Source organism: Eutrema salsugineum, unplaced genomic scaffold, assembly GCF_000478725.1.
Source record: "Eutrema salsugineum unplaced genomic scaffold, Eutsalg1_0 scaffold_9, whole genome shotgun sequence".
Taxonomy (NCBI): Eukaryota; Viridiplantae; Streptophyta; class Magnoliopsida; order Brassicales; family Brassicaceae; genus Eutrema; species Eutrema salsugineum.
This window is the reverse complement of record NW_006256342.1, coordinates 5,314,095-5,375,042: the sequence shown is the minus strand read 5'-3', so window position 1 is coordinate 5,375,042 and position 60,948 is coordinate 5,314,095. Positions and strand designations below refer to the sequence as shown.

General features: G+C 34.1%; 13 protein-coding genes and 1 non-coding gene across 17 annotated transcripts; 7 read left to right on the top strand and 7 right to left on the bottom strand.

Moving 5' to 3' along the window:
- The first annotated feature begins 2,219 nt into the window (after positions 1 to 2,219).
- On the top strand, positions 2,220 to 5,085 carry LOC18007815 (ACT domain-containing protein ACR4). Of its 2 annotated transcripts, XM_006391000.2 has the most exons (9): positions 2,220 to 2,247; positions 2,455 to 2,502; positions 2,940 to 3,012; positions 3,101 to 3,146; positions 3,250 to 3,364; positions 3,454 to 3,521; positions 3,611 to 4,213; positions 4,296 to 4,400; positions 4,489 to 5,085. In XM_006391000.2, exons 2-9 carry the CDS (start codon positions 2,499 to 2,501, stop codon positions 4,840 to 4,842), a joined length of 1,368 nt encoding a protein of 455 aa, XP_006391062.1. In that variant the 5' UTR covers positions 2,220 to 2,247; positions 2,455 to 2,498; the 3' UTR covers positions 4,843 to 5,085. The 2 variants fall into 2 exon arrangements, with proteins under 2 accessions (XP_006391062.1, XP_024011530.1); XM_024155762.1 differs by lacking the exons at positions 2,220 to 2,247; positions 2,455 to 2,502 and adding an exon at positions 2,560 to 2,747.
- A 5,017-nt stretch (positions 5,086 to 10,102) lies between these two features.
- On the top strand, positions 10,103 to 10,753 carry LOC18007828. Its single transcript, XM_006390999.2, has one exon. The coding sequence runs from the start codon at positions 10,361 to 10,363 to the stop codon at positions 10,646 to 10,648; it is 288 nt and encodes a 95-aa protein (XP_006391061.1). The 5' UTR covers positions 10,103 to 10,360; the 3' UTR covers positions 10,649 to 10,753.
- A 2,758-nt stretch (positions 10,754 to 13,511) lies between these two features.
- On the top strand, positions 13,512 to 16,397 carry LOC18007816. The gene is made up of 5 exons (XM_024155294.1): positions 13,512 to 13,634; positions 14,072 to 15,598; positions 15,686 to 15,799; positions 15,885 to 16,034; positions 16,123 to 16,397. The coding sequence occupies exons 2-5, from the start codon at positions 14,171 to 14,173 to the stop codon at positions 16,255 to 16,257; spliced, it is 1,827 nt and encodes a 608-aa protein (XP_024011062.1). The 5' UTR covers positions 13,512 to 13,634; positions 14,072 to 14,170; the 3' UTR covers positions 16,258 to 16,397.
- On the bottom strand, positions 16,312 to 20,587 carry LOC18007831 (nucleolar protein 14). The gene is made up of 13 exons (XM_006390997.2): positions 20,148 to 20,587; positions 19,858 to 20,020; positions 19,628 to 19,680; positions 19,478 to 19,537; positions 19,270 to 19,392; positions 19,018 to 19,146; positions 18,189 to 18,854; positions 17,873 to 18,065; positions 17,583 to 17,776; positions 17,394 to 17,495; positions 17,151 to 17,290; positions 16,787 to 17,065; positions 16,312 to 16,681 (listed from the first exon to the last, which is right to left on the bottom strand). Exons 1-13 carry the CDS (start codon positions 20,508 to 20,510, stop codon positions 16,411 to 16,413), a joined length of 2,736 nt encoding a protein of 911 aa, XP_006391059.1. The 5' UTR covers positions 20,511 to 20,587; the 3' UTR covers positions 16,312 to 16,410.
- A 1,206-nt stretch (positions 20,588 to 21,793) lies between these two features.
- Positions 21,794 to 22,937, bottom strand: LOC18007801. The gene is made up of 3 exons (XM_006390996.2): positions 22,610 to 22,937; positions 22,344 to 22,450; positions 21,794 to 22,210 (listed from the first exon to the last, which is right to left on the bottom strand). Exons 1-3 carry the CDS (start codon positions 22,869 to 22,871, stop codon positions 21,917 to 21,919), a joined length of 663 nt encoding a protein of 220 aa, XP_006391058.1. The 5' UTR covers positions 22,872 to 22,937; the 3' UTR covers positions 21,794 to 21,916.
- A 2,014-nt stretch (positions 22,938 to 24,951) lies between these two features.
- On the top strand, positions 24,952 to 25,598 carry LOC18007838 (RING finger protein 11). Its single transcript, XM_006390995.2, has 4 exons — positions 24,952 to 25,062; positions 25,158 to 25,245; positions 25,335 to 25,444; positions 25,554 to 25,598. The coding sequence occupies exons 1-4, from the start codon at positions 24,952 to 24,954 to the stop codon at positions 25,596 to 25,598; spliced, it is 354 nt and encodes a 117-aa protein (XP_006391057.2).
- A 1,107-nt stretch (positions 25,599 to 26,705) lies between these two features.
- On the bottom strand, positions 26,706 to 30,775 carry LOC18007845 (floral homeotic protein APETALA 1). Its single transcript, XM_006390994.2, has 8 exons — positions 30,452 to 30,775; positions 29,031 to 29,109; positions 28,833 to 28,897; positions 28,601 to 28,700; positions 28,276 to 28,317; positions 28,153 to 28,194; positions 27,376 to 27,536; positions 26,706 to 26,911 (listed from the first exon to the last, which is right to left on the bottom strand). The coding sequence occupies exons 1-8, from the start codon at positions 30,634 to 30,636 to the stop codon at positions 26,809 to 26,811; spliced, it is 777 nt and encodes a 258-aa protein (XP_006391056.1). The 5' UTR covers positions 30,637 to 30,775; the 3' UTR covers positions 26,706 to 26,808.
- A 3,147-nt stretch (positions 30,776 to 33,922) lies between these two features.
- On the top strand, positions 33,923 to 33,996 carry TRNAI-AAU. Its single transcript has one exon. It is a non-coding gene; the product is annotated as a tRNA-Ile (tRNA).
- A 2,633-nt stretch (positions 33,997 to 36,629) lies between these two features.
- LOC112082870 (glutathione S-transferase T3-like) lies at positions 36,630 to 37,463 on the bottom strand. Its single transcript, XM_024150510.1, has one exon. The coding sequence runs from the start codon at positions 37,461 to 37,463 to the stop codon at positions 36,630 to 36,632; it is 834 nt and encodes a 277-aa protein (XP_024006278.1).
- A 5,594-nt stretch (positions 37,464 to 43,057) lies between these two features.
- LOC18008883 (protein BIG GRAIN 1-like E) lies at positions 43,058 to 44,448 on the top strand. Its single transcript, XM_006390993.2, has one exon. It carries the CDS (start codon positions 43,202 to 43,204, stop codon positions 44,165 to 44,167), a length of 966 nt encoding a protein of 321 aa, XP_006391055.1. The 5' UTR covers positions 43,058 to 43,201; the 3' UTR covers positions 44,168 to 44,448.
- Positions 44,449 to 48,065: 3,617 nt separating this feature from the next.
- On the top strand, positions 48,066 to 50,158 carry LOC18008246 (squamosa promoter-binding-like protein 6). 3 transcript variants are annotated; one of them, XM_024151631.1, is made up of 5 exons: positions 48,066 to 48,101; positions 48,219 to 48,276; positions 48,432 to 48,980; positions 49,071 to 49,207; positions 49,319 to 49,881. In XM_024151631.1, the coding sequence occupies exons 3-5, from the start codon at positions 48,448 to 48,450 to the stop codon at positions 49,879 to 49,881; spliced, it is 1,233 nt and encodes a 410-aa protein (XP_024007399.1). In that variant the 5' UTR covers positions 48,066 to 48,101; positions 48,219 to 48,276; positions 48,432 to 48,447. The 3 variants fall into 3 exon arrangements, with proteins under 3 accessions (XP_024007399.1, XP_024007394.1, XP_006391054.1); XM_024151626.1 differs by having other exon boundaries at positions 48,074 to 48,101; positions 48,223 to 48,980; XM_006390992.2 differs by lacking the exons at positions 48,066 to 48,101; positions 48,219 to 48,276 and having other exon boundaries at positions 48,448 to 48,980; positions 49,319 to 50,158.
- A 220-nt stretch (positions 50,159 to 50,378) lies between these two features.
- Positions 50,379 to 52,009, bottom strand: LOC18008251 (protein CRABS CLAW). The gene is made up of 7 exons (XM_024151636.1): positions 51,850 to 52,009; positions 51,563 to 51,682; positions 51,360 to 51,471; positions 51,204 to 51,252; positions 51,004 to 51,079; positions 50,816 to 50,875; positions 50,379 to 50,702 (listed from the first exon to the last, which is right to left on the bottom strand). The coding sequence occupies exons 1-7, from the start codon at positions 51,946 to 51,948 to the stop codon at positions 50,676 to 50,678; spliced, it is 543 nt and encodes a 180-aa protein (XP_024007404.1). The 5' UTR covers positions 51,949 to 52,009; the 3' UTR covers positions 50,379 to 50,675.
- A 4,734-nt stretch (positions 52,010 to 56,743) lies between these two features.
- Positions 56,744 to 57,199, bottom strand: LOC112082867. The gene has a single exon (XM_024150506.1). It carries the CDS (start codon positions 57,197 to 57,199, stop codon positions 56,744 to 56,746), a length of 456 nt encoding a protein of 151 aa, XP_024006274.1.
- A 597-nt stretch (positions 57,200 to 57,796) lies between these two features.
- Positions 57,797 to 58,879, bottom strand: LOC112082866 (glutathione S-transferase T3-like). Its single transcript, XM_024150503.1, has 3 exons — positions 58,604 to 58,879; positions 58,088 to 58,557; positions 57,797 to 57,830 (listed from the first exon to the last, which is right to left on the bottom strand). Exons 1-3 carry the CDS (start codon positions 58,877 to 58,879, stop codon positions 57,797 to 57,799), a joined length of 780 nt encoding a protein of 259 aa, XP_024006271.1.
- Between the last annotated feature and the right edge of the window lie 2,069 nt (positions 58,880 to 60,948).

Genomic DNA, 60,948 nt, shown 5'->3' with positions numbered 1-60,948 from the left:
GCGCCTTGACGATAATTTTAAACACTGAAATCAATAAGGAAATCCTATGTATATTTGAGATAAATGACGATAATTTTAAGTTAGGTTTAAATAATAACTTGGAGATGATCAAGTGGAGAGGTACACAAAACGTGTGATAAATAAGTAAAGACTGTGATTAGAGGAGAGGGAACACGGTAAGAGAAAGGTAGGTGCGGCCATAGCAGATCCCTAAACCCTAGAACAACAAAAACAAAAAAACCGGCTGATGCAGCACGACGCTTGGCCTAACCATGTGACTGCATCTAAACCCAACTCTCCATTTAATTCTGTTGGCCGCTACTTGTTTCCTTTTTGTTTTTTGTTTTTTTTTTTCTTAACCCATTCCTCTGGTCACTTTCTAACCTTGGTTACTTACACTGTCACACACTTGGTTTACGTCCTACTTGTTTTTATAATTTTCAATGTCTCAAATATATATAGGATAACATCACATTTATTTATTTTTCCTTCTTTTAATATGTTTTATTGGTTTGTTCCCTGAATTTTTTCACTCTGTCGGTCATTTTTGTTTTCAAGTTTCGTTAAGAGAAAAAAATGGTTTGAAACTCACGTCCTTTTTTTTCTTTTCATATTGTTGAAAGTAAAGCAAGCTTATAGTTTGTTACTTTGTTATATACATCTTAATTCTTAGCTATATCAGTAATAATGATTTTTCACATGACAGAAAACACCAACTAGTTTTTTTCCATCATGAGAATTTGTCGTGCATCTTATTTTTCCACGTAATCACTGTATACACTACGAAAACACTTTTTTCTACCATTTTTCAAAGAGTAACATGTCCAATATCTATCATTGTTTCCCGAACATAAATCTAATAGTAGTATTTTTTAAAATGGAACTCACTTTCTTACAAAGAAAAATGAAGCATAAATGGTGTGTGTTTAAACTCACACATAATTAAATTTCATAGTTTCGGTTGTTGAAGAACACGGAAAATGCCGTGAAACCTCATGTATTTTATTTTATAATCTGGTATGTATAATACTGTTATAAAATTCTAATATGATAAGAATAATAATATATCTTTTAATGGAATATTGTGAAAAAGAGATATGGAGGTACGGTCAATAGTACGTAAGGAAGAGTACAATTTCCCCTCTGTTAAAGCGTTTTATTTTTACGTTATGAATTATGATATTCTTTTTATTTCACATCCACCTCTCTCCACATTTATGTGTAGCATTGCTTCATTCTTGAATCTTGATTGTAATTTTATTCTGTTACATCTACAGAATCTTTAGAGAAAACTGTTGAGTAACTTGTGTTGATCGTTAGTCGTAACACAGACACTAGTACGTTTTTTTTAATTACTTGGTTTGATTGCATTAATAAATGATCGTCAATGTACGTTTAACACAACACACATGATGTATCTATTATTTCTGCATTTCAGGGTCTCTTTTATCAGTTTTGCAAGTTTTGAGGGCTTTTACTATTGATTTTTTTTCTCGCTCTATATTGTAAGTTATAAATATAAGGAAACAAACGTTAGACAATAATTTGATACGGTACAAGATATTATTCCATATGGTCGCTCTCAAAAAACCCATTTGCAGTCATTTTGTTTTCCTGATTTGAAATGGAAATAACCATATCCTATTTTATTCCTTTTTGGCGCATAAGTTAGGGGAAAAAAAGAAAATATTCTTCATTATGGCACATTCTGTAATCCAATATTCGATAGAATATATAAGGGTTATGAATCTCTTCACGATGGAATATATATATTTTCGTAGAAGATAAAAGATGGAATCATATCATTTCTTTTTCATCAGAATCTTTATTACCCGATCCAATCTTTAGTATCAGAGAATCGGCTAAAAATTCGAAACAGTAACATTTATTTATTTTCACTTCTGCTCCGAGAACTTTGGGTGACCCGATTAGAAGAAGAAGACCATGTCGTTTATTACTAATATCCAGTATTTATTTACCATCACGTGGTCAAAAATATTAAAAATAAACTAATTAAAAAGATATTTAACATGTTACCCTTCCGCGCATATTAGCAAATTCTCACCACATGTCTTGCGAGAAGTCGACGGTCGATGCTAATATGCACCGAAAGTTACAGTTCATCCATCTTTTCTTTCCTTCTTCTTCACCGTATAATAAGAACAATAGCAAATTTTTATTTTTATTTTCCGATGGAAGCCGCGGGAAAGTGAAGTAAAATAAAAGTTATCTAATGAAAAAATTCCTGTGAGTTGCTCGTTTATGGGAGAATCGTGTCAGATTATTTTCCTTTTTTTTTTTATTTTCTTGATTAATTTAAATTGTTTAGAAATATTAAAAAATTAACAGAGTGTGAAAAAATCTTGTGGGTCGCCATTATTTATGCAGGTCTTTCTCCAACCTTTTCCTCTTCGAAACTTACTGAACTGCTTTACTTTTTTTTTTCTTATCAAGTGTCGAGAATCGAAGAGTGGAAAACAAACCCAAAAGGAACAATAATGGGTACGTCTCGTTTTTCTTTCGTCTTGTTCTTCCTCTCATTGTTTGACTCGTTTCAGTTTCTGTTTTTGGGGGAGTTTTTTTTTTTCATACGATTTTGGGCAAGAGGCGTTTGTTGACATGATTATAAAATCAGGGATTTTGTTCTTCTTCTTCTTCTGGGTTTCTCTGTTAGCTTTTAGAAGCTATTTAGGATTTGATGTCGGTGGGATCTCTGTTTTTATGTACATGACCTGTAATTTGCTATGGTAGTTGTGCTTCTTCTCTCTCCTTGTTCACTCTTCCACAAGAAAACAGAGAGAAAAGTTATAATTTTTTTCATGGGTTTTATCAGATAGAAAACTTCTTTGGTCTGCGGTTTAGAAAGTTTTGGATTTTGGATTTTGTTAAAGTTACACACAAGGAATAATCTCTCACAGTTTTTGGGATTTTGGTTACAGATGTTAGCATGAGTTTTTCACAAGATGTGGATGATGAGTACGAGAAACTCATTAGGAGAATGAATCCACCGAGGTAATTTTAACTTGTTCTCCTCCTTTTATTTTGTTATATACCATTTGAAAAATCTGTGATATTCATAACCTCTGTTTTTCATTTTTAGGGTTGTGATTGATAATGACTCTTGCAAGAACGCAACTGTGATAAGGGTACTTTTCTTTTTTGTTCATGTTCAATCTTCTGATTATTACCTAGCCTATTGTTCTTAATTTTGGTTTTCTTACACCTCTTCATCGGTTTGTAATGTTTCAGGTGGATAGTGCAAATGAATATGGGATTCTTCTTGAAGTTGTGCAAATCCTCACTGATCTTAACCTTACTATAACCAAGGCTTACATATCCTCTGATGGTGGTTGGTTCATGGATGGTATGCTCCAATTTACTAATGATCTTTTGAATTCTCATATACTTTTGAACAAGGAATTGATTTACTCTTAATCTCTCTGCACTTGCCAGTATTTAATGTCACTGACCAAGATGGAAACAAAGTCACAGACGAAGTTGTTCTAGACTATATCCAAAAAGTGAGTTTTTAAACAAGATTTTTTTTTCCTCTGGTAGTTATTTATGTGTAAAAATGAGTCTAATGATAATGGTGTGGTTAAATTCTCAGTCTCTTGGGCCTGAAGCTTGTTTCTCCTCTTCCATGAGAACTGTTGGTGTCATACCATCAACAGACAGCACGGTTATCGAGTTAACAGGATGTGACAGACCAGGTTTGCTGTCTGAGCTGACAGCTGTCCTAACCCACCTCAAGTGCAGTGTCCTTAACGCCGAGGTTTGGACACACAACACCAGAGCAGCTGCTGTGATGCAGGTGACAGATGACTCAACCGGGTGTGCCATTTCTGATCCAGAGAGGTTGTCTCGGATCAAAAACCTTCTCCGAAATGTGCTCAAGGGAAGCAACACACCTAGGGAAGCCAAAACCGTTGTGTCTCAAGGAGAGGTTCACACGGATCGGAGGCTTCATCAGATGATGTTTGAAGATAGAGATTATGAACACCGTGTGGTGGACGATGATTCCTCCATACAAGATGAAAGGCAAAGACCAGATGTTTGTGTTGATAATTGGCTCGATAAAGATTACTCCGTGGTCACTGTTAGATGTAAAGACAGACCAAAGCTTCTGTTCGACACAGTCTGCACTTTGACTGATATGCAGTATGTTGTGTTCCACGGAAGCGTTGATACTGATGGAACAGAGGCGTATCAGGTAAAGCCACACAGAGCAGAAAGTTTACACTGAATCTTTTCTTGTGTTACTTTTGCTCACGGGTTTAGCTTTCGCTTTGCAGGAGTATTATGTGAGACATATAGATGGATCTCCTGTAAAATCAGAGGCAGAGAAGCAAAGAGTCATACAATGTCTCGAAGCAGCTATCAAAAGAAGAGTATCTGAGGTAAAGATCCACCATATATAGTTTCTGCTTCATAATATTTTTGTAATTGTACCTGAAGATCATTGTCTTCTCCTCATTGATGTTTCAGGGATTGAAGCTGGAGCTGTGCACAACGGATAGAGTTGGATTGTTATCTAACGTGACTCGCATATTCCGTGAAAACAGCTTAACGGTCACAAGAGCTGAAGTGAAAACCAAAGGAGGCAAAGCTCTGAACACATTCTATGTCAGCGATGCTTCTGGTTACTCAATTGATGCAAAGACCTTAGATTCCATAAGACAAACCATAGGCCAAACTATCCTCAAAGTTAAGAACAACCCTGAAGAACAACAACAAAGACAGAAATCTCCTTCCCAAGAATCACCGACCAGGTTTCTCTTTGGGGGTCTCTTCAAGTCGAAATCTTTCGTCAACTTTGGCCTTGTTAGGTCCTACTCTTGAAGAACATCTTTCACTTAGCTGAGAGCTTCAATCTCCTCTAGGTTTTAACTGCTTTAAACTTGAGAAGAATCTGTAAATTTATCACCAGATATAACCTTAATTCTTGGTCTAGGATCCAACGTTGGGTAGAGTAAAAGACAAAGGGTTTTAGTTGATGTCATGACTAAGTGTTAAGTGTTAACCTTCTTTTCTTGTATATCAAATTCTCATAATTATCCCCATTGAACCATCTTAATATTCAGATGTTGCAGCGTGAAATGTTCATGTCTGTTACAAAAAAAAAAATAGTTCATGTCAAATGAAAGTTTTCATGACCCTAAAAACAATATATGAAAATAATTTAAATAAGACGGATTTGTGGGGGCTGCAAATTTTCATAATTGGATAATTCCAAATGACTTTTGCTATTTTGGAACGAAATACGTATGGCTTTGGGACCAATATCCTCGTTTTTCCCAATTCGCTCCCTAATTTAATAGATGGTTCCAAATAATCCTCGTTGGGCTTAACTGATTTAAATCCAGCGGTAGCGGTTGCGAATGCGAGAGTTTGTAAAAGCTGGACAGTTTTGAGTGTTATTCAGCAGTTTGCACGATTAGTTAAATATTTTAATGCAGATTCGTTTGCGGGACAATTTTAACTGGCAAACCAGCAATTGTTTTAGCGGTTAAACATAAAATTACCAAAATAAATATCATATATAATTATAAAAAACAGAAAAAACTATATTATTGTGATTAATATCAAAATCAATAGTTTAAAATAATTAATAAATTATAAATAAATACTAAATCATTATTTTAAAAATTAAATTTTTTATAATAATATGTTTTATTTCAATTATTCAGAACATCACCCAAAGTTGTATCTAGTAATGTAATAGACTAGAAAAAATTTGCTCAAATACGTGGATCTTCTTGATTTGTCTTATGCATGATGTAAAACTTCTTCAATTGATCTAATCGATTTTTTACACGATCCCAACTCAAATCAACTCCAAATTGCTCATTAGTATTCTTCAAAATACGTTCTTTCTAGAGTGCACTAAAAAATCTAAGATATTTATCTTGACTTTGTTTTTCTACAATGATCCGTTGAAGTAACGCACATGTCATCTCGTTTGATCATGTAACTTTCTGAAGAACAAAAAAAAGAATTATAACAAACTAATTTTGTAATTAATAAGATACATATTTATAATTTCTTACTTTAAATTTAAAAGTGGAAACAGAATAATTAATATAAATAAATTAAACTAAAGTATTATGACACTTATGCTTGTATTTTAATTTTCTTCAACTGATATGGAAAGCCATGATTATAGACTAAAAATTGATAAAAAAGTGAGAGGTTAAGATATATATATTGATACGATCCTCCTAAGGATTTGCACTTGCTAAATCGGTTGAAGTTGATAGGACTCGGCCTGTATCAGTTGCTCGGAGAGATGCTAAGGCGTGAGAGGTTATCTCGAATATTCTTAGGCTCAACTCGCGAAAACGGATTGAGAACGAGACAGTGATTTCACCGAGTTTGAGATCTCGCGGGTATAGGATGAACAGGCGTGAGACAAGTCTCGAAAATCCTGTTGCCCCTAAACTACTCTGAACGAAATCGGAAACAAGATGGAAGATAGAGGCTGCGTCGAATTCTATGGACTGAATCCGATAAACCAAATAAACTTTCAAGGCTAACCACCAAAGAAAGAAAACTCAAGAAGAACAAGAGAAAATCTCAAAAATATTTGATAAAAAGGTGAATGCCAAATACATAAGAGTCTGGTCCTTTATATAGAGGCGAAAGAGAAGTGCAAAAGACATAAGAAATTAAATGAAAACATTAAGGCTAGTTGAATGACCACTCGGCTCCCTTGACTGACTTTTCGGCTCTCTCCGCGAGTGATCTTTCGCCTCCCTTTTCTCGTAACGACTAACTAACAACTACGGACAACGAGTTGGTGTAACCCTTAACCTCGTTACAACCTCACCCGGTAAACCCATTGGGACAAACCCGAGTGTAAGGAAAAAGAGTATTAAGGAGCTACACCGTCCGAATAGGTCAGAAGCGTTACGGCTTGGTCATCTGGTGCAGCGTCCGAGTTCCTGGTCCACTAATCGGAACATAACCTCCAAACGGCCATTAATAGCTTTTTGGCGCGTGACCGTGTCATCGGCCCACTTGAAACGATCAGATCATCTATCGGGTTTTGTCTCATGTCCCGCGTCCCGTCCATGTCCCTCGTCCAGTCCGGCTGCTTGGCCTCAGGGTTGTCACTTGGTTCCATGCTTGTTTCCATGCTCGTATCATATAATATAAGAGAAGATTAGTAGGGTTAGAGTTTTATAATTGTTTTTAACATAATCTTTTTTTTCTAGCGTAAATTTATTTATTTTTATACCTAACCACTATCGCCGGCAACCGCAAACGCTGGCGGAAAGCAGCTTTTGGATTTCAACAGTATAAAATGATACAGAACGGTTTGCAACAATTTCTATAATTGTGATAAAACACCACTAAACGTTATCAACCGCAAACGCTGCATTTGTGGGTGATAGTGGCTGAACCAATCAACAGCTAAATTATAGATGTAATTATTATATTTGTGTGTTTGTGTGAGATAACGATCCGATACTGATTTTTTTATTAACCCTCATATATTAAATGAATTATATATTTACGTCCACTTACATTGTAAATGTGAAAAATACTACTTACACTCTAACCAAAACTACTTACACTAACCATATACTATATGAAAAAATATCTAAGAAACCTTTCAGACTTCTATAAATAACTACATAAGTAATCTGCTTGTTTATTTGTTTTTCTTGTTACATCCAGGCACGGCCTCACTGCCCTCACATATATAGTTTTTATTTTGCAATGGAAGTCTATAAATTTTGAAAAAATATTAGGGATTAACCTGCGCTCTACAGAGCGCGAGAAATTTGTTTGATTTTCAATTAAATAAAATAATTTTATAAAAATAGTTATTTTGTAAAAACAGTTATTATTATAAATTTATGATAATATAATATATATATTTTTGGGTTGAATTTTAAAAAATAAGTTAGTTTATATATAAAATCAGTTTTTATTTTTTAGACTGAAGTATAAAAAATGAATTAACACGTATATAAGATAATTTTTAGCAGAAAGAGGGAGATTATGAAATCACATAAAACATATATGTATTTACTCGTAGATTAAAACTTTTTTTTCATAATGATGATTATATTTTCTCATAGATTTTGTTTTCATATATATTCTTTTATAGATTAGAAATATTGTTTCTAAAATAATTTTGGTCCAGATTATTATTATTTAGGATCTGCAATTTGGGTCCACCAAATTTTTTTATAACCTAGTCAATTAAAATATAAGATTTAGTTATATAATATCTTACAAAAAAGGTTAATTTATGTAAAAGATTATGTAATTTTTACAAATTAAGGTTCATTATAATGAGTATTCAAATAATAATATAGATATATAAAGATTTCAAATGATATATATATATATATATATATATATATATGATACCACAAGATTATAAGAAGCTATATTTAATGAAAGGAACATGTGAGAGTGTGGACTGTGGAGATATTGTCACTGAAAACTTTATAAGGCGTGTTTACTGAAACTATGTCGATGATATGTGTAGAGTATAGATTCTCGAGTCACATGGAGAGACCAACCAAGTGAAACCTCCCCACTACAAAAGCTTAATATTATTCATATTCTTACACCGCCCATTTTTTCACATGCATTGTTAAGTTTACATGTTCTCACAATTACTGAACTTAACATATTAACACGTGACTCGTCTCATCCTTGTTCAATCTCAATACATGGCTTTATTATGTGTGGGTTTGAAGACACCTCATGGCAGAGGAAATCTCTTTAAAGTTTCATGGATTGTCTTTTGATTTATGAATTTGAAGACTAATGTCTTTTTTATTACTAGACTACAAATTTTTTTTTTAAAAAAAGACTACATAATTTAATAACATGCATGGTTTATATGTTGTATCACTCACGAAATTGTGAGTTTGCACCTCTGTTGTTAACAATGTTTTCAGACTCGGACATGACTGGTTAGTTGAACCAAATAATCGACGACCCAATCATTTATCCAATCCGGGTCTCCCTCCAAAATTTGTTTGTTACAAGTCCAAAAACATATGGAATTATCCTAAAAAATTCCGGTGATCCGGTCTCTGAATCGTCCAGTCTTGGAGTTTTATTATTTTATTCATGTTTTTTTAAGAGTTAAAAGAGGTCTGTTCGTATGTGTGAGTGTGACTCGCTCTGCAGTTGGTGGTGATCTTGCTAGATCGTCGAAAGTAGAAAAAAAAATCTAAAAATTAAAAAGATGAAGAAGACGAGTTTATGACTTACGTTAACACCTGAATCAGGGTGGTTTTGAAAATTAAAAAGATGAAACATAGATTGTTAATCACTTTTGCTATATTATATTAGATGTATTAAAAGATTTTTCCGGTTATTAAACAAAACACATTATATTTTATAAATCACAAAATTATAAAATATAATGTATTATAATGTTGTGTCCGAAGTTAGATCTAGATACATTTATATTTTAAGCTAACTAATTAGTCATGTGTTAGGCGTTACACTAATCATTTTATTATCTGTGTAGGATTTTATACCCCTACAGTCGTCCCAACAATGAGAAGAAGTGTTTTTGTTTTACTTTACACATTTTTTTTTGGATTATCATGAGGTTTTGGACTAATTTTGTATTCTCTTCAAACCCGAAATCACAGCATATAATATTAGTTTCGTTCCATAGTATGTAATATTAGTTCTGAGAAGAAGTATTTTTGTTTTTTTTTTCTAAACTTTACACGTTTTAACATGAATGGTTAATATATTTAGAGTATGATTTGAAAGAAAATATCTAAATTGCGTGACATATATACTAAAAACACGATGAGTTTTTCATTTTTCTCTAGATGAATTAGCTAAAAATAAATACACAGCCGAAAGCGGCCACATGTTTCTAACAAGAACAATAACGCATTCCTCATGCCAAAACTCATCTATAAGACTAAACATAACATATGTAAAAAAAGAAAACACACTAAACATAACATAATCTCATACCTATCCAATCTATTGACCATTGACCAATTTTTTTATTGATTCTTTTTTTGTTGTTGCCATATTGAGTCAATACACGCACCACACAACTACCACACTTTAACCCAATTTTCTAATTTCTACTTTTTTTTGTTTATTTTTTTTTCCTTAGTTGCTATTGTTATCCATTCAATTAATTACTCTATTAAAATCCTCACGCTAAGCAACCCAATTTCCAATCTTCTTCCTCTTTAAAAATCAGATTTAAACCCTTCAAGGAAAAAAAAACAAGCACCAACATTAATATCAACTTCACAAACGCAAACACCAATCCACCAAAAAAAGAAAGTTGATACGTTATCAATTTGAATCAAGAACCAAGAATCAAGAATCAAGAATCGAAGAGGAAAAAATGGAGGATTCAGGGCGTAAAGGAGATCCATTTCCAGGATTTGAGATGAGTTGTCACAAGGACGATTGCGTTTTCCGGCGATCTCTTAGCTGCCGACTCCAGAGACGAGCTCCTTGTCCTCTCTTATTACCACCAAGACCTCCTCTTTCTGCGGAAGCTCCTTCTGCGACCGGCGTTTCCGCGTCTGCGTCTGCGTTTTGTCAAAACGGCACAGATCCGATCCCTCTCTTGTCTCCTCTCGTTCTTCCTTCAATGCTTCAACCTAATCCCACAACCACCTCTCATTGACTCTTTTTAATCTCTTAGGTTTTTTTTTGTTTTGTTTTTCTGTAATGACTATTACCAATGTTCTTCAACTCATTGATCTTTATAATTTTTTTTTTTTTTTGTCAATTTGGGTTTTTTCTTTGAATTTCAAACATCTAGATTCAAATTTGTCATCGTCTCTATAAAGATTCACATTTTCACGAAGGTGATGAGGATCGTCCTCTTTCCACTTGATAACATTTGAACACTTTCTTATCAGCAACTTATATTTGTACAAATGTCTTACAATCTTTTCTTATTGGGATTTTTACCAAAAAAATAATAAAAAAATCTTTTCTTATTGGGCATCCATCATATATCTTGTCCAATGCCACAATATTTCAAAAACTTTTGTTTTTGATACAAGGCCTATACAAGAAGTTGTGAATCCAAGAAGAACAAGACCCCTTTGTGGGTTGATTAGACGTTCTGGCTTTTGATGTATCAATTAAAGAGGTTATTTGTTCCTTGCATAAATCTGAAATTTCTTTAAAATTTTTAGAAACATGAATGAGATTTATTTTACTTAAACAAGAAAAAGCTAAAATATATTTAAAAGAGTTGGAAATGACCAAAATCACTTGGGAAAAATACCAAAAAATACATCATTTATTTAATTTTTGGAAGAAATTTTTAGCGTTGCCAGAAATCCACCTAAACTATTTTTTTGATGCATAATAATACATAAATTTCCATTTTCCCCTCTTTGATATCACGGCCGTTAACGGACATAACAGAATCAATAAACAGCGTTAATTTTTTGTAAGAAAAAATGCTAAAAAATATCCCAACTATTTAATTTTGCCAGAAACCCACACAAACTTTTTACATTGCCAGAAATCCACACAGACTATTTTTAAATCTATAAAAATACCCAAACTTTTTAAAGCTTTATTTTCACTCCTCAAGTTTTACGGTCATTATAGACATAACAAAATCGAAAAACTGCGTTAATTTCCATAACATGTGTTAGTTACTGTCAAATTAATACCATTATTACCTTTAAAAACTTAAATTCTATTTTTTTTCTCTCACTATTTTAGAAATTGAGTGAAATCGGTTGAAAATGTGGTTAATAGAGCAATAAATCATGTTTAGAACATATACATCATCTCCTCGAATTGTTCTTATTAGTCTTATATATCACAACACACACTGTTTCTGACTCGATTTATACTACCAACCATATTTTTCAATCGATTTCACTCAATTTCTAAAAGAGAGAGAAAAATTAGGGTGTAGATTTTTCTTCCCCAAATCGTTTTGAAGATTTTCTAAGGGTAACAATGATATCAATCTTAGAGTAGTTAGCACGTGTTACAAAAAACTAACATCACGACCGTGAAACTTGAGGAGGGAAAATAAAACTTTAAAAAGTTTGAGTCTTTTTATAGATTAAAAATAGCCTGTGTGGATTTCTGACAATGCAAAAAGTTTGTGTGGGTTTCTGGCAAAATTAAATAGTTGGGGTATTTTTTAGCATTTTTTTCTCTAAAAAAATAACGCTGTTTATTGATTCCGTTATGTCCGTTAACGGCCGTGATATCAGACAAGGCAAAATGGAATTTTTAAAAAATTATGTATTTTTATACATCGAAAAAATAGTTTAGGTGGATTTCTGGCAACGCTAAAAGTTCGTGGGTGATTCTTCCAAAAATTAAATAAATGAGGTATTTTTTGGCATTTTTCCCCTTGTTATATGGATAAAAGTAATCATTTTATTAGGAACAAATCAACGTAGAACACGCCATGACCACTCGAAGTTGGGCAAACGTAAATTGATCAGCCAAGGCTAAACAAATGAATGATGCACAATGGTATTTGAAGAGACCAAAGACATCTTAGCCAATATATTGGACCAAAAAGAAGCCCCAGAAGAAAATGCCCAAGAAAAGACATACTATTTGGATTTTGACTAGGAAACCTCAAAAAGTGAGTGTTTATTCGGATTATATTGAACCTAATTGGATGAGGATTGGAGATCACAAAAGGATCTGATTTTGTTAGGAAGCGAGTCCATTAATAACTAGTTGGAATAGGATTATCATGTACTGAATTCCTAGTTATTTAAAGATTTTAAGGCATGATAATTCCATAAAAAGCAAATTCTCCATAATTCATTCATTAACTATTTTTTTTTATTACAAGCCGATAACACGATTGGAAAATATTTTGGAGTAATCCAAAAAATCACATGATCGAATGGTAGTTGTGACGATTAGAATCTTAAAAAGTGGTCTATACATTTTTTGGATTGTTACATTTTTCAGCTCTCTCAAGCACGACCTCTTATCATATTTATTTGTCACCAGAAACAACAATATATAGGACAAAATAACTGTAAAACCGAATTTGAATTTAAACATGTCTCAATGTTCAAAAACCTAATAAGAGTTCTAATTAAAACACTTATCACCCTATATCCGACGTATCTTCCAACTTGTGTTAGTTTGGATAGATAAAATTTGACCAATCTCACCTACTTTACATAAGTTTCCGTAAAGAATTTTTTTTCAAAATTGTAAATAAAACGTTCAAAAACCTATCAATCACCCAAAGAAAAAAGGGAAGGTGTTTTAGAAATTAGGGTCTAAAGTAAACTATAGAGTATACACTATACAGTATACACCCTAAGAAAGGGGGAGACTTTCTGAAGGTGAGAATATTAATACAAAGGGAGAGAGATATGTTTTTAAAGTGACACTAATTTCACACCTAATCCTAAGACGGACCAATCAGCGAGCGATACCGATTTCTCTGATTCGTCGGTCAAGCTGTTGAACATTAAGCCACGTCTCTTGAGGTGCAGGGCACGAGTCGCTCTATCTCATCTTCTTTCCTTTCACGATCTTCTCCGAAAACTGCGTTTTATGGTTTTTTTTTCTTTTGTATTTTTTTCTTCTCAAACCCAAAAATTAGGGTTCCGGTTAAGCAACAAAATCCCGTCGTTCGTCGTCGTGGTCGAGAGGTTAGTTTGATTGTCTTCAAATCTCTGCTCACTTCGATCCTCGAATGAGTGGGCACTTTTCAAAGTTTTGTATATGATTCATTTCTTTGCTAATCTGCTCGATGATGAAACCATAGAACCTAGATACGTCGCAATTTTCGATTTCAGCCGCTCGATGTAAAAGGGTTTTGTTCGGAAGATTCGAGAAACTTAGTTCAGGCCTATATGATCGCGTCTTGGTCTCGTAGCGTTTACTGAATCGTCATCAAATTCTATTTTTGATTTGTTACCTGATATCGTTCTAGCTGATCCCACGTTAGTGAGATGTTGATGAGAAACCAAAATTGATATTCCAAAGAAGGTTTTTTGGGGAATAAGAATGGTTTCAGCAAATTTGAATCCTGTCCAGGAAGTTTATAGTTGTAATGATGTGTAATTTGCGTTTTCTGTGATCGTAGGTGGTTTAGTTATATGCTATCTGCGACCGCAGCTCTGAATTCTCCTCGAAAAGGATGCTTTGAAGACTCATATACAAGTTCCTGCATTCTCCTTAAGAAATGGGGGAGCAACGTCAGATTAGATCACGTTCTTGGAATAGAATGCCAACCAAAAGATGCAGTGCAAATGGCATATTGAACGAGTTTATTGTTGTAGATGATGATGAAGTTATCATTCTTGATTTTCCCGAGTCATCAAAAGGCAAAGCCTCGAAACGACCAAGAACCAGGAATGAGCCCATTTTGAAGCGAGTGATTAGCCTTGACGATGATGATGATGATGATGATACAGTACATGTTCACAAAGGTGGGAGTAGTTCAAGCCGTAACTCTCTTGCCGCTAACTTGCAAACATCTGCTGAAGTGGATAATGACGACTGCCAATTCGTTCAAGAAAAATATGCTGCTTTTAGATTTAGAAAGTGCAAACAGACTTTCTCTACAATGCCCTCTTCTGGAATTCGATTTGGTCTAGGTCCTGATTCTGAAAGTGATTTTTCAGAGAGCGACTGTTCTGATTGTGAGATTTTAGAAGATTCTCATGGAGAGGTCCGCGAGCATTGGGAGAAAGCTTTCTTGAAAAAAATGAAGAAAGCAGGTAATGTTGGTCTGAGTGAAGAGGCTGGTCCTTCCAATATCCATTGTGACACTAATTTCGCGCGTGGTTTTGAAAGTAGAAGTGAACAACAAGATCAAACATCTTCGTTCTTTGCTGCAAGAAATCCAGATAGTAGAAAAGAAACCTCCTCAACTTTCTTTGGAACCGAAAAATCAGGTAAAGGTGGTCTGAGTGAGGAGGCTGGTCCTTCACATCTCCACTATGACACTAATTTCGGTTCTGGTTCTGAAAGTAGAACTGAACAGCATGTTCAAACATCTTACTTCGTTCCGGCAAGAAACCCAGATGGTGAAAAACAAACGTCTTCGACTTTCCTTGGAAGTGATGATAGAAATCCTGGTACGTCTTTATTTGGTTCGCAAACAGAGGAAGACAACCGAGCTAGAGAGAAATTTCCGTGGTTTTCGTCACCGTCACCTGAAATACAACGCGAACCTGAAAGGTCTGATTCACCATCAGCTAATTTTACTTCGTCAAAAGAACCGATACATCAAAATGGTTTCAAAGAAGTTGATGAACAGGCAGACACAGTGCGAGTTCAGCCCAAAGAGAATCAAAAGAAAAAGGTAGCAGATCAGTCTTATACGAAGGAAGTTGTAGAAGAAGAAGACGCCTCAAAATCTTCTCGGCCACAGACCTCTGATGGGGATAGAGATACAACGCATGTTCTAGGCACCCAGAGTTTAGGTGAATCAAGTGAACCGATCATTGATCCTATCCCATCTACTAGTGGACAATTGCAAGGTCTTCATGGTACAGCTCCTACAATAGATGTCATGCTTAACAGAGAGAAGTTGAAAGAGACAGATGAATACAAGAAAGCACAAGAAGAGGAATGGGAGTCCAGGCAACGGCAATTACAGCTCCAGGTTTAGCCACACACTGCTAAAAGTTTCTGAAAGCTCACGTTCAAATAATCTTTGTCTTAAAAGTGTTTATTAACGGAATTATTGCAGGCAGAAGAAGCTCAGAGGCAACGTAAGAGAATAAAGTTAGCAAACACGCGACAGTTGGAGATGGAAAGAAGGCAAAAGGAGAGGGTAGAGGAAGTGAGAGAGACACAGAAGAAGGTTTCTACTCTTCCTCAGTGGTCGCTCATGATTGTTGTGTTGATTTGCTTATACACATTAACGCTTTTCCATCTCTAAACTCCAGGATGAAGAAAGCATGAACATGAAAGAGAAAGTCCGTGCAGAAATAACCAAATCGCTTAAACTTCTTGAACTCAAATGCAATAACATGGCGTCGTTGCTTCGAGGCTTGGGGATTTCTGTTGTTGGTGGAACATCTCCTATGCCACATGAGGTTTGCCATCTCTCTCTACAGTTAGTTGCATATACTAACTGCTTTTTGTACGGTTTCATATCATAAACGAAACCATTTTTGAAATTAGGTACACGCAGCGTACAAACGAGCCGTACTGAAATTCCATCCGGACAGGGCATCAAGAGGTGACATCAAACAGCAAGTCGAAGCAGAAGAAAAATTTAAGCTTATTGCTCGTATGAAGGACAAATTTTTATCCTAACATTGACCAATGACGATTTTATTTGTCTTTTTTTTTTGGGGATTCGTAGAAGAGATAAATATTTTTGTAAATCAGTTTTCCAATATTATCCAACAAAAAACAAAACTGTTGGAGGTAAAGCAAAAAAAAAAATAGAACAAAAAGTAACTGTTATTAACGCTTTCTCTTCTTGCCTTTGCCTTTACCAAGTTGTCCAGATTTGAAAGCATGTTCTTGTTCTTGAAGGAAAGCCCAATTTTTGCCATGTTTCTCTGCTCTCTCTTGCTCGCGTGCAGCCTTTTCTTTTGCTTTAACCTCGCTCATGAAGTAGCTGTCTTTGCGCAGCTCACGTCCTGCTCCTTTCCTTTCCTGTTTCAGCAATTTCTTCAACTTTTTGTGCTCGGAACGGGCTTTGTCTGGATCGTAATCCCTGCCTTTGACAAAGCTGCACATAACAAACATATATACACAATTATAGAGATCATCCCTGTGTAATCGATCACTGTAAGAAACTGAGTTTGGGATTTTGAGGAGAGAGAGAAAAACTTACTTCTCTTCGAATTTGGGATTGACCATTCTGATGGCTATTGGCTTATGCTTACGCATAGCGAGTGGTTTACGTTGCTTGCGATGCTCATCAGTTTTCTTTTCGATTAGCTGCGCGACATCTTCTAATTTCTCCTTAAGCGTTTGTGGGATCTTTTCTTGATTCCCAACTTGGTGTGATAAAGTTGAGATGGGCATGAAGATCTCTGGAAAAGAACTCAATCCTCCGTTTATCTCCACAAACCCTCTAAGAGTATCAACCACACTTGAAATGATGCTTGCTCTGTTTAATCAAAAGCCAAGAGTATGACACACTTCTAGTGTTGATATATTAAACTGAAAATTTGATTTCAGAAGAGAGAACAGACCTGAACTCGTCAGAGCTGAAATATGGAGAGTCTGCTGGCTGATCCATTATCTTTAGAAAGTTTAAAGGCACGACCTCCTTTACGTGGTCTTGTATGCAGAGCAATGGAGTCAGCGATTTTAATTCCATAAAGTGGTAAAACTGTAACACAATACACAAAAGTTCATCAGCTCCAGTAACAACAGTTGCCTGTGTGCTTCTTCAGTTCTTAAATGTAACATTGAGCTTGTAAAATTGGATGTACCTCAGATTCCTCAGATGGTGACTTTTTGTCTGAAGCAGCCATCAGAAGCGTCCGTATAAATAGTATGGCTTCGGGGCAGAACTTTTTAGATTGTTTAGCAACCTACAATAGTATTTAGTTTACATGAGAAAAAATAGAAAATGGTAATAGCCAAGGAAAAAGGGTGGGGATCAAAAAAATTCTCCTTACCACTAGAACAATGGAGCATAAGAAGGAACCTATGGCAATATCACGACCAGAGGAGATGGGACATCGCATGAGATATTCACACATCAGCAATATCGACGGGGTCATCACAGCATGACGATAGTCAGAGCAAGGGAAAATCATGGACCAAAGCCTCAAGAGAAACAATGTTTTCAAGGAAGGCCAGCATCCATCCTCTGGAAGAATGATTATGAACTTGTTAGGTCAAAAAGATGGAAGAGGCATGCATCTTTGAGGACGCTAAAACTCAAGGTTATGGACGCATTACAAACCTGGATTCTTGATTGCCTCGCAAAATTGTGCACGGGTTTTTAAAAGCCGCTGGCGAGCACAAATTGCAGCAAAGTAGGGAATCTCCATGCTCATCTCAATCAAAGGTTTGACAAGCATATTTAGTAACTCAAAGTTCAAGGGCTTCTTGTTTGCAAGAACGGCAAAATACTGCAAGAGAATACCATAGAAGACCTGGGTGGCAGACAAAAACAAACATTAAGAAAGCAAGTGAGACATGAACCAATTCAAGGGCCTGAAAAAACTACAAACAGGTAAATGGATAATGTTATCCTTGAGAGTGGTAATAAAGATTACCTGCATCTTTTTTCGGTTTTCAGCTGCAACCTTTATTGAATTATTCGTCCTTATTCGGCTGACAATTAAAATAACATCTTCATTGGAACAATCTTCTACTAGAGCAATCAATTCCTCATAGTTCTTTGGAGCATCAATCACGTAAGCAATATCACGCTGCGTTGAACTCAATTTCTTCATATTAGTTTTTTGCTTCACTGTTTCAGATAACGCTTCTCCTTTAGATGGAGCAGCATAGTCATTCTTCGACTTTTTATTTACTCTTGGCTCCTCTTGTTCTTCATCATCATCATCATCGTCAGTATCATCTTCCAGCTCTGCCTCTAGCTCATCATCACTTTGTTCCCAGTCCTTTAAAGGATGACCTTTTCTCTGTTTATTATTACACCCATCTGACTCTCCATCATCATCATCATCTTCCCCTTCACTTTCTGAATCTTCAGACGAACCATCATCCTCATCATTTTCTGAATTATCAACACCATCCTCTCTTTCAAGAACTTCATTAATCCATCCCTTTTTCGGCTGCTCTTCATCAACTGAGAATGAATCACCGAGATCATCGCCAGAAACGGATCTTAGCCTCTTTGCTGATTCCTCACCACCACTTTCCTCATCCCCGTCGCTCAAATCCTCAGTTTCTTGCATCCTCTTCTTACGCTCTGCCTAAGAGATTAAAAAAATAGTCTCAAGGTTAAATGATGTCAACCAAAAGACCTTGATAACAAAATCAGAAAAGAGACTTATTTATACTGGCTCATCATATTCGTTTTGTAACACGTCACCATGTAAAACTGCAAGTCTGCAATGACTTTCGACAGAAACATACCTCAAGAGCCACTAATTTTTCTCGCTCTTTTTGGGCAATTTCTTCAGGTGTCTTAGTCCTCTCAGAAGGACGACCACGAATATCCATTGACATAGCATCCATAAGTTTATAATAATCATCATTTTTATCCTGTAGACAAAAGGGATTACGTCAAGCAAAAGAAAACTCTCTAACCGAGAAGCCTACTAACACCCATAGCATAAATACAGACGCTCAGTATGTAAACAACTGCAATACGTGACCATTGTTCACCTCTTGAAGTCTAAAAGGTTGAGTTAAACTCTTCATCGCCTCAGAGTCTACTAAGGACATGAAGTCTTTATTCAGCTCATCCATCAGCTTCTCCTTTTCTTCTTTCTGCTTAGCTTTCTCCATCTAGAAAACCAAGAAAAAAAAATTACCAACTATAAATTGACATGCCATGCGAAAGAAGATACAAGAAAAACAGTCGAATAGTCACCCTGCCAAGTTTGCTCTTCATGATGATCTCTTCCATGACTTCCTTCTTGCTCTTATGCCTCTGCAGAGAGAATCCAAGAACATCAGCAATGCCAAATTAATCAACCATCAAGGTAAATTACACTCAGACATCTATGAGATCTGTTCTTACCTCTTCCTCTCCAGATGGGTCAACCGATCTGTTTCTGTTTAAATGCTTCAGTCCTATGTCAGAAAATGGTTAGACAATATTAGCTTTTGTCAAGGGAGACACAATTTAAGAGTTAAAGAAAGTAGAAGTGGCTCTTCCCGATTATATAAGGTTGTCAAAAATTTCGATGCTAGAATAACTGAATCCATTATATGAGGGCATTAGCAGAAGTGTTATCAAGAGAAACATACTCTTTGATCCAGCACCTTCCAGATCATCGTCTTGAAGATCTTCATCAGACAATAGTCCAGAATCAAAATCATCCTTAACAGAAGAACCACCAAGAGCACCATCTTCATAAATATCTTCCTCCCCATCAGACAAATTATACATGCTCTTCTTTGCTAGTTTCAGCTACATGAAAGCAAGAATTCAATTTCAGTAAATCCAGTTTATAAAATCCAAAAAATATAAAACTCTTGCTTGATGTCATTGAAGCATATGACTTCTCAAGTTTTTTTTTTCTCTTTCAATAGCTGACCTGGCGTTCCCTCTGCGATCGAATTATAGCCTTGTCGAATTCTCCAAGCTCATCGTTATGCTCTCCTATACGATTATCCATAAAAACCGAAGCTTTCAAACTCTGCTCGTACTCTTTAAGCAGCGTGTTCTTCCTCTTATCAACAGCGCGAGATCGTGAAAGACCGACGCGGCGTTCTCCGCCTTCATTCTTCTTTCCGAGGACGGGGAACCTCTGCCGAGACCAGATTGACTCGAATGGATTCTCGGCCTTCTGGGCCTTGGCTTTCATGGCGACTGCATCTGGTCCCATCTTTTTGCCGCCTTTTTTATCAGGCTTCTTCTTCGTTTGGTTCTCCTTCACCTTCCCTTTCCCCTTCCCCATGATTAACTCAGAGTAATGCGGCGGCTACGACGGTGGCTAGGGTTTACGAAGTCTCGAACAGGGTTTTGGGCGTTCTGCTTTTCATATCGAAAAGTTCAGTAATAGGAAGAAGAAGGCAGAACCGGGCGGGTCGGGTCGGGTTCAATTTGACCTATAAGCCCATATTCTCATTTATGGCCCATTTTCCTTCTTTTCTATAAGGCCCACTAGGCCTTCCTTTTGGGACGATGCCGGCACAAAATAACAACTCTCTCTAATCGGCCTAATTACTAACACTCTATACGGATGTTTAATAATTTAGTAATTACACTGGAATTAACCCGCGATGTAACAGATGGATAGTTTTTTTGACCTTCAATTACGTTAAATAATTTTGCAAAAACAATTATTTTATAAAAACAATTATTTTTCAAAAACAGTATTTTATAAAAATAGTTATTTTGTGAACTTTATAAAATCAGTTATCTGTATATATAGTAATTTTTATGTTTTGGTTTGAATTATAAAAAATAAGTTAATCTATATATATAAAGTTATTTTATAAGTGGATAAAACAAAATAAACTGTTTATTTAACTTGTTGGTATTAAACTAATATATTATTGAAACTAATATACAAAATATTATAATATTATAATCATTAAATCTAATTTGCATTGTTTAATAACTGAGTTTTATAATCTGTCCACAAACTATAAAAAAGCATTTTTATCTTTTTTAACTATATATGTAAATAAATATAATATTTTGTAAACTTAGTTTGATATAGAATTAATTAAAATACAAAATTATATTTAGTTATTTGTAATGGCATATCATGTAATATTTTACAAAATAAAGGTTATTTTAATTATATATTATTTCTTATTTTTAATTAATTTTTGTTATTTGTAATGGCATATTATATAATATTTTATAAAATAAAGGTTATTTATTTAAAATATCTACATAAATAATAATAATAATAATATAGAGATGTGGTTTTGAATTTTTAATTGGTATGAACGTTTCCAGCCGAACTTTAGTAGTTTGTGTAGCCAATAAAAAAATCAAAAGTATTAAGTAGTTATACCTGATATATACTTTTAATATATCTGCTGACGGTGATCTTGTATACTATGTGGATTCACTATCAACAAATTTGTTTTTTTTTTTTTTGTAGTTATGAAAATTTGAATACGCTTGATTGTTCAAATTTACGATATCAGTGGTTTTCTATAAGAATCCAAACCTTTAATTAAAGTTGTTTACATACAAACAATAACAAATCTAATTAATGGCAGAAGTAAGCTGGTATAATAATTGCACCCAACAAGTCCACAAGGACCACAACCATGATTAAACGTAAATGTTACGACTTACAGAAAAAAAAAAAAATCTATTATGTGGATAAACAATAGTAATTATTCAGGCCAAAAGCCAGAAATCTTTGTGACGCTTAGTTGTAAGAGTGTATCCACCAAGTTTCTTGCTTCTCTTGCGAACCGCAATGGCCATACAAGGAGAGTTGTTAATGCAATATTCTACGACGTCGTTTTTGGTCATTTGTCGGGCCTGTGAGGCCCATATCATCAGTAGCCGCCACGTGGTGTGCTGTTTCTTCTGGCCTAGAACCAGCAAGGACGCTCCACGTTCTCTTGCCTCTTTCACTATGGCCGGACCTTTCTCAACACCTTCCACAACCACCATCTCTGTCTTTACCTTATTTCAACAAATTATTATTTGATTTTTTTGTTTGTTTCAGAAACAGAAACTGAACGGAGCATAATTTATAGATGAATTTGAAAATGTTTAATAGGTAAAAAATGGTATGATGAATAGATATATTATGAACCTCAGGTCTTTTAAGCTCACAAATGTTTTTCAAGGCTGAAACTTTTTGATAAGCTCTTGACAATGTGTGTTTGTCATAAGATTCCTCTTCTTCATTAGCTAGAGCATCTAGAAACAAAAGCAATAATAATCACACATCAAATATGTTTTACTATTTGTGATGCTTAATTCTGCAAATTTTTACAAAACACTATCAAGTTTTTTATTGTGTATCTAAAAAAGAATCCTAAATTTTGTGGGAAATTTATTAGAAAAAAGAGAATCAACCTGATTGAGAGGGTTTAGCTTTACGAAAGTGGAGAAGAAGAATGGAGTCTTGAGGCTGAGCGCAATGGGAGAGAGTCCAAAGCAGAGCATTCTTAGCCTCTGAGCAAGAATCAACCAAAACCACTATTCTTCTTCCTTTTATCTCTGTGGAGGAGCTTGGTGGCCCTTGGATGCAGCCATGATGGTTCGTAGTCGTCGGTGGTTGGACTCTTACATGAGCCCGTATTCTGTTTAGGAAGAATCCTTCTCCTCTCTTTCCCATTCTCTTTTTCTCTTCATTTCAATGGAAAAGGACAAGAAGATGGTATAAGAAGGTGGAGAAAGTAAATGAAATTATGAGCTATAATAATGTGTAATTATTATCCTGCTTTTGGTAGCTCCCCACATTTTTATATATAGAAAGCCTCAATTTCTTCCATTTAGGAATCGATAAATAAATGTGTGTATTTCTGTGTATAGCACCGACATCCACATCCACACCCACATAGGATATAGAATCGTTGTGAATTTTGCAATGACTAATAATGTTCACCAAAAATAATTGACATATTTTATGGTTATCTTTCATTCCACATTAATCGAATTCTAAAACCATTTAGGATTCGTTTAGGTGAGTCTTACTTTTTATTAATGCTTATGTTCCTCCGGTTTTGCAATCCAATTCTGTTGATAAAAATATCACTTAGTATAGATAGTGCCTAAATGTCATATATAGTACGTTCGACACATTTGACAATTTAGTTATTTGTTTAAAAACCACACGTACTAATTTTTGGTGAAACGCGTAAAGTTACATGCAAGTAACAAGATCTACGATATTCTTTGTTATTTCATTCTTCATTATTTGTATAGGAGAGCACTTTAGATAAAAACAAACAGTACATAGCTAAACAGTGAGAAACAGGTGTACATTTTTTTTTCCCAAAGCTCAGTTTTTCTATATCTGTGATACTTTTGTATTACTTAATATGTGTTTAGATAATGTTGTAGGAACTCTTTTGGTCTCTATTATGAGACATCGAGTGTTGTTGGCCCTTCTTCTTTAGCATGTTTATTCATCATCAAGCCGTAGGCCCAACACTAATTCATGCCAACCGATTATTGTTACTGGCCCTATAGAACATAGTTTTTTTTCGACAAAAAAAAACATAGTTAAATTAAAGTAAATAAGTATCGGATACAAAAAAAAGTAAATAAGTATCGGATAAGTATCATTCATATAGTGTTAAGCAAATAGATGATATACTGTAATATGATTATAGTTTAGCTTATAACTAATACGTTTAATTAATATATAGTTTCGTTGTTGGCTTAAATTGTATTAAAAGAAATCGATAGTTTCGTTTAAAAATCAATAGTTTTGTTTAGATTTTTTTCTTTGAAATTCCGACATTGTAACCGGTCACATGGATAAAGAAAATTCGCAGAATTTTCATTCCCAATTATTTTTTTGAAGGGGGAGGGGGCGCAAATAATAGAAAAGAAATAGAACTGTGGCCACCGTAATGGCTCATTTCCAAAAAATTAGTTTAGTTTATTAGCTAATCTTTACTCCAACTTTGAAAAGAAGTAGACCTGAAATGTTAATAACATTATCTTATGGCATGAAATCAGGTAAGTGTAACCACCATAACTATCTTTTGCTTTTCCCTTTCGAAACTAACTACAAACTTATAATTAAAAAAAATTCTTATCTTTATATATATAAAGCTAATGTCTCAAAATTAATTAGTAATTCACATAATCATGATACATTAGGTATAAACAAAAATATAACTTTTTGCATATACACAAATCCTAATATAACTTATGAAAAACATGAATTCCTTAGTTAGTTTTTAACTTTTTAGCTTTTTCTTGCATTTAAGGAATCAAAGCATGTTGCCCAAAAAAAAAGGAATCAAAGCATATACAATAAGTAATAACCGACGGAGGTGGAATTTGTAAACCGGAAATTCTAAAAAATAAGTCAACATTCCCAAAACAGTCAAACTTCCAAAACACTTTTGGTATGACACGTCAAAAAAATATACCCACAAAATCTCCACGTTTCCTTGTGCTGCTCTCCAAAGAATCCTACTTCGCTGCAATTACGGACCAAAGCTTCAAAGTTTGTTGCTTTTTCTCATTCTTAATTGATTCTTTCTTCCTTCTGCATTCTCTCAGTTCGATCCAAAGGTATGAAGAACCGAAAGAAAAAAAAATTAATCAATCTTCTTAACTTCCTCTGTTTTCTCCCCAAGTCTTGTATTTTCTCTGTATCTTCAGTGATCCAATCTTTACCTACTTGATTAACCCAAATCTTTGTTATTAGTATTGGTGATCTCCATTAGTTCAGATCAATGGGTATTCTACTTTGCTGTTTTCGAGTTCCGGGGCAAGATGATCAATCTGGAGACGTATCCAGAATCAGAGCCTTGAGTTGCCCAATAACGAATAACTTTCTCTCCAAGGTACCTCCACATTCTAAACCCTAATTTCCTTTTTTATTTTCCGTTCGAAATTTATTCAGAACTATTCAATAGCTGACACTTCATTGTTGATCCAGTTCGAGCAACTATCTCAAAACCTGGAAAGAGGGGAAGCTTCCTCTCCCACTGACAACGAAGAAGATGTTTGTCCGACATGTTTCTATGGTAAAAATACACAATCGTATATTATAAATTGTATTTAAAAAACGTTTGTGTGTGTTAATATATACAATTCCAATTGTGATTGGAGACAGAGTACATTGAGGATAATCCGAAGATAGTATTGCAATGTGGACATATCTTTCACCTTTCATGCATTTATGAATGGATGGAGAGAAGTGAAGCTTGTCCCTTTTGTTCCAAGGTTGTTATAAATATTAACATATATGTCTAATTGTGTCTATCCAATTTTTTTAATGTAATTTAAAAAAAAAAATTAATTGGGTTTGATATATGGTTTGTGATTTCCACAGACAATGCATTTCTTGGAGGGTGAAATTACAGAGCAAGTGAAGTAACGACGATAAGAGACATCCTCGGATTCTTCGCGGCTGCAGATTTTCTTTTATAGATTTTGGAAGACTTAGACCACATTCTTTTTGGCTTGTTAAATGAAAAAAAAAACGATTGGATATATATTTTTTTTTGTGGTGTTTACTGGGAGAATTATATGTGATAAGTACTAGGAATTGGGTAGAAAATTCACCTTAATCTCTAAGTCTATTTGACCTCCAAATCCTGTCTGTACACGTTTATGTAATACAATAAAAAAGTTCCGTTTCTATTTTCCATAAAATTAGAGTCAAAATCTTGAAGTAATAAAGAGTGTTTAGTCTCCAATGATGGAAGAAAGGATGAAAGAAGCTTTAAGGCCTTACACTGCTTGTTTTCATCGGATAATTTCAGTGGAATCACTTCTCTTGTGGTGACTAAGAGAAATTTATAGATAGAGAGAAATGGGAAACCGATATGGTTTAAGTTCTTTGAACTAAGAGGAGAAGGGGTTTCTTCAACGGGACGATCGATGACAAAACTGAAATAAGAAGGTAGTTAAAAGTTGGAATCATGATTGTGTTTCAACTTAGTATTTTATACGATAGAGGGTTACGCAGTGGAGGAACGGGTAGCAAATGAGGCTCTCTCTTTTCAGAAAACAGTCGTTGGAAACAAATGTTTGTCATGATTGAAAATCTACAAGCTAATTCCAGTATACTCGTTGAATTTGTTGTTTACCATCTTGTAATTGTATCTGATGAATGAAGATTCTTGGTAATTTTTCATACTGAACTGGAAAGCCATGGTTTCTTATTAGGGTTAGGAATTAAAAAAATTAAGTCCTCTAAGAATTCTATTTCGATGTACCATACATTTTGGTTTGCCCGAAATCAAACTTTTAGGTACATACGAAATTTGTGTACATATATATATATATATATATATATATATATATAAACCACTGAACCTGTGGTTAAAATCTGCCTTTAACTAATCAGCCATGAGGAGAAGTAAATTAATGATAATAGGTTGGAAAAAAGTGGGATCGAATAAGTTTTCTCACTCATTCTCTCTGGATCTTGAAATATATTACAACTTTTTTGCCACATACTGAAGCAGAAAATACTTAAAGAAGATATTTAATTAATTATATGAAAAGGGAATAGCCACTATTTCTATATATTTGGCTGATCGCTTTTATTATTGACGATTATAAATATATATCGAATTGCTTCATGCGGCAAAGCAGCCAAGGTTGCAGTTGTAAACGGGTTCAAGAGACAGATCAAGATCGTTCCTCCTCATTGCCATTGGATCTTCTTCTTGATACAGACCACTGTGTGCACATTCATACACATGATACATATAATTCACTTAAAACATATATGTGCAGAAAAAAAAATCATACGTCTCATCGTAAATAGGTCAAATAAATATGGGAAATCTAATGATAAGTCCATATTGAAATATCAAAGAGAGTATATTTATCTAACTGACTCAATTTGTTTTCTTGGGTTTATCACAAATTTAATTTTAAACAAGAACAATGAAATCGAACTGATCCCAACGGTTTCTTAGGCTTTTCGCAACCATTCCATCTACCATTTCCAAACTATATAAGTTTCGTTTGACGACCATTGCATTAACCTACGTTAATATATGAATATTCTTAGTCAGAGTATACTTAATTCACAGCTTAAACGTCTAATCATCACTAACATAGAACCTAACTAACAACACCTAACGTCTAACTTATATATTCTTGAAAATAAGAGGAATGAATTAGTAACTTTTAATTACCCCATGTTGAGAAAAGGAGATGGCTGATGGGAGAGCATGTAAGGATGCTGGATTTGATGCTGCTGCTGCTGTGGTGGCGGAGGGGGAGGCATATTGTGGCCATGGTTCTGCTGATCCCATTGCTCTTGTTGTGCCCTAAGAATCTTTTCCCTCTCCTTGATCTGCCAAATTCCAGTTTCGCACACAAAATTCTGTTACCAACTCGTTCTATACCATACAATCATCACCATCATCAATTTTCAAAGCGACGAGTTCATAAATAAACTGATATGTATCTTCAAACGTAATTGCATTTAGATTAGATATTTGGTTAAAACTAATAATTCCTAGCATTCATGAAATAAACTCTTGTACATGTCTTATATTATATCCTCAAATTGTTTTATCCTAGCTTGCAAATGTTAGCCCAATATTTTTAATTGCGAGTGGTAGTGTCTATATTCACATACCTGCCCTATATATATAGATGACCTAAGTAGAATGAGATGTAGATGACGTTTTCAAGTCCAAATAATTTCAATCCGAGAGACAACCTTAAAACTAAACGGACAAAGTTCATCTACGTACATGCTGATGATTATAATAATCAATAGATAATATCTACTCTACTTAATTATAAAAAATATATATTTTATTGGCCAGTGCCGAAGTTAAGTGGAGATATGAAGATCTCGTAGGTATAGCTTGGCTTGAAGTGTGGAGTAGAACAGTAGAACGTAGCAGTAATTTAATGGAAAGCATGTTGATCGATGAAAGATAAATAATGGCACGTGTCACCTGTTTGGAAAGCATGCTGTTTTGCTCCTGTATGGCCTTCTCCTGTCATTTCCAAAACGGCACGGTTGTTAGTTACACGCGGTTTCTCTATGTATACATACCTTTGATAGGGTTTTTACATACCTTTCTTTGGAGCTCATTGATGGAGTCGTACATAAGTTGGTTCTGCATAACACACGACATGAGATTAATCAACGTACCATTAAGAACTTTGAGTAATATGAGTCTTATACGAAAAAAGATTCTAAATATGAAAAGCCATACATTTGAATCCAAGTTTTAGCATATTTACGTGACTAATGCATTATATTGTCTTTTTAAAAGAAAAAATAAAACCAATTAACAAAGGCATATATAAGGATATACACACATATGTATTCAAATATTCAAATCATAGCTTGTATATGTTTAAGTTGAATATATGTTCAAGAAATACGAGGATTCATACTTTTCTAGAACGGATGTGTTTAAGAGCTGTGTCAAGCTGCTGCTCCAGATTCTGGAGCTCCTTAGGGCTCATTGCTTGCAAGTCTTCTCCAAGATAATGCCTGATTTTCAATAGCATCCATGCATATTTTTACTTTCATTATTGCTTACAATTTCAGATATAATTTTTGCTAACAATTTCTTATTAAATTTATTCCTATATATATCACATATAATGAGTATAATAACTGTACCTCTGGTTTCTCTCCAGAAGCTCAATCTTAGCCTTAAGCCTGTTATACTCCATCGACCAGTTCGTCTGCATCTCACAAGTTTTATACAAATACAATTCATCAGTATATATGATAAATAGATAGATACTCTCTATTCAAGTTACAGGAGAGATTTAACCAAAAAAAAAAAAAAAAGTTACAGGAGAGATAGTGATATACATTGACGTCCGACTCAGGTGCAATAAGCTGTCTCTCGGCGTATGAGTACCTCTCATAGCGCTCAAGTATCTTCTCCATACTATTCAATTCACGAAATTAGGTCTTGTGTCAGATCATCAAACACTTTATTATATTATACGAAAAACATATTACCATATAAAATTTGGATAAGCTCGTGTCTTCATCATGACAATGTGAAGTAAATTTAGCTAGCTCTTAATGATTGTTAATATGCCTTTAACCGCGATGTCCTAGATCAAATCCTGTACCGGTCTTTATAATTCCACTGTATGAATCATTAGCCCTAACATCTTTAGCTACGAGTTCTAAATGCGGTGTCTTTAAATTTGTTATAATTATGTACATACAAACCTTGTTATACTATAATAAAATATTGTAAGCTGGTAAAATCACCAATTTAAAAATATCATTTTTTATATAGAACAGTGATAATTCTTTTTTAATAGAAAGAAGAACAGCTGTTGCCTCTTGGAGCTAAATTGACCATCGGTAAAAAGCCGAACATAGGATTAAGTTAATTCTTTTCGTGGATCCCCAGAGGTCAAAGACTCCCTACTCAGATTTGACATCCTCGATACGTAAAATTAAATAAAACAGAAAGCAACTACGTTTAATACTATAGTGTTTTAAATTTATTAGTTCATATACTTCTCAAAGCCGAGTGAAATTAAGCATTTTCTTCCTTAGATTTGCAAAATTTTGGAAAACACAACTGAAGAACAAACGATTCGTACTGACTTTAGGGCTGAAAAAAATACCCCAGCTCAGAAAGAAAACAGTAACCCTTCTATATAATCTAGAATTAAGTAGAAATCCTTACATATTTCCAGTTTTTGTGTCATCACTTATTTTCCTCTTATCTATAGTATTAATACTCCATTTGCAAAAACATTAGACGAAAAAGCAATTACATTCAATACTTGAGTTATATTTCGAAGAGCCGAGTGTGGAATTAAACATTTTTTACTTCAATTAATTGAAAAGTGGATTTGCAAAACTTTGGAAGACATAGTTGGGAGAACAAAAGATTTCATAATGAGTTTAGGGCTTCAACACCCTAGCTCAGTAATTAAACATTCACCCTTCTATTTGCTCTCTATTTAGAAGACATGATGCATAGACATATACATATTTATCCAGATTTATAGTATAGTGAATGTTCTAGGGCTAGATTTATATTTTGTATTTAATGCGAGTCAGAGTATTAAACATTTCATACAGTAATTAACAGATTCGGTAAAGATTAACTAGTTATGTTCCAAAACAAATAGAAACCCTAGAATATACCTAAATAAGAGCAGTAGTTACTAATTAGGGCAAATCAAGTAGTCAACTTAAGAAAAAACATGAGACAAATCAAGTAATTAAAGACATATTTGTTTTTTTAAATAGAAAGTTACCAAGAATCAGTGGAGTATTCGAAGAGTTTCCCCTTATGGGAGAAGACAACAAGGGCAACTTCAGCATCACAAAGAACAGAGATCTCATGAGCTTTCTTCAAAAGACCAGCTCTTCTTTTCGAGAATGTCACTTGTCTATTGATCTTGTTCTCTATCCTCTTCAATTGAACCCTACCCCTTCCCATTTTAAGAAAAACTTCTTTCTCTAAAAGAACCAAACAAAACAAGAAACTACAAGAAGAGAGATAAAGAAGAGCTCAGGCTTTGGTATGATCCAATTAGGAAAGTTTTTTTCTTTCTTTCCTTTATAATAAGACTGTGTTTGAGTCTCGGGATCTTTCTTTCACTCTTTATTTATGGAGAGATTTGGGTAAGAGCGGTTTTAGGGAAATGCTATAGCTGTTTTTCCTTGTTGCAAAAAAAAACTACTCTGGTTTTTAAGGATTTGTTGTCGACTTCTCATTGGTGTATTTGTACTAAAAATGGGTCCACGTTTTCTCATAAATGAACGCAAAAATGAAAAAGATAGATTATCGACGTCTCGTGAAGAGAGAGTAGCATCGTACGGTCCAGTGAACCTTCCCCAAGTGTCGCATTCGCTTTGTATTGACGGCGGAGATTTCCCTGTAGATCTACGAAACAAAATCTGGACCAACAAAAATAAATAATCAATATTTTTTAACTAAATTTATCTACTTTATTACCCTATTTTTTACTATTCTTTAGGAATAAAGTATGAACCCTTTGTTTTATTAAATTTATTTATATTTAATGTTCAGCGGTAACAGTGAAGTACAAATAGACCTTTTTTTTTTGTAATAGATGTTTTTGGTAGAGTTGAGAACCAATTGACAATTGTGTAATGTATTGCGTTCACGGATTTATACGCAGGATTTAATGAAACAGGATTTAATAAATATAAACTCAAAAAATGTACTTTGTGAAGCTTTGTATGTGTACGTATTCTAATTAATCTGTAGATGATCTGGACAAAGATCAATTGAACTTTGTTGTTAGTCATACACTTTTAAATTCGTTGTTAATCGGAAATCATAACTCATATTTCAAATGCTGCTTTTTCTTCCTCAAATGTTATCTTTTTTTTTTCTTTTGTAAAGTTTCAATGTCGTTTAGTAGAATTAACCTTTACACGAAAAAGGTTTTCAATTGAGTTACATTTGTAAATGTGGTAATTAAGTTGCAAATGATTTTGTGTTTAATTTAAGTAACTATACGTATATACGTTATTTGATGTTAAACTGTTAATCATATCTTTAAAAAATCTTTGTGCCGCTTTAAAATATGAAAATATGATGACAAATGATTGTTTCGTAAAAAAAATTTGTTACTGTAAAATTATCAAAGTATAGATTAAAAATTAATTCTTTTACTATAAAAAAAAATAAAATAAAATCAGAATGAAACAACATTTAAATTTGTATGTTAGTGGCCTCTGATATATTAGGATTGGTCCTACTAGTAAAAATTAAAAATATGTAAATTTTGTAATTGATTGATATTAAAATAATTTGTAGTCATTAACTGAACTATGTACATTTCATATTCATATTCTTCATAGCAGATATATTAAATCTGGTATGCCATGACCATATATACCGAAATGATCGTAGTAACATAACCAAATTTAAACATGTACGTCTTGAGATTTGAAATGATACACGAGTTATAAGATAGAGAGTAGAAACCCATTCGATGATAGCATACTATATATATGTATGATATGTATATGGTGATCATGAGCAAAAGTAGTAAGCAACAAATTGAGCAAAACTAAAAGAATCTAAGCTCGTGGCCTTAAAGACAACACCCCAATAATATCCATTGTCTTCGCCTTTGTTACTTCTCCTCCACTCGCTTTTTCCCAATAAATATTCATTTCTACTCTCATTCAGTTGATATATCGTACCACAACATATACACCATCTCCAGATTCTCCACTAAACTGTATATTAGCTTCCAAATACTAAAAATATGATTAGTTATCATTAATTGAATCTAATATCTATCTTCAGTGTCGTCTCAAATATTAATTATCATTCAAAGTGGTTATAAAAAGTAAAGCCTTACAGTCGTTTTGAAGCAGACCCCAATAATTGTCTTCCATGAGTGATCTTTGTATCACGGTAACGCAAGATTTTTAAATAGGTTTTAGGAAATGGCCACTCTGCAAAGTATAGGATCTTTTCATTCATGTTTCGTAATTATGAAGAATGAAAAAAAGTAAATTTGGGTATGCTTACTAATTCAAGTCTGATAGATATTGTTTTAAATTCAACAGTTGTCTACGGAGGATATTGACTTTTTTTTTGAATGATTTGTCCACATACAGTACACCAATTTGCAAACGGTTTTTTCATAGTCCTGACTAAGATCGAAAAATCAAATTAAAGAACATAGTTCAATATTTGATAAATATCTTCAAACAAAGATTTAACACAAGATCGGATTTTACTAAAGTTGGAAGAACGGATTAAAATCTTAATCTCTATTGATCAAAAATACAATAGACCATTGCTTTGTTGTGAAACACTGTGTATAGTTAATTCAATAGTGTAGACCGGACAACTGGACAAGCAACATAGATCGGGGAAAGTGATGACGTGGCAACCCAAGTTCTCAAGAAGAAATGAATGAAGAGCAAAGTTGTCTTAGTTAGGTCTCCATCAAAGAGCAAGTTGGGTCCAATCCAGCCACATCAAATGTCCAATTACTGTACACATCATTAGCTTTCAGCCCCACCATTATATATATATACATGTATATATGTATCTTTTTAAAAAGTCTCAATTTCAAAATAAATCATTATAGCTTAAACGCTAAAATGTAACAACTCTTTAAAATAAAATCTTGTATATCATCGGTGTTAACATTTTTCTGGAAAAAGTATAGTTATAAATTTAACTTAAGAAATTTGTTATTAAAAAAAATATTAGTGAACGATGGCTTGTTTTTGTTTTTTTTTCTTAAAAAAAGATTTATCTAGTATATTCAATCGAATATAAAATCAATCGTAAACAGAAGTACATATGAATATGATGTATACGCTGCAGATAGCATCTACGTTGATGCTTTCTTCTAACCACCACGTTCAATATCATATATCCTTCGTGTTACACCACAAAACCTCTATATTTCATTTTCATATCTCTATATCTCTTTCTTCAATAAAAAGAAAAATCTCTCTATCTCTGTATACATTCATATGTACGTAGTTGATGAATATCTATCCTAACTTGAAATGAATATTATAATTTTCCAATTATTTAAATTTCTCAAATGTTAAGGCTAATACACAGGTCCGTGATCTTTGTTTGGAATAAAGAGGCTTCGAATACTTCTGATCCAAAATCACAAAATGTATGTGAAAGCCCATTTAGGTGATGATCCAAGCGTGTATATTATGTTAAATATAACTATGTTAAATATAACTTATTTGCATATCATTTCAAAGGCCTATTAGCTCAGTTGGTTAGAGCGTCGTGCTAATAACGCGAAGGTCACAGGTTCGAAACCTGTATAGGCCAATATTTGTTTTTGACATCGTTGTCTACTAGCCCATCTATATTTTGTTTTATTCCGTCACATTGTCTTCTCTCACTCACGCTTTTATAGTTTTATTAATTTTATTATATGTAAATCGTATAGCCATCATTATGCCTAGATGGTTCTGAGTTGAGGAATAGTAAACTTTCCAACAGATTTGGCATGAAAATAATAAATGATAAGCTGAAATTCCCGTTGTTACTTAAAATAGTTTTACAAAAAAAAAACAAATTTTCTGCGAGTTACTTAAAATAGTTTTACAAAAAAAAACAAATTTTCTGCCCTCGCACTGTGGGGTTTCTCTATTTTTCCCTCAAATACTGTAGTTTCATCTAAATTAATTAAATTAAAAAGATATAATAAAACAGAAATTAAAAAGCAATATTAGAATAAATGAGAAACATGTGGGAAAAAAAAACAAAAGGAAGTGCGTGTCCAATCGTGAAGTGGATCTTTCTTTGTGTTTGGCAACAAGAAGGAAGAGGCAAAGCCAATCTGGTAACGAGTTTTTTTTGCTAAAGAATCTGGTAACGAGTTCAAAGCCACTCCTTTCATATCTTTGGTGATTGATTACACACTTTTCTTATCCTCTTCAATTATCTTATATATGTATATGCCTGTGCTTCTCAACATCACATGGCGATGTCATATATATCTTTCATGAAATATCTCCATAAACAGTCTGGTTTTCTTAATAGCTTGCAGATCATGAGTCACTCAAATTAGACTAAATTTTTGAAAATATCGGATATTTTTTTAGTTTGTTTTCACATATTCAACTGTGATGATAGGGTTCGATTGACAACCCACATTGTATAAAGGTAAAAATTCGTTAACTAGTAATCAAAACGATAACGGTACAATTAGAAATTAATTACAAGTTAGTAGTGTACGTAATGACCATTATTGCGATTGGAAATGTGTAATCAAACAACAGGAGTATATAAAACTGAAAATATTTAAACAAAACAAGAAAAATTGAAGAAGATTAAAAATTTGAATTATATATGCACTTACACTTTTATAAATATTTTTTTAATTACAGTATTATTGTCTTCTTACCACCTCAAAAAATGATGACAATACATCATTTGTATTTAAGCAACAATTGTAGTTTAACCTAACGACTGTTGTTGAAAAAAAATACATTTAAGCAACAATTGTTTTATCTGTCATCTATTGATCGATGTATCTATGGCAAGGGAAAGATCTTATCCGCACATTCGTGTTGAGGGATAGTCTTCCCGGCTAGCTACTTCCTTGTCCAAATATATGAATACTTTATTTATTGTATCACTATCTCTTGCAACTTATAGTTGATACTTGATATTAACCGCAAAATATAATGTTACACACCGCTTAAACTTTAAGCACTAATCAGATCGAATATATTAGAACAAAATACACTCTTTTTTTTTTGGTGTGTGTGTGCAATAACAATTCTAGAATATATATGTGTGAATTTTGATGTGTGAAAGTTGTCATAAGGTGGGAAATGGTGGTCAATATTTCAAAGCCCACCACACCGTGTTGTCTCAAAAAAGTAGGGCGTTGTTGAGTTCGAAGAGTTGTCATTTGTGGGGCCAAACATTTGAGCCCGTTGTGACTAAAATACGATAAACTTATTGGGCTAAATGGGCCCTATTGTAACTTATCGTGTTCGACTGTGCCTCAGTTACTTGATTGTGTTTGCATATTGGAGTGGATAATATCCGAAGGAGAAGACGAACACATGGGAAGTGTTTAGTAGAAAGCGATGGGATTGGTGAGAGAAGTATAGCCATAAGAAGCAACTTTAAGATTGCTGAGGCTCACAACAAAAGAAAGCTACCTTAGAACAACCTCAATGGGAGAGACCCATGAGGATCTCCAGCTCAATATTTAATTAGTTTCTGATTAAAAAGTTAGATTGAAAACTTATTGCAGAGACTGTGTGTTGTAGGTGTGCAATGGAGAGACCGAAATGAGTTTCCAAAAAAAAATTTTTTTTTACCAAATTAAAATAAAAGAAAGTTGTTAAACAAACTTATTTCATTAAAGCTTAACAATACATGCATTTAAATTTGAACAAACTAAACTTATAAATTAACAAAAAAACTTAATTGTTATATAAATGGCCAAATTTTTGCCATACATGCTCCATCAAATCTTCTTGCAATTGGTCATGTATTTTAGTGGAACGAACTTTTTTCCGAGTATCCAACATATTTCGAACATTTGTACGCATACGTGTCGAATAAGAGCGATCCACCGGTGAACTGGTTGTTCCCTCGCCTATGCCAAATTCTTCTTCCGCATTGTACTGAGTGTGAGCGTCCCGTTCGTCTTCAACTATCATATTATGAAGTATGATACAAGCTCTCATTATTTTTCCGATTTATTTTTATCCCAGAAAAGAGCCGGATTTTTAATAATTGCAAATCGAGATTGCAGTACTCCAAAAGCACGCTCAACATCCTTTCGGGCACCCTCTTGACGCTCCGTAAATACAGATGCTTTGATTCCTTGGGGAACTGGAATTGATTGGATGAATGTTGTCCATTTTGGATAGATACCATCGGTGAGATAGTATGCGAGGTCGTCTAAACCAAACAAACATCAACAACACAACAGCCTAGAAAAGCTGCTTTATAAGCGTCTTCTTTAGGTCTTCCTCGTAATCAGCTAGCGTCTCTTTCCAGGCAACCAGACTTTCAAGAAGAGCCATCTTGGAGAGTCTTTCTTTGATGGCCATCTCTTTCTCCCTAAAAACCCACATGCCCTCAAACTCAGCACAAGACTTCCCGTCCACCGTAGCTTTCTTCCCTTTAGCTTTCGCCGCCTTTACTCCAGGTGGTCGGCAGCTACCCTGACCGATATCAGTCCTTCTTTTTTTGGACGGATCCGTTTTGGTTGTCGACATTTCAGCCCACTTATGGTCGTTTCGCAACTCCTTCCACGCATGCTCCAAGTTAAACTTTTTCTTCTGATCATTGAAGTAGATTTGGTGTGCCATCTTAATGACATCGTTCTCATTCATTCCACTAGTCTTATCCCTCGTTGCTGCATCATACGCTCCACAGAACTTGCACACAAGATCGTTGATCTTGTGCCACCATTGCTTGCATTGGCCAGCCTCGCGTGGTGCACCCATCGAAGGTTCCCTAAACTCTGCGTAATATATAGCGATCCGCTTCCAAAAAGTTCCAGATTTCTGCTCGTTGGCCACGACAGGGTCTTTGCTTGTGTTAAGCCAAGCACTGATTAGTAGCACATCCTCATTGGGGGCCCAAGTCCGTCTATCAACTCGCTGAGCAGTAGTTTCCGCGTTCTTTGTGGCTTGCGAAACCTGTGTGCCGAATACGGGAACGTGGTCGACAGACAAGAAACCATCATTCAATGATGGCTCATGTTGACTTGTTAATAAGTCAATAAAGTTAGAAAGTTGCGATAATGGATATGGATCCATATCGAGGAAGGAGTTCAAAGATAGTGATTAAAGAAAGAGTTCAAACGAAAAGAAGAAAAGAATGAAAGAGTTTGAAAAGTTTAGTGAATGAACAAAGATGAAAGCAGGGGTTTTAATGAACAAGGAATGAAATAAATGAACAAAGGAATAAAAAGATTTTGGTTAATGGCGGGTATGAGGCATGGGGTTTAGTAAATGTTTAGACAGTAGGTTTTAATGACAAACTTAAATTCCCACACATCTACACACATCTATTTTCAACAAACAACAAGCACTTAAAGAAGGACATGACATAAACCTAAATCACCATTTATTACCACCTAACAACTCTAGACATCATATCTATTCACTAATTACAACTACAAGGGAGATGCTGTTACCTGACCATTTAGTTACGATGAAGCAGGATTCAGGCATTTGGTTACGCTCCAAATCAATGCCAACTACGCTCCAAATCAATGCCAACTACGCTCCATTTTAAAAAAAAAACCGTTAGACACCTAAAGACATATCAAAGCTGAATAAAGTGAACATAAAAGCAAACACGATTACTTATCTGGATGAGGCTTGCTACGAAATGGTCCTTGACCCTTGCCATTTAAATTGGTGCCTGATTAATAACAGAACAAACAAACGAAACCTCTACTCCAAATATATAAACAAGATATAAGAAGAAAAAACAAGATAGCGAAAGATGAAATCAAATCCACCAGTCATTAAAACAACATTCATGATAACATAAAATGTTTTTCTCCTAACTCATCCCCTTAGAGGTTACAGCAGCCTATTCTACCTCCCAACGCATAACAACACATGCAATGACAGTAAAAATAACTAAAAAAATAATTAGAAGCAGGTCAGAACCTCGACTGGCAAGTGCATCTTTAACTCCAGTAAATTCACTTTGAATATAGCCTATGAATTCCTCGATCTCGGTAATGGTCAGATTGTTTGCAGCAGTGCGATCTTCCAATGCATACAGACGGTCCTCATACGACTGCAGAAGCGCTGTTCGGTTGTTACTTTCCATCATTGAACTCATCCTCTCACTCTGTTGCTCGATGCGGTTTTCAAGAAGCGTCAGCTGCTCCTGAATGGCTTCATCCCACCATTTGGAAATGTGATCCGGATGATCCTACACACATGAAATAAATTACTTCATTTCAGAAATCATTTAACATGCCATCCTAAAGATAAGAACTATATTAAGTACATAATGACCTAAACTATGATCTTACCTCACCCAAAATAGCAGGACAAGAGTAGAACTTCTTCCCGCGAGTCTCTGGAGCTGTAGACTCTTCTAGTACACAACGCAGACCACAAAAGCATCGGTCAGGAACCCCAAAGTTCCCATACGTCTTATCACAACCACTGTCGTAGCTTGCCTCCGATGTTGTGTTGTTGGTGTAGCTAATCGGCATTGCCCTGTACAGAATAGAAGATAACTAAAAGGTTAACAAACACAAAACTCAGAAGAACAAGATCTAAATAACCGGTAATGACATAAAACAGCAAATACAAGAGAAAGAATCATGAAACAAACGATGGACAAACGTCAGACAAAGAAGATGATGAGTAAAAACATGACAGAGAATAATGCGAAATATTGTTCATATACAATCAAATCATATCAAACTATCACCAAATATACGGAAAAGGACTCAATAAATTTCTCAAATAACAAAAGCCCCAATTTCTCGAATTAGGGTTTCCCAGATACTCAAACAAGCTTCGATTACAGAGAACAAAGATGATACTACCTTCGATTACACAGTTCTTGTTCAAAGGATCCCCAAAAAAGACGAAACCAACCCAGAAATTTCATCACATAACAAATTCCTAATTTCCAAAATTAGGGTTCCCAACTCAAAGATTTCGATTTTGTCCAATCTCAACCTAATAATACAAATCATATAATATACGAATTCAAAGCCAAGGGAATACACAGAACTAGATGACCGCAGATTACCAATCGACAAACAAACAACACACAAAACGAAATTAGGGTTTAGATGACTTATCTCTTTCGCCTCCCCTTTCGCAGTCACGTTTCCACCACTGATTCCTCCGTATCAGAACCGCCAACCCTTTCAGAACCTGTCGGAGCCGGAGACAAATCGTTCACCGTCGATTTCGCCAGAAAAAAAGAGAGCAAAGAGGGAAAAAAAATTGTCGAGAATGTTTCCGAAAAAAATCGAAGGAAGGAGGAGATAAAAAAAAAACAATCTCTTTTTTTTTAACCAACAGAAGCCCGCCACTTGGAAATAGAAACGAGTAAAAATGTCACCAAATAGGAGACGTATTAGGTTTTTTGGAGACGCTGACTCATTAAACAAATATTAAGTTTCTGTAAAAACCCAACTAAAGCCCGCCTTAATCATGCTATTACTTTTCGTTAACTTTGCCGATTCCTCCAAAATTTAGATATTGACTTGACAATCATAGCATGTTTGGGGGCAATCGTTTACTATATTATAAAATCGTATATATACATATACATTTGATTATAATAGTTTATATATAGTGTTGATCAAACTTATATATATATATATATTGTGTGTGAGTGATTAACTTATATATATATATATATAAACACATAAATACACATACGTAGATTTTGTTTTGTTTTTTTTTGTTGTTGGTAAAATGTAAAGATAGATTTTGTTTTGTTTTGTTAAAGCATATACGTATTAAGATTTATATACATATGAATTTAAATAAACGGGAAAAAGATACGTAAGGAAAAGAAATAGAATTATTTTATTTTTCTTTGGTCATCAAATGCATCGTCCAGTGAAGTCATTTTTTAGTTTTAATTATTTAAACCCATTATCACTCATTTCATTCTACACAAAATTGAAGAATGTTTAATATTCCTAATCTAAGGGCGACAAAGTAAGCCAAGTATGCAATGGAGGAGCATACAATGAATAAAATACAAAAATACTTTTACTTTCTGTGGTGAACGTAAATAAACACTTTCCATGAAACTTTGATGCTTAACAATTTTGGAATACTATAGAATTTGCTGCGTTAACTGGAATCCGAAAACTATCTAATTATTTAGGTTGATTTTCAAAATTAGGGATTGGTCAGGCAATGATGGAGATGGGGATAGAGATGGAGATGCAAGTGTCAATTTCAAAACCAGGGGTCTCAAGTGTTCTTAACGCATCCTTTTCAACGTCTACGCCCCAAGACAAAACCCTTCTCTAGTAGTTATGTCTTTGTTGCTGATTGTTTTACAACCAAAAATCATGTCACGTGTCATCTCTCCACATGTCTCCGCACGTGTGGGCTCGAATCTCACCTTAACCACTACTTACTATTCCTGTCAAGTCTATGTTTTGCCTTTGTAAGCATTATTTTAATATGGAATCTACACAACGTGACGTTGCCTCCTCCCCAATCCCCAACTTTTCGTCTTTATACGTGTCGGTAGTTTTCAATTTCTTTGGCTATTGGTAGCCTGCTTAATGGCGGAATTACGTTTAAAAATATAATTCCACAAGCTTTTTACCAATCAACAAAAATTTGTAAATAAAAAAATACTACAAAAACACAGACAAACGAGTAATAAATAGATTATTTCATTCCACAAAATTCTTTCTACCATTCCGCAAGATTATCAATCAAAGCCTTTATTTTTGGTAATACTAAATTAATTAGTGGAGATATACAGTAAGATATCATAATTTGATTTATAACTTATATAATTTGCGCAATTTTATAAGAAATTTTAAGTCAAATCTATTGTTTGATTCTGTTCGAATTGAATAAAGAAATACAACCAATTTCTATTTATTTATTTTTTGGTAAAATGATAAATTTCTATTTAAGAGATACGACGAATTTCATAAACCGGAGATATCTATATATATTTTTTCTTAGTCTGGATAATACATTATTGATTTTACAATTCCTTCATAGTTAATAGATTGAGCTTGCAAATTATATTGAGTTTTGGCATTGTTGAAGTTGTCTCTATCCAAATAGATCAATATACCGTATAAACTCTGTAAATTAATATTCAATAAATTAATAAATACTATAAGTTAATAAAATTTTATGGTCTTGAGTTAGACCGATTCAAATTATAACACAATTCGATAAAATAATAAATAATAATTTTAACAAAATTTCTATATAAATATATAGTCACATTAATATTATAAATTAATAATTATTATAAATAATATCTGATATAAATATATAAATAAGATAATTTACTAAAATATGAGTTTAATATTTTTTTAGTTATTTTAACTTAAAGTCTTCTTAAAACTCATTTTTAATATTAAAAAGAATTATTTAAAGATTGTAACTTTTAAAAAAAATCTCTTTTAAAATTAATAAAAAATAAAAAATATTATTTGAAATCTATAAATTAATAACTCTATAAATTAATAAAATACCAAAGTCCCAACATTATAAATTTATAGAGTTTTTGTATAGTCTTTGTCGTGAGTCTCATTACTACAAATTTCAAATCGGAATACTCTACATAAATTTGAAAGATTCTGTACGTATATATAATTATTGTAATAAATACGTACCTGAGGGTGATTATAAATAAATATCATTAACTTGACTCATGGTAACTGAATAAAGATTTAACTGTCATGGATGAGTAACTTCAAAGCTCCTCATCAAAAGTTAAGAGGCACTCACGCTATCACACTTAATTATCAAATCCATACCCATCTTCAGATTCTAGAAAAAGAAAAAAAAAACTTTAAATGGTTAAAGCAGAATGGACAATGTGGAACGGATAGCGAAGAAATGCAATGTGGTTCCGGATAATTTTTTTCAATGAACCGAGTAAGGTCATCTACGGAATAAGGCGCGTTTAGTAGGAGTATATAAGTGACAACTAAAGTAGGAGTATATAGGTGTTGTTTTTTCATTTTTCAACTAACTAAAAGAAGAAAAAAAATATTATTATAACGTTTACAAATGAATTTAGTCTTGAATTGAGTCTTGTGTCTTGAAATTATTTATATTTAGTTTCTGATAACAAATTTGCATTGAAATCACAAAATGGCTTTTACTAAATAAAAATTAGTTTAAATCACATTTATTGTAAACAGGAGCAAGTCTAGTATTTTTTATGCAACGAGTATACATAGAAATTTAATGGAGTCATGGTTTGTGTGTGGGTTCATGTACATGAGCTTGATTTCAAAAACCAAGAACACAATTGAATTGCAAAAAGGAAAAAAGGGAAGAAAAAAAAAACTCGAAGTTGGAATCCAAGGCAACAAGAGAGGATCGCCCCCACATTATCATAAATACAATCAATTAATTTCCTACACCTTATCAGAAAGCTCATAAAATCAAATGAGCCCACCTTCTCTTTCAATTAAGTTCTTCACCCACGCATTTAGTGGGTCACACAAACTCTTATGACTTATGTCCCTCCAAATTTCTAAATTTTTCAGAATTTGCAACATTTAATTGTAACCATATCCAAAGATATACTACTATAAAACAAATCGTAATCCACTAATATCAAAGTATGAGTATCGCATGATACGTTTACGACCCGTATATTCACATACAATGACCTTATATTAATGATGATGGAGTTATATCATCATTTGTTATATAAACCTAACCACCTTATATTTCACTCTATCATTTCCTATCAACTTGTTCCTCTTTTCCGCAAATCTAGCATAGAAAGAGACTCCTGATATCATCCAAGTATCTCATCTTCAAACCCTAATTAAAAAATGTCCATGAAAGGAATTTCATCAGCAGAACCAAATAAGCTCTCCAAGATAATATCTCCCCACAAGCGCAACGAAGCTCATTCCGGCGAGCTTGACGTGTTTGAGGCTGCTGTATATTTCTCCGGCTATAACGAAGTCTCCTCCGGCGACCATAGATACACACAAAAGTATGGTTATAACGCGGCGAGAGAGGAGAGTCGAAGGAGATGGGGAATATTAGGAGGAGGAAGAAGAATAAGCTTGGATTTGCCGATTAGATGTTCAGAGCAAGTGCATCATCTTTACCAAGATCAGAAGCACGAAGTTACAACAATCAAAGAGAGAATTGGTAACGTGAGACACAAGCAACCAAGCTCACCAGGTGGAAAAATCGCCAGCTTCTTGAACTCTTTGTTTCATCAAGCGGGTTCGAAGAAGAACAAGTCTAAGTCAAAGCCAACAGATCGGGAAGTCGAAGAGGAGATCTCCGGAGGAGGATGGATGAAGAGGAGGAGAAGAAGCAGTATCAGCCATTTCTTGAGCTCAAGCAGATCAAATTCAACCACCACAACGACATCATCCTCATCAAAGTCTCTGTTCTCTTCGTCAAGCTCGGGTTTCAGATCTCCTCCTCCTTATTTGAACACTCCCACAAAGAACTATAAGCAGTTCTTGAATTACACTTCTGCCACAAACCAAGTGGAAGTTGAGGAAAAGAAAATCAACAAAGAGTTGTCTTGGCTGGATGAGAAACTCAAAGTGATGGAGAGCCTCTCGGAGAAAAAGAAGGTTTGGGCTGACCATGATGATGATGATAATGACGATGATGATCGGAGAACAAAGAGGGAAGGAGATGATGATGATGATGGAATGGAGAGTGATTCAAGTTCTGATCTCTTCGAGTTGCAGAATTACGAGTTATCTCGTGGAGGCTTGCCAGTCTACGAGACTACCAATGTAGCTAACATCAACAACACTCATCTATAATCTCTGTCGTCTCTGAGTGTCATCATATATATCATCAGATCTTAGTAAAACTTTTTTTTTTGTTCTTGTCTGATTATTCTGAAGTTGTGTTACTCTTTTGGATTTGTTGGGATTGATTGTGGAAGCTGCGTCATGGATTTGTTTTTTTTTTTAATGAGATTTTGAGTGTAGAGTTGATAAATACCTAGTTTTCTTGTCTCTCACTTGGATTTTTTGTACAAAATTGTTAATATTTTGATTACCAGATAACGTGGTAAACCATTTTTGTTTCATAAGAAATTACGAAATTCGGTGAAGAAGTTTGTCACTTAGCTACATCAACAACCGGAAAAGTTGAGCTATGTTACGAAATGCGGACCATACATATATAATATATTGTTGATATATAATCATTCGGATAAAGTAGACAAAAAAAATCATTGGGATAAAATAAAAACTATCAATGCATAAGAGCCAGAAATTATATGGGACCAATAAATAAAGTAAACTGGCTGGTTAAGTTTGGTTGGTCACTTACTCACTTCAACTGGTTGTTTTTCTCTTTTCATATTAGTTGGTTAGTTATAAGTCCTCTTTTTTTGTCGTCGGTTATGAGTTTTGCTTCTTATGACACCTCTAATTCTCAACTTAACTATGTATCTATAACAAGAAAAAAAGAAACAAACAAACATTGGGACCAACAACGATATTCGCTTGTATGTTTTTTTTTTTAACCTTTTTCTGATATATATTCACTTGTATGTTTCAATTGTTCATACATAAACATTAAATATTATTACTCTAAGGATTAGCAATCAGTTACTTAATATAGTATGCCTAGGCGTTTTTATTTGTCCTGTCAGGGTTGTGTCATAGAGCTTCGATAGATATGACATTAGTGTTTAGGTCGAAGATTGATTTAACCTTAAAAAGATTATCAAATGCGGTAGATAAATTTATTAAAAAAATTAATAGAGGACAAAAGCATATCCAACAGATTTTAACCCACAAAAAAAAAAAAAAAAATTCAAAAGCTTTTGCCATGCATAGATTGCGCTTGCTTTTTGATTTCTCATTTCTATGTATTTTCTTTTGTTGTTAAAGAATCTCATTTTTAACAATGCATGCATAAGGCATACCCACTAATATATAGCCTTTTTAAGGATAATCATGATGTGTTGGTCGTTGGATCATTTATCCGACTAAAATTCTTCTTGAATGTGACTAAAAATCATTTTAAATTGCGTGTTCACTTAAAAGATCTTCGTTTTTATTTGTATTTGACTAATTTATATAGTATGGTGAACATTGATGTTTGGACTGAACGAAAGCCAACTAAATAATGATAAGAATCCGTTTAATGATAATTAGACTTTGGTCTCATGCCAAATCCCATTTTTAACTACACTGTACACACTACTACAGTAGGTATGTTAAACATATTACTTTTGCTTTATACTGTATGTGGTTGTATTTACTTCCCACGTACACTGTATTTATGTATATATAGCGAGATGGGCATCTTATTTGTATTTTTATACGTTTTTAGGTATTTAGTAAATAAACAAAATCAAACAGACAAGAGGGTCAAATTCTACAATAAAATCATGCCGATTGGCAAAAAAAAATTTCATGGAACTAGAAACAATGATACATGTCAACAATATAGACAAAAGTCGGGTATATGGAATTAATAATTAATACATGGCTTTCTCCTCTCATCTAGTGGGTGGAGGGTCCAAACATGTGATTATCATAAAGCTGAGGTAATTATACAAAGTAAAATGATATGATAATGAACCTTGCAAATAAAGACACTCACTAATGTGAGTTTGAATTTTTGTTAAAAAATAAATAATTAATGATTTACGTCATATATGTTGTCATATATACAAACTGTACTCAATTTTAATATATTCGGCTCGCAATAATTCAAATTTGATTCAGTTTATTCAGTATCAAACAATGCTATCGATCGATGTTAAGAAATAATTTGGTTTGGATCAATTCGACTTGGTTCAGTTTTTATATCTATTTTTAAACAAAAGAATCTCTGGTCTTTGGACTAGAATGTAAAGTTCAAAAATCAGGACTTTCCATCGTTTTCAAATATTATAATTAAAATCATTACTAATCTTTTTGGTGCACACTGCACACAATGACTGTTCAAGAAGTAGTGTTTTTGCTCCTTTTTATTGACTTTTTGAGAATTTTCGAGAAACTGGCGTGGGACAAACGTCACAAACCCAGCAATAACAAGAGAAAGTAGACCCTGCTTGGCCCGTAGTTGATGGGCTTGAATCAGGCCTTAACTATTCTACGTAAAATTTGTTTGACTTGCCTTCTCAAATTGAAACCTGCACTATTTTTTGTTTTGTTTTTGGTTATTTTTGCTCCACGCCTAATTATGATCGTAATTATGCATAAATATTCGTTTTAATTTTAAGTCTTACAGCTTTTAATTGATAATATCTGAGAAACTATCAAATATCAATCATACAAACTTATAATTACATAGGAAATATTAATAACAAACAAGAAACATGAGAAGGAAAGAGAAATAAAGTAGTTAGGAAAAAAAGTAATTGGGACTAACTTAGATTCCATCCATCACCTGGAAAGTGCGGTTGGTTGGCCAACAAGATGTGCTCTGGCTCCCACCAAACGAAAAGAAAAGTGCTAGTTTTAAGAAAATAAATGAAAAAGAAAAAGGATTAGTTTTGTAATAAAGCAAAACTTTTGTGAAGCGTCTGAAGTTTGCCCTGCCCGCACACGCACCACTTCAATTCCCTGATTCCCAAATATTTTATATATTCTTTTGGCGACCCCAAAGTTTTTTTTCTTTTATGGAAACCCAATAAATTATTCTTCTTCTAACTTATGCATTGATTTGGATATTTGTTTTTTTTTTTCTAATAACGATTAATTTAAATAGATAAAACCAAAAAATAGTGTTCCCAAGTTGCGATAGACAATATTCTCTTTCCCCAAGTTGTTGATTTTTTTAATCTTTAAAATTGCAAAGCTACCAACAAACCAAATAATTAATCAAAACCGTGTTTGAGATAATTAGAATTTAGAATATAATCAAATTTCTAAAACTCTGTATTGTGGGTCGTGACAATGTCCATTGTGATCTATTGGTTTTGTTTGTAGTGTACATATATTATATATAGCTTCAATTAAGTGTACATATTTGTTCGGATGTACATAGTGTGAACACATCCGTTTTGCTCTTTGTCTCTCTACAAAAGAAAACCGCAATATGATGCCACCGTAGTCAAATACATGAAATCCAATTAATTTATTTTAGGTGTCATTCCGAAAACAATGATAGGAAAGGAAGTCTTAACTTTTCAAATACATGAAAATGCATTTAATTTATTTTAGTTAGTATACGTATAACTTTAAATTTTGTTAATACATGTAAAAAGGCGAGCCATATCATTTATTGTAAATATTTACTTTTAAATTCCAACAAAAAATTCAAACAATTCTATTGTTATTATTATTTTTGGTCGACTTCAAATAAATTATTTTATAAGAGGATAAAACTACAAAAAAACAAATGTCATGAACCGCAAAAAAAGGAAAAACAAAAATTGACTTCTAAGTTCCTTAAACTCAAAACTAATGGATAATCAGTTGATTTGTAACAATTATGGTTTCCCATAACACAGTAAATACAGGTATACAATAATCCACATAAATAGCCTTTGAAAATGTAAATACAAATACAGAGTAGTGATTTTTTTTTTTTTTTTTTTTGGATGTTGGAGAAGATTGGCTGTAGTGGAAATCATGTTGACCAAATAGTATCTGCTTCGACGTCACCCTCACCTTATTCCTTTCGACTCCCCAATTTCCACTTTTTTTTTCTTCTTTTAATTTTCTATATTTCTCCAATCTCTCTCTGCTTCTGAGTTTCTCTTCTTCCTCTCTGTTATTCTAATCGGTGAGTATTTTGATTCTTACTCTGCAATTTTCTATTGATAGTTTTCACTGATCCTGTTGTTTGATTGGTTTCCTCGATTCTGAAGAAAAAGTATGGATTTTTTTCTTCTTTTCGCAGTTAGGGTCTGAATTTTTTCGTCGATTACATCTGGGTCTTGTGCCAATCGAAGGAAAAGGTGAATCTTTCTCACTCATAAGGACACTTGAATTTCCAAGGCGAAGAAAGCTTCCTAATTTAGGGTTTTTGTGTCACTTATCGAATCGCATAGTTGTAGTTGAATGGTAGCAGAAGTTGATCCTTGTACTGATAGTGTAAACACCGTTGTCTTAGTTTCAATTTTTGCGTGATGGATTCTTGGAGCTACGGGAGAAGCGTTTTCTTGGAAAATGGAACTGTTCTGCCTTCTGATTCGTTTGCTCAGAGTAGAAAAGCCATGGCTGGATATGAGCAGAGACTCTCTAATGAATTTGAGAATGATGATGATGTTTTGATGTCCCATATGGCTGGTAAATCCAATGGATTCAGTGCTGTTTCCATTAGCAAGATGGCGTCTTCCTCTTGTCTTGCTCCTTCGAGTTTGTTGCCCGTTGAGGAGGATGAGGAGGAGAACCAATCTTCTTCTTCAAAGCTGTCTAGAATAGATTTCAAAGTTAGGAGCTTTTTGGATTACGAGAACGATGGTACTTCGTCTAGAGCTAAAAAGACTCGAGCTTCAAACCTGTGCCCACAGAATCCCTTGTGTCAAGTGTATGGATGCAATATGGATCTGAGCTTTTCAAAAGATTACCACAAAAGGCATAGAGTTTGCGAGACTCATTCAAAGACTTCCGTGGTTATAGTTAGCGGTATTGAACAGAGATTTTGTCAACAGTGCAGCAGGTTTTTACCCATTTCTCCTCTCAAGTTGATATCTGCCTCTGTTCTTTCCTTAATGTTTTAACATACCATCTTTCTTTATCTTCTGGTCAGGTTTCATTTCCTCTCAGAATTTGATGATGGGAAAAGAAGTTGCAGAAGACGATTAGCTGGTCACAATGAGCGAAGAAGGAAGCCTTCATTCTATTTCCTACCTGGTAAACGGCATAAGCTTCTTCGAACATCTCAAGGTACACAATCTCTGCCTTTCCGTTTATGTGTCCAATTCACATAGTCGCACTAATTTGAGACCAACTATGTTTCCTTGCATCGGTGTAAATATGTATAAATCGGTGTGGCAGGGAACAAGTTTCTTGAAGCTTCATCAGTCAATGACTTCTCATTGGTCTTACCAGAAGCGTTTCCCGGTAATTTCTTGTACAGAGTAACGGATGAGCAAGACCACTGTGCAAGTAGACTCGTGAGTTTCAAAGATGAACCTACTTGCTCTATGTTTCCTGCGATTGCGCAAAACAACAGTCGTAGGATATATGAATCTAAAGCAAGGATTTATTCACCGGAAGCTTCTGGTGTATCCTCGATTTGGGACTTACATGAGGCAGCGCCACGCTCTACTTGTGCTCTCTCTCTTCTGTCAGCTCAGTCCCAACAACACTTCTCTGAGACTCCAAGTCCAAACACAGCTTTCTCAATCACCAAACCAAACCAAAACCTCAATCAGATGCAACCGTTGTGGATGGATCCTGGCAAGACCAGTTCTGTTTCTAGTTCACGTAATGGAAAAGGATCATCCACGGTTGATCTACTGCAATTGTCATCGCATCTTCAAAGAATCGAGCAACAGAGGAATATCACTGATGAGGTGAAGCAGGAATATAATGAACTTTATTTCCCTAGCTCCTAAAAGAAAATTGACATTCTTATTCCTTTAAACAGGCTCTAGTTTCTTGAAACTGTGTTGTGTATAAGGCAAGCATGGTTTGATTAGTTTGTGAATTTGGGATTTGATGATTTTTGGATTGGTGAGGTGATTAGATTAGGGGAATGAAGATCAAGTCTGGTTACACGTGTCTTTTTTTGTAATTGGTCTTGTTTTTTTTTTTGGAACAAACTTGAACTGATCTTGTTTATTATTATTATTATTATTATTCACCAGTCTGAAGAAAATTCCTTCAGATATCGATGCCTGCTACTTTCGCAGTGTCTCAGTCTTTTTTTTTTCTTTTGTTTCTTCAGACAATTTGTGTATATAATGGTAATGAATATTCGCTGAAAAAGGAGATTTTCCAATTTGTTTTATTGTACACGTCATCTAAGATTCTCGAGTTCGAAGTTACGATGTTGAAAGTTGCAAATCCTTGGAAAACAAATTATCCTAGATAGAGACGAATAAGCAGAAATTTGATAGGATTTAAGACAAATTTAAAGTCCCGACATAAACGTCCAAAAGAAGACAGCATAAGCAAAGTAACGTAACTTTCAAATCTAAGACAGACAGAACAGAAATATAAAGTCATAAACTAGTTAAAGGCAACATCATTTCTGTTACATGAGAGACATACAACAGAAAATACACACGAACTTAAAACAACATCAACAACACAAGATGAGAAAAACGACGCCATAAATTAAACCCTTCGCAGGAAAGTTTGGACTCGCACACGTGCGTTTGTTATTTTTAGGCTTTTCCTTGGGATTTCATTTCTTCTCACCAAATCCCAAACCCTAAAACAAAAGCATTTGAGAAAATAATTTTTATTAACTACTAATTTTACTTAATCTCTATATAATATATAAATGTATGAACGTATGGAGATGAGTGAGTTTGTATAGCTTACATTGATGTTGTTGCCTCCGGAAGTGATGGAAGTAGGAGAATTGGGTATGTACTTAGCCCACTGTTTGTGACATATTTCAATCACACAAAATTAAGTTATTTAGAAACATATGCATATAAATGATAAGAAAATTTTGTAATATGCATTTTGTTAATTAGCGTCGTGACAAAAAGTGATTATTGTCTTACATTTTTCGCAGCCGCGCTGAAAGCTTCACGATGTGGTATTTCCGGATTCGCACTCTTTATGCGTTGTATCTCATCCCTTTTTATATTTATTTTTCCAAAATAAAAATGAAGAAGTATCGAACAAAGTTGTATATGATACATATTATTTATGTATTAAATTTTATAACTTGGAAATGAAGAAGTATATGTCAAATATTAACCTCATGAAGCGGTTGTAAGCTGATGGAAGTCTCTGTTTCTTCTCAGGAGCTGCAACACCAAAAGAATCTTAATTGAATTATTATTATTGAAAACGATTTGATTAAACAAAAACAGTCATAAATGGTAAATGGTACTACAAGAATCTTGTGGCTTACGTTTAACGACAAAGGGTGGTCTCGGAGATGGTGGCTGGTCACTGGAGGTAGAGGAGGAGGAGGAAGAAGAGCTTCCCTTCTTATACTCATGACTCCCACCAAAGCTCTGCATCTGCTTAAGTAAATAAAACAAGCTAGACTTTGTATTACCTCTTATATATATTACAAATTATATGCATTAGTAAAAAGCACGGGTTTTAAACCTGAAGGGTGAGGCTGACATGGCCTTGAAGAGGAGGGCTTGTTGTGAGAAACGAGAGGTTACCACAATGGCCACATTTCACCGTTACAGTGTCAAGCATTCTCTTCAATGGTATTCCAACCTATATATGTAGATTAGGTTTACTATTAGCTCAAAATCTTGAAGAAATATAGACAAACTAAAGAACAATATATAGCTGCGCATGCATAGCTTATTATCCACATATATCTCTATCTGTATAAAAGGACCATGCATATACGCTTAATTATCTATGTGTGGGTTACATACCGCGAGGATAGTGTTGCAGATGCTGCACCGGACGTAATAGAGATGTTCGGCTTGAGATGAAGCCCTTGAAGCCATGGTTGGTTTCTCTTCAAGGTTCATGATCTTTATCGAATGGATTAAAACCCGTTTGTTAAGAGAGAGAGAATTAGAATAGTGTACTGGTGATGGTTATTTTATGAGCTGGAAGGTTTGTATATATAGAGAAGTTCAAACATAGTGAGGCCGAGAGAGAGAGAGAGAGAGAGAGAGAGAGAGAGAGAGAGAGAGAGAGAGAGAGAGAGAGGAAAAGAGGTTCAAGTGTTGGACGTATGCAGTCATAATTGATAATTGATATAATTTGGTTTTCCTTATAACACTAAAATCGTATTATTATTATTTTTTTGGTCGTAAGGCAATCGTATTATTTTGTAAACTGTTAAGAACTTTAAGCTTATAAGACAAAACAAATAATATACTACACCAAGGATTCTGATGTAGACACTAGACACAATTTTAGTGTAACAAATAAACATTTGAACAAATAAAATAGGGTTTTGGCAACATATACATTATTAATTGACTTCAAATAACAAGATAGGCAGAATTAAGTTTTAAAAAGAAACTTTTTTATGTCAAATCGTATATGAATTAAATCAAGGGACCGGATCTAGGGTTTTATGACTTTTATCTACGTTGCTACTTGCTACTATTGCTAGTTCGTGATAGTACATACTTCCCTCTGCAAAATCTTGCAGACGTATTTAATTCTGCTTCAAAAATATCAAGACTTTAAATATCACTCCTCGTACATTAGTTTTTGCTATAATTAGCTGCGCTGAAAACAATTCAACCATCTTTTTCTTATAATATATGCTTCTTTTAGTTAATGTTGAGTAATAACTAGTCCAAAATTAACCTAATAGAGGAGGAAAAATAAATCCAATACCTCGTATACATATATAATTTCAAAACAAGCAAAAGTCTTACTTTATATTCCTTAATTAGCTTCTACATCGTACTTATATTAATGAAATATATATGTCATGATGCAAAAGACAAAAAGAGATGACTAAAAAAGATATTAAAATATTATATACCAGATAATACATAGTGTGAATATGATTACATTCATTCAAGTTTGATGCCAGCAACCCTTGACTTGCCCACATGTTATAAATTAAGAATAGTCCTTTTTCTGATCTTTGATCTGATTTTTTTTTTGTTTCTCTCAGAAAATTTTCACGCAAAATGATTTCCCTGCAAAACTGAGAACATTACTTGTCATGCTTCGCAACTTTTTTCTTCATCGTGAAATAAACATTCAATAACATTTATCGAGGAACAACCAAAACAATGGATCTTCTTCAGACACATCCAACTATACATACATTGGACCCAAAACCAAAACTGATTCCAGTCAGGATCTTTTGATTTGCCACTTTTATATTTAAGGAAGTTTTGTACACTGCGCACTATAAATTTTAATGAGGCTTGCCATACATGTAAAAGTATGGTTCTTAATCTTATGGTAAATAAGTAAATATGAATATAAATTCAAGAGATTAATGTATTATATACATGGTATTTAATCCATAAGAAATCCAAAGAAATCTACTTTTTTTTTGTTGGGAAGGGCATTATCTTCCCGTGGAAAAACAAATTCAAGTCGTTTTTTGTTGAATTATGTTATGCTTTAGAAACATCCAACAGAACACTCGTTTTCCTCTTCGTTTTCTCGTCCTTCTTTGACGCTCTCTTGTATACGATTTTTTAAATTCTTATGTTAGCTTTCTTATTGGATGTTAATCGAGTTATATTTGACATGGAGTGAACAACTATTAATCAGATCCGTAGAAAAATTAAGAAGCTAGAGGCCATCCACATCAGCTATATATACACACTTTATTGTTGAAATTTGAAATAGAACAAGAATATTTGTGAGCATACTAATTACATAGGGAAGAAGAAGTGAGGTTTGAGTTAAACAAAATAAAAAAAGATACACTATATGAATTTTTCAAAAAGAGAAACTTGAAAAGATAGTGAAGAAAGGAGGAGCTGTAGGATGGATTCCATCTTTTGTGCATGCACTGCCCCACATGGAAATTGGAAGTGGACAAGTGATTAATCACACGTCTCTTTCAGTGACTAACTTTTTTGCATTCTTCACTCTCCTTAGATTTCGTACTTCCATACACATATTTAGCTTACGTACAATTTTATTTGATAAAAGTTTACAACCATTGTTTAGATGTTTAGAACCAATTCACAGATTGATCTTTCTAAACGATAGATTTAAACGTGTCAAAGCTAACAAAAAAATAACTAATAATCAAAACATTACGAACTCTTTTTCTTACATCGTAGGTTAGTCTAGTTCTAAAATCTACAATTACCATATGACTTTTTTCTATGATCTCGATTTTTATCAATGAGATCGAATTTTTTAAAAATATTTTACGATAAAAAAAAATTAACCATGCACAATAAAGAAAAATATATATCCTCGAGTTTCTATATATGTATCCATTTCACCAATAGCAAATCTCATCATTGGGATTGTGATGTAAATGTGAATGATTCCCTATTTTGGCCTGAAACATCCAGCGATGTAAGTGAAAGATTTTAAATTAGTAACTGAAAATAGAAGATTAGTTGTATATAGTAAATATGGTAATTGTGGACTAGAAATCTGATAAGATTTATCCGTCTGCATCCACATAAAGGTGACTGAAATTTTATTTATTGAGAAAAAGGGTTGGGGACTATGACTGTGAGAGATGGGACGATTGCCCAAAAAGGGAAGAAAGCTAAGAAGAGATTAGGGTTTAGTCAGGCTTCCATGCTCGTATAACTTCATTACTCCCTCTCTTTAATTAAAGCTTACCCTTTACCCTCTAGCTATCTATCTATTTAATACCACCCATTAATTATTCATGCATCGACTATTTTAGACTTAACATATAAGTATTTTCATGTATGCCTTCTTTTTATTGTCGTGTACTAAAATTTCTTGGGCCTAATTAGCATGGCTTAGTTCGTTAGTCTATTTGATATCTAATGATAACAATTAATTAGGTACCGGTTTATGAAGGGACGGGCGTTTAGATTTTAATGTTTTTCACTGATATACATTTAGAACCTATACATTATAGTACTATTATAGTTTAGGAGTTCAATGCAGATTGTGGAAATGGTTTGATTTAATCTATCACCAAAAGTAATTGACCATTATAGTGTTTATTTTATTAAATTTAAGTATAAAACATTAACTTTATTGATCAAAAACGGCCATATATATATGTAATTTGGGCGTGGCAAAAATGATCATGAGTATTGAGTACACTTGCATGACGTTTAGATCGCTCTTTACGTACTTACGGTAGTTAGTTGCCAGTCATTATAATTCATGCCAAATAAATAATCGGTACAACACCGATGCAGTTATAGACATTATTTACTTACAAACAAAATTGATCATAACGTATAGTAAATGATAAAATTATTTGTTACAACCGATCGATAAATCGATCTACAGTGACTACAGTCCGCTAAATAGAACAACTGTATCTGAAATTGCGGTATTTCCGTTTGAATCTGTTATCTGTTAACGTAATCTTCATTTTTACAGCTAATGGAATGCAACATTGTAAATTTCCTTGGGAAAATTTTTTCCCCGCAATTAGAAAAGAAGAAATTATATAATTTGAAATTGAAAAGTACCAAAAGAAAGTCCACCAAACCCACTTGAGTTTAATAGGAACACACAAAGCTAAGAAACATCACAGTTCACATCACACGTAGAGAGCTCTCAACTCATTAACTCACATTTCGCAGCTTCTACTCTTCCTTTTCCGGAAACCCTATCGCTCTCTTTCTGATTTTTTTATTTTGCCACAATATCTCTCTTTCTGATTTGACTTGTCGATCTTTATTATTATTACTTATGTATTTTTTTTGTTAACTATTATTAGTTATTGTTCCTAATCACTCTCTTGTATGTTTTCAAGTTAGACAACATAGCTTTAGAGCATGTGCATTAGTGATACTCTTAATGGGTATCATTAGAATAGAATAATAATTTTTTTGGGTTTTTGTTTAAGGGATGAACCTGAGTCTTTTTTCGGGTTTCATCAGTGAACCTGAAAATAGGGTTCATCCCGAATATAATATTAATTTTTTTAAAAAAAAATTTCTGAAATTGAAATTAATTTAAACACATAATTAATTTAAAAGAAGCATACAATTTATTACAAGTACTAAAAAAACATTAAATAGATAAAATACATAAATTCTATAACCATAATTGTACTTTTAAGAAGAACCAAATTTATTCCATAGATTTTCGATTAAATCCGCTTTCAACTGATCATGCACCTGTCTGCTACGGACTTCATTTCGTTTGGCCATCATCAAATTTTTGACATTTGAACAATTATTTGAAGTATACGTCATATCGACATGCGAATTTCTGCTTCTTTCACCTTGTTGGAATTCTTCCAAACTGAATTGACTGTGAGAATCTCGTTCATTTTCAACTATCATATTGTGTAATATGATAGATGCCCGCATAATTTTCCCAATTTTCTCTTTATCCCAAAAAAGAGCTGGGTTTTTAATTATCGCAAATCTAGCTTGTAAAACTCCAAATGCACGCTCCACATCTTTTCGGACGGATTCTTGAGCTGTTGCAAAAAACTTTGTTTTTGGCTCCTTGAGGAAGGTGAATTGATTGTATAAATGTAGCCCATTTTGGATATATACCGTCGGTTAGGTAGTACGGCAAACTATATTCGTGACCGTTGATCCAATATCGCACTTTTGGTGCTCGACCATGCAAAATATCATCGAAGACTGGAGAACGATCAAGAACGTTAATATCATTTAACGTACCTGGAGGTCCAAAAAATGCATGCTATATCCACAAGTCATATGAAGCTACTGCCTCTAAGACGATTGTCGGTTTGCCGGAACCACGTGTGTATTGTCCTTTCCATGCGGTTGGACAATTCTTCCACTCCCAGTGCATACAGTCGATGCTTCCTATCATTCCGGGAAATCCCCGTGACTCTCCAATATCGAGGAGTTGTTGGAGATCTTGTGGTGTGGGTCTTCTGAGGTACTCATCCCCGAACAAGTTTATTATTCCCTCCGTGAAATTCTCCAAGCATAACAAAGCCGTACTAGCACCTAGCCGGAGATATTCGTCAACCGCATCAGCTGCCGTACCATAAGCCATCATACGAATAGTTGCAGTACACTTCTGAAGGCCAGATAGTCCAAATCTCCTGGCAGCATTTCTTCTTTGCTGAAAATATGGAATCTCATTGGAGAGGCGGTCAACTATACGAAGGAACAACTCCTTGTTCATTCTAAACCGGCGACGGAATAGATTTGACGGATAGATTGCATCATCACTAAAGTAGTCGTTCCAGAGCCGGTGATGCCCTTGTTCCCGCTCTCTTTCAATGTATGCTCTCTTTTTTTTGTTTTTTTTTTGCAAGACTATCAAGTGCTGCATAAAACATTTGATCAAATTGTTGATCAAGTAAATCATCATCGGAATCATCAAAAACATCATCGATTGAATCATCATATGGCCTATCATATGGCCCATTATTTGATGATGCGGCCATACAATTTTTTTGTAAAAGAAACGATTGTAAAGGAGATGGAGAAACGTTTGTAAAAGAGATGGAGAAACGATTGTAAAAGAGATAGAGAAAAGTTTGTAAAAGAAAGAAAGATATCTTGGTTTATGTTTTGAGAGAAAAGTTTGTAAAAAAATAACATATCAACTGAGATTGAATAGATGTTCATCGCACACAATACATTTATACAACAAAGAAAAGAAGAATATGTGGTTTACAAAGACATCACTAACAATATGTGTACATTACACTAGAAAAACGAATGGTGTAGCAGAGAAAACAACAAAAAATGACATGGACCCAGGTCTTGGACGCATCTATCTAGTGGCCAAGTGCTTCCCCGTGACTACCCTGCAAAACCAAAAAGATACATCAGCAAGTTGACAAGTGATTCAGACGAGCAAATAAAAAAGAGAAACAAGGCGATGCACTAAACTTAAAGATGATTAATATATTGAAATTTGCAACACCGTTACATTTAACAAACTACCAAAGTACCAAATTCCAAACTTTTTTAAAAAAAGTTCATACATCACTTAAGCAAATCATTAATTATCTTGTTTTTAAGAAGCATTTCATTCTCATTGAGTGGCTCTGTCTTAGCTAACAGTTTTTCAAGAAGTCTTTTGTCAGTAATCTTGTCTTTCAGTTCCAAGTCTCGTTGTTTGATTTGCCACACACTTGCAAAGTCCTTCACCTCCTTCCCTCCGGCTGACTTTTTTGCTTTCGCCTTGGACGCCTTGACACCAGGTGGCTTAGCCTCAACGAAGACATCATCGGCAACTCTTTCATGTACTGAGCTAGAGGAGTTAGCCGAGTCTTCAACTTTTCTTCTTTTGGCCTTCTCACCATCCTTGGAAGCAGGATAGCTGCTGCTGCACCATTTTTGGTCATGCCTGAGCTCCCTCCATGCATGCTCGAGGGTGAACTTGATGAGATAATCATTGAAGAATATCTCATGGGCTGCCTTCATGACGTCGTTTTCGTTTTGGCCGCTTGTCCTCTGCTTTTGTGCAGCCTCGTATGCACCAACGAATTTGCAGACCTGGTCGTTGAGACGACCCCATCGCTGCTTACACTGAGACTGGTAGTCCGATCAGGTCATCACTTCCATTATAATAGACTTCAATCCTCTGCCAGAATGCACCCGCCCGTTGTTCGTTCCCCACAATAGGATCCTTGCTCGTATTGAGCCATGCGCTTATGAGGACGAGGTCTTCCTTCGGAGTCCATTGCTTTCTGACTTTACTAATCGTAGGTTCATCAGATCCTTGTGTACTAAACACAGGAAAGTCTGATGATCCAAGTTCAGTACAAGGCGAGTAATTGTCAGGAGGTATCTGACTAGTTAGAAGGTTAACGAATCCTTCGGACTGAGAGAAAGCGTTTTGAGAATCCATGAAGATGAAAAAAGAAAGATGGAATTTGAAAGAAGAAAGATGGAAGATGAAACAAGGAATATGGAAGATGAAAGAAGAAATATGGAAAATGAAAGAAGAAATATGGAAGATGAAACAATGAATATGGAAAATGAAAGAAGAAATATGGAAGATGAAGAAGAGTCTTTACGTAAATAAGTACTTACTAAAACGGGTTTATAGAAAGAGGAAGAAGAGTCTTTTATGGTTGAGAATTTAAAGTCTTTTAAGGTTTGTCTTTAAGTCTTTGTGTATGTTAGTGTATTTAAGGCTGTTAAGAATTATAGTTGAGTCTTTAAGTCTCCTAAAATTTAAGTCTTTTAGTTTAGTCTTTTAAGTGGCATCTATCACACCTAACAAGTCATATCAATTGAAGATCCATTCATCATTTCACCTAAACGATACTAAACCAAACGAACTACCTAACCAGTTATCAATACAAAGCAAACCTTTTTCAAGACACATAACCGACCAACAAGAAAACTAGCAACCTAAACAGGTAACAATACAAATCAACTAAACCATTCAAACAAACCAGAGATCTAAACCAAACGAGGCATTTTTATCAAAGTAGAGTTAGTTACTGACCTGTATTCGGAGACACCATAAGCATGTACCCGATGCTTCATCAAATAGCCCCAAAAGCATTAACCGATGCTCCATCAAATACCCTCACAAAAAAAAGATAGTTAGCATTATCAACATCATAATCATCATTTCAATATGGCAACTAAACAACGACCACAATCATTCAACAAAACCATCATCAAAATTACATCATCTAGTCTAGCATTTCATCATTGACATTAAACGTTAAACTTGAAATTCTTATCGAGTAATCATCTACATTTCATCATCATCGTCATCAGCATATGCAGATATATTAAGCAAATTAAACCTCCCTAAAACCCCCCCAAATTATCCCCATTTTCGAAAATCTCCCAAATCGAAAACCCTAATTTGATCCAAATTGAAATTACTCAATCAACAATCACTCGCAATTGGATTCAAAATACACCACTGTATGTAATACTGCAACCCTAAGCCCCAATTTTAACCCCGATAAAAACCCCCAAAATTTTTCTCCAAATTCGAAACCCTAATTTCATCGAATACAATCAAAACTAAATTCACAACAATTTCAATTCATAGACAACAAAACATACAAACCACAAGTAGACACAAACAATCTCATCAAATCTCCCCAAATAAAATCCCAAAAAAAAACCCTAAAAATTTTTCCCCAAATCGCAAACCCTAAAAAATGACGATTCGATTTCAAATCAAGCACGAAAAGGACAATGAAGACTAACCTGGATGCTACGTATGGATGGTCGACGATGGGAAGAGCTTTTCACCGGTTGTTTTCGCGTCATCGCTGGCCACCACGAAATCGCCTCCAGAATCGCCTAGGGTTTTCGAGGAGAAGAAGAGAAAAAAGAGAAATGAAAATGGGTTCAATTTTTTTGGGCCCCGAAAATGTTCTCTTTTTTTCAGCCATTCACGTGCCGCCACGTCCCGACGATCCGATATCATCAGGCTCGTCCGGACGATACGAGCTCGTTAAAAATGGGCCATTTTTCTTTTTTTTTGTGGATTTCGTCTTGGATTTTGGGCCTGATACTCAGCCTGAACCCCTGATGTTGGTGCTCTTAATTGACCTCTCTTGCACCACTTGTGAAAGTTCTCTGATTCCACACTTGTCTTTCCGCCTCCATTTTAGCTTTACTTTATGTTTTGTAATTAGACTATTTATCGTATATTTAATTTTTGTTTTTGTTATACTTATTTTTTTTTCTTATCGTTGTAAAGAAATTGTGAAATGTGATCAATCTTTTATAATTAAGAAAAACATTTATCTTATTATATTTTGACTTATTGTTTTCAAGAAATTTAAGAATATCATTGGTATTACATGATCTTGGTTACCAATTACCAATTAAAACTTTCGTCAAAGGTTAGAGTATATCAGTATTGACTATTGTACACGGTGAGTTAAGTTCGAATTCGAATATCTGAATCCCAATGTATCGTTTTGGGCCCTGTTTATG

Excerpts from the sequence above, each read along its gene's own strand:
- LOC18008251 (XM_024151636.1), bottom strand. The coding sequence starts at position 51,948 with ATGAACCTTGAAGAGAAACCAACCATGGCTTCAAGGGCTTCATCTCAA. Across the intron at positions 51,080-51,203 it reads GCTTACAACCGCTTCATGAG|GGATGAGATACAACGCATAA; the intron begins GTTAATATTTGA and ends AAATATAAAAAG. Across the intron at positions 50,703-50,815 it reads CCGGAGGCAACAACATCAAT|GGTTTGGGATTTGGTGAGAA; the intron begins GTAAGCTATACA and ends CTTTTGTTTTAG.
- LOC18008883 (XM_006390993.2), top strand. The coding sequence starts at position 43,202 with ATGTCCATGAAAGGAATTTCATCAGCAGAACCAAATAAGCTCTCCAAG.
- LOC112082866 (XM_024150503.1), bottom strand. The coding sequence starts at position 58,879 with ATGGATTCTCAAAACGCTTTCTCTCAGTCCGAAGGATTCGTTAACCTT. Across the intron at positions 58,558-58,603 it reads CATTCTGGCAGAGGATTGAA|TGTAAGCAGCGATGGGGTCG; the intron begins GTCTATTATAAT and ends TACCAGTCTCAG. Across the intron at positions 57,831-58,087 it reads AAAAGACTTCTTGAAAAACT|GGTAGTCACGGGGAAGCACT; the intron begins GTTAGCTAAGAC and ends TTGGTTTTGCAG.
- LOC18007815 (XM_006391000.2), top strand. Across the intron at positions 3,013-3,100 it reads AGGAGAATGAATCCACCGAG|GGTTGTGATTGATAATGACT; the intron begins GTAATTTTAACT and ends TTTCATTTTTAG. Across the intron at positions 4,401-4,488 it reads TCAAAAGAAGAGTATCTGAG|GGATTGAAGCTGGAGCTGTG; the intron begins GTAAAGATCCAC and ends TTGATGTTTCAG.
- LOC112082867 (XM_024150506.1), bottom strand. The coding sequence starts at position 57,199 with ATGAACAAGGAGTTGTTCCTTCGTATAGTTGACCGCCTCTCCAATGAG.
- LOC18007816 (XM_024155294.1), top strand. The coding sequence starts at position 14,171 with ATGGGGGAGCAACGTCAGATTAGATCACGTTCTTGGAATAGAATGCCA. Across the intron at positions 15,800-15,884 it reads TGAGAGAGACACAGAAGAAG|GATGAAGAAAGCATGAACAT; the intron begins GTTTCTACTCTT and ends TCTAAACTCCAG. Across the intron at positions 16,035-16,122 it reads CATCTCCTATGCCACATGAG|GTACACGCAGCGTACAAACG; the intron begins GTTTGCCATCTC and ends TTTTGAAATTAG.
- LOC18007831 (XM_006390997.2), bottom strand. The coding sequence starts at position 20,510 with ATGGGGAAGGGGAAAGGGAAGGTGAAGGAGAACCAAACGAAGAAGAAG. Across the intron at positions 19,538-19,627 it reads ACCCATCTGGAGAGGAAGAG|AGGCATAAGAGCAAGAAGGA; the intron begins GTAAGAACAGAT and ends TTCTCTCTGCAG. Across the intron at positions 17,066-17,150 it reads TTCAGCTCTGACGAGTTCAG|AGCAAGCATCATTTCAAGTG; the intron begins GTCTGTTCTCTC and ends TTGATTAAACAG.
- LOC18007828 (XM_006390999.2), top strand. The coding sequence starts at position 10,361 with ATGGAGGATTCAGGGCGTAAAGGAGATCCATTTCCAGGATTTGAGATG.
- LOC18007838 (XM_006390995.2), top strand. The coding sequence starts at position 24,952 with ATGGGTATTCTACTTTGCTGTTTTCGAGTTCCGGGGCAAGATGATCAA. Across the intron at positions 25,246-25,334 it reads TTGTCCGACATGTTTCTATG|AGTACATTGAGGATAATCCG; the intron begins GTAAAAATACAC and ends GATTGGAGACAG. Across the intron at positions 25,445-25,553 it reads CTTGTCCCTTTTGTTCCAAG|ACAATGCATTTCTTGGAGGG; the intron begins GTTGTTATAAAT and ends TGATTTCCACAG.
- LOC18007801 (XM_006390996.2), bottom strand. The coding sequence starts at position 22,871 with ATGGGAAAGAGAGGAGAAGGATTCTTCCTAAACAGAATACGGGCTCAT. Across the intron at positions 22,451-22,609 it reads AGCTAAACCCTCTCAATCAG|ATGCTCTAGCTAATGAAGAA; the intron begins GTTGATTCTCTT and ends TTTTGTTTCTAG. Across the intron at positions 22,211-22,343 it reads GTGAGCTTAAAAGACCTGAG|GTAAAGACAGAGATGGTGGT; the intron begins GTTCATAATATA and ends TGTTGAAATAAG.
- LOC18008246 (XM_006390992.2), top strand. The coding sequence starts at position 48,448 with ATGGATTCTTGGAGCTACGGGAGAAGCGTTTTCTTGGAAAATGGAACT. Across the intron at positions 48,981-49,070 it reads TTTTGTCAACAGTGCAGCAG|GTTTCATTTCCTCTCAGAAT; the intron begins GTTTTTACCCAT and ends TCTTCTGGTCAG. Across the intron at positions 49,208-49,318 it reads GCTTCTTCGAACATCTCAAG|GGAACAAGTTTCTTGAAGCT; the intron begins GTACACAATCTC and ends TCGGTGTGGCAG.
- LOC112082870 (XM_024150510.1), bottom strand. The coding sequence starts at position 37,463 with ATGGATCCATATCCATTATCGCAACTTTCTAACTTTATTGACTTATTA.
- LOC18007845 (XM_006390994.2), bottom strand. The coding sequence starts at position 30,636 with ATGGGAAGGGGTAGGGTTCAATTGAAGAGGATAGAGAACAAGATCAAT. Across the intron at positions 28,898-29,030 it reads CACCTGAGTCGGACGTCAAT|ACGAACTGGTCGATGGAGTA; the intron begins GTATATCACTAT and ends TGTGAGATGCAG. Across the intron at positions 28,195-28,275 it reads TCAATGAGCTCCAAAGAAAG|GAGAAGGCCATACAGGAGCA; the intron begins GTATGTAAAAAC and ends TGGAAATGACAG.